The 72,089-nt window shown below is 44.9% G+C and overlaps 1 protein-coding gene and 1 pseudogene across 1 annotated transcript; both read left to right on the forward strand.

Annotated features, from left to right (window-relative positions):
* Positions 1-21,384: 21,384 nt before the first annotated feature.
* LOC128930747 (RNA-binding motif protein, Y chromosome, family 1 member B-like) lies at positions 21,385-35,466 on the forward strand. The gene is made up of 12 exons (XM_078364499.1): positions 21,385-21,522; positions 23,662-23,774; positions 24,944-25,047; positions 27,394-27,571; positions 29,177-29,329; positions 31,264-31,378; positions 32,244-32,354; positions 32,452-32,540; positions 33,221-33,338; positions 34,198-34,308; positions 34,394-34,482; positions 34,873-35,466. Exons 2-12 carry the CDS (start codon positions 23,669-23,671, stop codon positions 35,160-35,162), a joined length of 1,464 nt encoding a protein of 487 aa, XP_078220625.1. The 5' UTR covers positions 21,385-21,522; positions 23,662-23,668; the 3' UTR covers positions 35,163-35,466.
* A 17,983-nt stretch (positions 35,467-53,449) lies between these two features.
* Positions 53,450-63,748, forward strand: LOC128930750 (short stature homeobox protein-like; annotated as a pseudogene).
* Positions 63,749-72,089: the final 8,341 nt, after the last annotated feature.

Raw genomic sequence — 72,089 nt, forward strand, 5'->3', positions numbered from 1 at the left:
TTCTTTCTCTTTTATGACGAAAATCTTCTGTGCATACTGCAAAGTCTAATATAGCGAAAAAGACAACAAACTTCAAAGCAAAGAGCCAGGAAGTAGGATTTAAAAATCACAGTTAGGATGGTCACAGACAGCCTTCGCTTACCACAGTAAGATAAATATACAAAGCAAACAGGGCTACTTGGAGGAGGCTGAACTGTGACCTTAAACTACTCAGAGTCAGATCAAATAAAACACCCACAAAGAGAAAACAAAAATAAACTAAATATGAGAGCAAGAGAAATACTATACGAAGTACTATTTTTTTATTTCACGAAAAACACTATTCACATGGCAAAAGGATAGGAGCAGGCAACAGAGGACTCCCCCTCCCCCCACCCGTTTTTTAACCACACCTGTAATCCCAGCACTTTGGGAGGACGTTTTCCTATTTATGACACTAATAAGTATGCCAGGATATGTTCATTCACACATCATAAGCAACAACTTCTCTTTAGTTAAGATTAACACTGAAATGAAGAACAAGTCCACAGATAGAGTCTGATGTAATTGGAGAATATATGCAAATTAAAGTAATCAAAAATTTCACTAAGTTCACCAATATCTGATTTGTTAGGAATCATCCTGATTAGAATATCAGAAGTTACGTCCTTTTTGTTTTTTGCAATTGCAGTGTGATTTTCTTTTTTTTTTTTTTCTTAAGTATGCTTTAAGTTCTGAGGTACATGTGCGGATTGTGCAGGTTTGTTACTTAGGTATACACATGCCACGATGGCCTGCTTCATCCATCCCCTAGTCATCTACACTAGGTATTTCTCCTAATGTTATTCCTCCCCAATCCCCCTACCCCCTGTTATCCCTCCCCTAGCCCTCCCCTCAACAGACCCTGGTGTGTGATGTTCCTTTCCCTGTGTCCTTGTGTTCTCATTGTTCAACCCTCACTGATGAGTGAGAACATGCAGTGTTTGGTTTTCTGTTCGTGTGTCAGGCTGCTGAGAATGATGGTTTCCAGCTTCATCCATGTCCCTGCAAATGACATGAACTCACCCAGTCTTTCATGGTGTATATGTGCCACATTTTCATTATCCAGTCTATCACTAATTCACTGATAGACATTTGGGTTGGTACCAAGTCTTTGCTATTGTAAACAGTGCTGCATAAACATATCTGTGCATGTGTCTTTATAATTGAATGATTTATAATCCTTTGAGTATATACCCAGTAATGGGATTGCTGGGTCAAATAGCATTTCTAGTTCTAGATCCTTGAGGAATCGTCACACTGTCTTCCACAATGTTTGAACTAATTTACACTCCCACCAACAATTTAAAAGCGTTCCTCTTTCTCCACATCCTCTCCAGCATCTGTTGTCTCCTGATTTTTTAATGCTAACCAATCTAACTGGCATGAGATGGTATCTCAGTGTGCTTTGATTTCCATTTCTCTAATGACCAGTGATGGTGAGCTTTCTTTAATACGTTTGCTGGGTCAATACATGTCTTTTATTGAAAAGTGTCTGTCATATCCATCACCCACTTTTTAATGTGTTTTTTTTGTTCTTGTAAATTTGTTTAAGTTCTTTGTAGATTCAGATGAGTAGACTGCAAAATATTTTCCTGGTTGGTTGGTTGCTGGTTCACTTTAATGACAGTTTCTTTTACTGTGCAGAGGCTCTTAAGTGTAATTAGATCTCATTTGTGTATTTTGGATTTGTGTATTTTGGTTTTGGTGTTTTTGTCATGAATTCCTTACCTACGCCAATGTCCTGAATGGTAACGCCTAGGTTTTCTTCCAGGATTTTTTGGTGTTAGGTCTTATGTTTAAATCTTTAAGCCATCTGCAGTTAATTTTTCTAGAGGATCAAGGAAGGGATCTGGTTTAAGCTTTCTGCATATGCCTAGCCAGTGTTCCCAACACCATTTATTAAATAGGAAATCCTTTTCCCATTCTTTGTTTTTGTCGTGTTTCTGAAAGACCACATGGTTGTAGAGGTGTGGCATTACTTCTGAGGCCTCTGTTCAGTTCCATTGGTCTATATCTCTGTTTTGTTACCAGTACCATGCTGTTTTGATTACTGTAGACTTGTAGTATGGTTTGAAGTCAGGTAGCATGATGCCTCCTGCTTTGTCTTTCTTTTGGTTAAGATCGTCTTGGCTTTGTGGAGTGTTTTTTCTTTTTTTTTTCTTTTCTTGCTGTTGTTGTTGTTCCATATGAAGTTTAAGATTTTTTTTTTTTTTCCAATTCTGTGAAGAAAGTCAATGGTAGCTTAATCGGGGTGGGGGTGAGTGGGTGGATAGCACTGAATCTATAAATTACTTTGGGAAGTATAGCTATTTTCATGAGATTTATTCTTCCTAACCATGAGCATGGAAGGTTTTTCCACCTGTTTGTGTCCTCTCTTATTTCCTTGGGCAGTGGTTTGTAGTTTTCTTTGAAGAGGTCCTTCACATCCTTTGTCAGTTTGATTCCTTGGCATTTTATTTTCTTTGTGGCAATTGAGAATGGGAGTTCCCTCATGATTTGGCTCTCTGATTTCTGTTATTGGTGTGTAGGAATGCTTGTGATTTTTTTGCATGTTGATTTTGTATCCTGAGACTTTGCTGAAATTGCTTATTAGCTTAAGCAGATTTTGGCCTGAGGCAATGGAATCATTTAAATATACAATCATAGTGCAAGACAGAAAATTAATAAGGAAACCCTGAACTTGGACTCAGATCTCAACCAAGTGGATCTAATTGACATCTTCAGGACTCTCCACCCCAAATCTACAGAATACACGTTTCTCTCAGCAAAAGTATGCAAGGAAATCCTTTTCTCTGCATCCTCAGCAGATAGGGGTTCCTTTTGTCTTTTGGGTAATGTCCATTCTGACTCAAGTGAGATGAAATATCATCGTGGTTTTGATTTGCATGAGGACTTTTTAGTGTGCCGGCTGGGCAACCGTATGTCTCTGTTTCACACTTGACAATGCATATCATTAGCCCATTTGTTTTCATGCTATTGAGTTCTTTGAGTTCCTTATGTATAATAATATTTACTTGTTATCAGATGTATGGTGATCCAATAATTTCTCCCATACTGGAGGGTGTCTCCTCTGTCTGCTTAGTCTCCTGTGGTGTGCCGAAGCACCTTACTTGGATACAGCTCCACTCTCTATTTTTGAAGTTCTTAACTGTGCTTTTGCAGTCTCTTTGAGACCATGATTGCCTCCACTGATGTCATGGAGCTTCTTGAATTACTTGAGCTTTTAATTACAGATAAACGAAGTGATTATAGTGAGGCAAACATTCCTTGTAATGCGGTGTTTTCTAGAGAATAACTTAATTTTTCTTCAGGTTCCTGGCAGAATTGTTTGACATTTGGATTATTAATGTAATGAATTCCTTCATTTCCTAGGCCCCTTTGTATTGGACCCCTGGTGTCCCAATATAAAAATGGTGTGTTCATTTTCTTTTTTGGGTTGCACTCTTGCTCTCACCAGGCCAGAGGGCGCTGGTGAGATGATGGCTCACTACAGCGTAAAATTGCTGGGCTCAAGCAATTATCCTGTTTCAGCTGCCTGTGGTAGTGCATGTAAATTCGCTTTTGTTTTTGTTTTTTTCTATATTTTTTAGAGAGAGGATCTCACCACATTGCCATAGCTGATATTAATGCCTTGAGCTCAAGCAGTCCATCTGCCTCAGCCTTCCACACTGGATCACAGTTTGAGCCATTGTTCCTGGCCATCCAAATTCTGAGACCTCGGCAATGCCTATATGTGAGGCATTCTGACAGGTTATGGGAGGACATTAAGAACTACAGGAGTATGTCCAATTGATCAAAGGTTGCAGTATTGGTATGTGTGAGATGGATTGAATATGATGAGTAAATTTATTTTCTTTAGCTGAGAAAGAGAAAACACAAGTAAACTTTACAATCAGTGAAGAGTTTGATGATTTTACATATTTTCCCTGTGTCATTAATAGTCATTGGTAATTCATGTGAAAAGGAACATAATAACTAAGGAGTCATTACCCATTAAAAATGAACTTTTACCTAAGTATTAGTGTATGCTTAAGCTTTGTAAGAAGAACTGTCCTTGCGGGATCCAAGAGACTAATCTTATTTCTTTGAATAGGCCATATGAGTATTCAAGGTGTAATGAATTTCTAGTGAGTTAAGAAAGAAGAATGGAGTCATCAAAGAAATATCTTCTAACAATTATTTTAGAGAACAAATAATAGTGTTTCGGGTTCTCTGTTCTTTATATAGTGTTTAATCATGTTAAAGTTAAAGGTCCCATATCACATGAGAGAGAGAATTATGGAGGTCCTTCACATCGAGAGACAATCGCTTTTCAAAGAAATAACCCTATATCATGAAGAAATGATGGTTATACATCTAAGAGTAGGTAAATGAAAAATAAAATAGTAGTTGATTTTTGTTTTGGTGATGAAATTCAAGTAAGAAAATAAATAATTTAAGGTAAACAATTAATTGGTGTTTAATACATTCTGTGTTATGCAACAATCACTTCCGTCTAGTTCCGAAACCTTTGCATCACTCGAAACTACAATTTCCCTACCAGTTAAGCTGTCTTTTTCATTTTTTTTCTTTTCTCTCAGTCACTAGCAAACACCAGTCTGTGTTCTGTTTATGAACTTACCTGTTCTAGGCATTTGATATTAATGGGCTCAAACACTACTTGACTTTTATATCTGTTTCCTTTCCTTCTGCCTGATGTCCTAAAGGTTCATTTACATCATAGTGCTTCACTCCTTACACAAGCGGTTAAGTCATTATTTTCTTGGGGTTTTTCCCCCCCACACTATATGTACCCATATTTGTTTGAGTACACTTACTCAAATCGAGGTATATATGAGTGGAATTTCTCGGTCATATGAAAATTAAGCTTATTTTCTTGAGGCCTCACCACGTTTCTTAATAGTAACTGCATTATTTTCCATTCCAACCAGCATTATATCAGCGTTCAAATTTATCTGCATGCTCTCAAAGACTTTATATTTTTGGTATTTAAAAATATATAGCCATTTGAGTATACTTGAAGTACGGTATCGCATTTTGGTTTTGAAATGCATTTTCTGAATAACTAATTATGAGTATTAGTTCCATGTGTCTTTGGGGCATTTGCATACTGTGTTTGAAGAAGTATCTATCTATTTAGCTATCTGGCCATTTATCTTCCTTAAGCTGTAAATAATTTGTTTTTGATACTAGAAGTTGAGAATTTAAAATTTGTTGCTTTACCTTATGCAAAGAGAACTCACACAAGTTCCTGAGACAACAGGGATTAAACTCCACCACCTAAAGATTATGCGTACCATATGCATGTTCCTTCTAATCGGGATGAGCATTTCCTTAGAGGTTATAGGTATTATAGTGTTTTCCATTTTTGTCCAATAGATTTCTTAAATTGTTCATTCTGACACTAAGAAAACTTTCTTTTTTTGTTTTTAATTTCGCGATCGTGATGGCTATGGAGGGTGCCATGGTAGAGATAATTCTGAAATTCCTAGTGGAAGTTCTTAGAGATGCATATCAGCATTCTGGTAAGAGTCCAAGTTTGATTTGTAAATCACACAATTATATTTAATGGACCAGATTGTTGTTTTAATTGAATTTTAAGAAAAATTAGAAAAGAAATGTATAACATGTTTAAATGCTGAGAGTTGTTAGGAGTATAAAGCCTAGGGAATGATATGAAGTTGAGAATCTCAGTTCATTTTCAAACGTGATTAATTTATAAGAAAATTTCTTAAGCTTCAAAATGCTACTCTTACACTTCTTTTAAATAAAGCCTTTTGAGCAATGCAGAAGTGAGTAATAGTCTGTCGATAAAGGCAGAGGAATGCAAATATTTCCAAATAGCACTTTACCTGATTAATGCTTTAATGACACCAGTAAAAATTTTTTAATGTGTTTCAACATAAGTTTTATCATTTTATCATCCCTACAGGGACCTCTCACAGTGCAACACCTGCACGAGGGCCTTGGAACAATTATGGTGTAAGCAGTCACCATGATTATAATAATACATGAGATAGATATGGCAGAAGTTAGGAGAGTTACCCAAGGAGTTGTGGTGATTTCCATTTCAGTGGACGTGAGCCTAATGACAGAAAAAAAAAATGTGTCCACCTTCTGTGGATAGGGAGCATCATGCTACTCCTGAAGCATATCATAGCTCATGTTACTGGGCATCTACACGAGATGTTGGGGGAAGCCAATCTGAAAAAGGGAGACTGAAGCAGATACTTAAAATAGTTTTTGTTGCATACCAAATCTTGCTTTTGAATTGAAAATCAATGTGTTATTTCCGCATTACTACATGAGTACCAGTATAAGAAGAGGGTTAGTTTTGAGGGGAGAGAGAGAGATACTCACTTCCTCCATAAATTTTTTGAAGTACTAAGATGAAAGGGAAGTTTTCGAAAGTAATCTCACAATTGTTAATGAATGCTATTTGAAAACTACCTCTTTAGATGTAATGTTGTTTAAAAATTTTCAGAATAAAATTTTACATGTAATGCAAATGCCTGATTTTATTGCTATGCATGCTTAAACGCAAATTAAATAGAAGACTAAATTGTATTGTTTGTTTGCATGGTAAGTTGATATAAAAATAGGAGTATGCTGCATCTCTGTTGGAAGCTGCACACTTTTCTTACCCTGGCTGTGTTTCTTTGGGTCATGCCTATATTTCCAGCACTGTGGGATGGTAAAGTATGTGGATTACAGGATCAAGATATGGAGAACATCCTCGCTAACACAGTAAAACCCCATCTCTACTAAAAATACAGAAAATTAGCCTGGCACGGTGACATGCGTCTGTAGTCTCAGCTACTCTGGAGGCTGAGGCAGCAGAATTGCTTGAACCAAGGAGACAGGGGCAGCAGTGAGCCAGTATCGTGCTACTGTACTCCAGCCTGGGTGACAGAGTGAAACTCTGTCTCAAAAAAAAAAAAAAAAAAAAAAAAGGAAGCAGATTTAGCTGGGTGAGGTCTGTCACGATTGTAATCCCAGGACTTTGGACAGATTAAAAGTTTAATTTTCAGAAGTCTTCAGAAAGATTACAAAAGTAACTCTCGGTCTCAAACAAAAATGAAAAGGTTTATTGTGAAGAGAAATAGTAAAGGACAAAGGAAATAAGTACATGTATTTGATACTCAAGTTTAAGACATCGAGAACATTCCTCTGGAAGCATTCTGTGACTGAAGGAAGACAATGGTCATGAAAAAAGATTTTCCACCTTAATCAAAATTGAACCAGCTAAGTTTTCTGAGTACATAGCTTAATGAAATTAATTGTTCCTAAATAGTGGGTAAAAGTGTTTCTTCTCAGAACTTACATTAGTTATTTCTTGAAATATGGGACAATGGTTGTTGTAAGTGGGGGTTTAGTAATACATTCTTACAAATCGGTATGATCTGAAAGGTTGATTTTATCAGGTTGTTATTATTATATTTATTTATTTATTTATATTTATTTATTTGAGATGGTGTCTATCTTTGTCATCTAAGCAAGAGTGGAGTGACTCAATCTGAATTCATTCCAACCTCCACCTTCTGGGTTCAAGCTATTTTTGTTCCACAGCATCCTTCAGTAACTGGGATTACAGGTGTCTGCCAGAACAACTGGCTAAGTGTTTTGTCGTTTTTTATTTTTATGTTTTTTGAGACAGCGTTTCGCTTTTGTTACCCAGGCTGGACTGCTATGGTGTGATCTCGGCTCACTGCAACCTCCGCCTACTGGGTTCAGGCAATTCTCCTGCCTCAGCCTCCTCAGTAGCTGGGATTACAGGCACATGCCACCGTGCCCAGCTAATTTTTTGTATTTTTGGTAGAGACGGGGTTTCACCATGTTGACCAGGATGGTCTCGATCTCTCGCCCTCGTGACCCACCCGCCTCGGCCTCCCAAAGTGCTGGGATTACAGGCGTGAGCCACCGTGCCCGGCCCAGTTTTGTAGTTTTTTTTTTAATAAAACTGGCATTTCACCCTTTGTTCAGGCTGGTCTTAAAATCTGAAGGCACCCTCTTCTGCCTCCCAAAGTGCTAGGATTAAAGACATGATCCACCATGCTCAGCGTATCAGATTTAATTTAATATGAATAGGAATGCTTTAAAATGCTCATCCCTTTTAGATAGTTAAGTGTGATAAAGCATCAACTAATGTTTCAGATTGCAGACTGCTTAGAGGTATAAGGTATCATCTAATAGCAAAAATAAGAACGGTTGGACCCAAATAAGGAAACAAATTAATTTTCCTGATCATACAGTGTAAAAAATGTAATGCATAAAGATCCAGAAGATTTATATTCCATAATTCTTAGAATTAACAAACTAATCTGCAAAAGGAAGCATTTTAATGAGAAAGTTCTGACAAGATTTTTTTAGGGTAAAGGTAGAAATAATGTGAAAAAAGAGAAGTTACCCACTTTGATTTTCAAGTGAGTTGTTCATGTTACACAGTTATGTTTTCATTCACTTATAATGTTGGATTCTGAGATGAAAAGATACATCTCCCTAGTCTTGTCTGTCTTCACAGTTATAATTCAAAAAATAGTGTCTGTCCAGGTATAATAACTCAGGTGTTTAATGCCAGCACTTTCGGAGGCTGAGGGGGATATTGTGCTTCACCTGAGGATTTCACACAAGTCTAGGCAACATGGAAAAAATAGAGTCTCTAAAAAATGTGCCAAAAATGGCTGGATGCAATAGCGTATACATGTAGTCCCTGCTCCTTGAAAGGCTAAAGCAGGAGAATAGCTTAAGGATATCTGGAGCAGGCTGCAGTGAGCTTGCTTGATCTAGTGCACGTTAGCCTTAGCAACAAAGTGAGAAAGAGATAAAAAAAAAATTGTCTATGATACTCTGACCATGAAAATATTTACCTAAAATATCATCTCCTTGAGGAATTCTGTCATAATAATTTAATGGCATTGGGGAAAACAAAACCTGTGAGGTACAATTTATTAACCTTGGAATAGGGATTCTGTTTCAGCAAATTAGAGGAAATGCTGAAAAGCCTTTATATAACCAGGGCAAAGGCCTTTACATAACAAGAGCTATAGTTTATTGCTTTAGTTTCCTAAAAACATAATGTGTTTTAATGCATAATAGAATACTTTTTATCTTCTTAGGCCACTGGTGTTGCTATGAGAAAGTACATGGACTTGGTGATTTATAACAAACATTTGTTGTAATGCTAGAGACCAAGAAGTGCAACATCAAGGCATCAGCAAATACAGTATTCTGCTGAGGGCCAACTTGCTGGATTTTAAACAGCTCTCTTCCTGAGGCTACACATGGCAGAAGGTTACACATTTCTTTCTTTTAGGGGATTGCTAACAATTTTTATGAGGCTAATATCTTCCTCACCCAATCACACTTCCAGTCAAAGGGCTGTTCACCTTTCAGAGTGCATCCAGTGACATTTCTGCATGTTGAGCTTAAAGTATTTTTTAGATGGTAGAGTGAGGATGACAGGGATCATTTAATGAATAACTTGGCATGCAGTTGTTAATGTATCCGGTGTTGCTATCAGGTATTACGGGCATGAAGATTATTTTTTAAATATTCATATCTAGTCATCCTGCTTCAGCTTACAATGTTTAGGGATAATTTGGCAGTTTTAGTTTTCAGCGATGCTAAATCATTAAAGGCGGACACAATGCTGAAATTTAAGTCTAGAGAGTTGTAACTGCATATTGGAGAAAAGAAGAATTGAAGACGTAGACTACTAAAATATGTAATAGTGCTCTCATGGATGTTTTTTTTTTTTTTTTTCCATTGAAACGAAATTATCTGTGGATCTACTACTCTTGACTCCCGTTCACCAAATCAGTCTGGTATTAGCAGGTTGTCCTCATTGTTTACATATGTGTAGTAAGAATAATCAATGAGCAAAAAGGCATATATTCATTCATTTGTTCATTCTATACTTTGAAAGTTAGAGATGGTGTCTAGCTCACTGCAGCCTCAGTCTCCTGGGGTCCGGTGATCCTGCCACCTCAGCATCATGAGTAATCGGGACCATTCCTGCAAGCCACCATTATCTATTTTGATTATCTAATTAGCCAAGCCTGGCTAATTATCTATTTTGTTTGCTCATTTTGTTTGGTGTTTGGTTTTGTATATTGGGTTTCACCATATTGTGCAGGCTAAATGTGAACTCCTGGGCTCAAGTGCTCTTCCCACATCATGTGAGTCACCATGTTTGGCCATACAGGCTTTTCACTTTCCTTTGTGAGAGCTCTGGATAATTAGTCTCAGACAATAATTCTCAAACCCCTGAGGCCAGAAGCCAAGCCAGGAACTTGCCAGCAGGCTTCCCTTTCAGAACCTGTAGACTTGGTTGAGTTCCATCCAGTCCTCTCAAAGTCCCCAGATATTATGAGATTCCAGAGCTTGCACAGATGCGACCTATCTTTCACATCTCTTAGGTTAGGAAGTCTGCAGCAATTATCAGGCTGGTTTTTCCAAGAGGGTTTCGTAAGTATTGTCTCCATGGCCAACTTTAGTTCTTAAAGCAGACTTGTTATATCTGATTCTATGAAAATTATTCTTAAATGTACTTGATGTTTCAGACAAGGCTTGGTAATAAAGCCAGTCTCCAGTTAGGTTCTGCTGAAAGGAGAACACATTCTTACCGAGCTTCAGAAATGACTATATCACCATGAAAATTTTTATATAATCTTAAATGTCCCATAAGTACAACACAGCTTAATTACAAAATTAAGTACAACACAGCTTAATTAGCAAATTTTAAAAGCATACAAATGTATTCTCCATTTTCTTTTTTGTTGTTTCTTTTTCCACTATAGTCATGCACTAACACCAAGGCTGGAGTGTAGTGGGTGATCTCAGTTCGCTCGCTGCAACCTGTGCATCCTGGGATCAAGCAATTCTTCTGCTTCAGCCTCTCAAGCAGCTAAGATGACAGGTTTGCACTACAATTTCTGCCAGATATTGTATTTCTAGTAGAGATGGGGCTTTGTCATCTTGGCCAGACTGGTCTCAAAGTCAGATGATCCAGCTTACTCTGCGTTTCAAAGTGCTTGTGTTACTGGTGTAGGCCACCATGCCTGGCCCATGCATGTATTTGTTACAGTTAAAAACAATATGAACAACTCCTAAGATGTGGGTGTTTATATTCAATAATTTTAATCTCATCTTATTTGGTAGATATTCTCATAAGTGATGTAAGCTTAAATGTATATTTCTAGTTTTGCGACTATGAAATTCACAATAGTGTTCAATTATCACTAAGCCAATTTGAATAGCACCCTTTTATGTGATGTTAAAAATTAACTTGGTAATAGCATCCAGAGGCTGAAAAATATCACAAACACATAACATATATGCACAGAATTACAGAAAGAGGCATACAGATTTTACTGCTTCCTTAAAATTTAGTAATAAATAATGCAGTGAAGTAATATTAAACTCACTGTTTTACATCCATTTTATATTGTATCTAAATTGTGGTTCTGGCAAACCAGAAAAGGTTCTCTATTTAACAGGAGGTCAAATGCTTTTGTCTACATTGGCCAGACAAAGGAGAATTTTATGTTATTATTTAGCCCTAATATTTAATCTGTGGAGTCAGAGACTATGTTTCAGGCACAGGATAAATCTAGTGGGAGTCTGCACGTCTCCAAAAGCTGAGTAGTCAAAATGCTCAACCTCTTGTAATTAACCATTTTCCTTTTTAACTTCAGGCAGATACACTTTAGAGGATGGGAAAGATCCTTGAGTCCCACAACAGCCTCTGCTTTAGTGGGCCTAAATTTCTAGATACCATAGAGTTTTGAGACCTTGAAATAGAAAGCAATAGGCCTGTTTAGGGTATATGGAAGAATGGACAATGAGAAGTTTCAGGGGAGACATGCCAAAGGATTTGACGTAGCTAAAGAAAATATTGCATGTGGTTAGAGGAGAAACAAGGAACATGAGTAATAGGAAGGAAGATGTTAAAGAGGCACCAAGGAAGGGAGAGTTTAAGTTTCTCAAAGATCACTGAAGTTCCAAATTATCCCTAAAAAGGCATTCCACAACAAGAATGTATATGTAGCAAAGCCTAAAATCCACCAGGGTCCAAGAAGATGGGTCTTACTTGACTAACACACTCCCATGAGACAAGCAAGAATACGAATAATGAGCAAAAATGTGTCAAAGAGCTTCAGTAGAGATAAAGATAGAGATAGAGACAGAAATAGAGACAGAGACAGAGATACAGGTAGAGATAGACATAAAGATAACAAATTGACATGAAGATAGAGATAGAAATAGAGATAGAGAGAAACTTCCAGACAAACCAAGGAGATGAGCACAATTCCGTTAAGGAAAAATGATCACTAACATAGGGCATTGGGAAATAATATGCACGCGGGAAGAAGGCTAGAAAGAAGGAAACCCAGTATATGGTGTTACTCCAGTAATCTGATTGCTGAATCACACGGTAGGGAGTTCTGCTTGTAGATTGCTGAGGAGTCTCCGTACTTAAATCACAAAGCTTTGTGTAAGGCCTGCACTAATTTACATACTCACCAACAGTGTGCAAGGATATCCTCTTCTCTGCATCCTTACCAGAGACAGGATTCTTTTCTCTTTCAGATAATAGCCATTCCGTTTTTGGGTTTTTTTTTTTTTTTCTTTTAATTGCATTTTAGGTTTTGGGGTACATGTGCAGAACATGCAAGATCGTTGCATAGGTACACACGTGGCAGTGTGTTTTGCTGCCTTCCTCCCCTTCACCCACATTTGGCATTTCTCCCCATGCTATCCCTCCCCGGCTCCCCCCGCCCCCACTGTCCCTCCCCTATTCTCTGCAATAGATCCCAGTGTGAAGTGCTCCCTTGACTGAAGTCAGAGGGAATCTGATTGTGGTTTTGATTTGAATTTGCCAATGGATAAGGGAGGATGAACAAGTTTTAGTATGCCTGCTGGACAACTGCATATCTTACTTTCAAAAAGGAGTATGTACCTTATTGGCCCATTTATTTTCATTCTATTGAGTTGTTTGAATTCCTTTTATGCTGTAAATCTATACTTGTTACCTGAAGTGTGGTGATCCAATAATTTCTCCAGTACTGTAGGATATCCCTTCGCTCTGTGTTGTTTCCTGTGATGTGCTGGTGGAGCACCTTACTTTGATATAACCTCACTTTCTTTTTTTTTTTTAATTTTTTTATTGGATTATAGGTTTTGGGGTACATGAGCAGAGCATGCAAGACAGATGCGTAGGTACACACATGGCAGTGTGCTTTGCTTTTCTTCTCCCCTTCACCCACGTTTGGCATTTCTCCCCAGGATATCCCTCCCCACCTCCCCCTCCCACTGGCCCTCCCCTTTTCCCCCCAATAGACCCCACTGTTTAGTACTCCCCTTTCTGTGTCCATGTGTTCTCATTTCTCATCACCCGCCTATGAGTGAGAATATGCGGTGTTTCATTTTCTGTTCTTGTGTCAGTTTGCTGAGGATGATGTTTTCCAGATTCATCCATGTCCCTACAAACGACACAGACTCATCATTTCTGATTGCTGCATAATATTCCATGGTGTATATGTGCCACATTTTTCCAATCCAGTCTATTATCAATGGGCATTTGGGTTGATTCCAGGTCTTTGCTATTGTAAACAGTGTTGCAATGAACATTCGTGTACATGTGTCCTTATAGTAGAACGATTTATAGTCTTTTGGATATGTGACCAGTAATGGGATTGCTGGGTCAAATGGAATTTCTATTTCTAAGGCCTTGAGGAATCGCCACACTGTCTTCCACAATGGTTGAACTAATTTACACTCCCATATGAAAAAATGCTCATCGTCACTGGTCATCAGAGAGATGCAAATCAAAACCACATTGAGATACCATCTCACGCCAGTTAGAATGGCGATCATTAAAAAATCTGGAGACAACAGATGCTGGAGAGGATGTGGAGGAAAAGGATCACTTTCTATTTTTGAAATTATTTGCTATGCTTCTGCAGTCTCTTCTGGATCAGTGCTGCCCACACCAATGCCATGGTGTTGTACTTCTGATTTCTTCTGGTATGTTTGTGGTTATGTGTCTGACATTAGAGTCTGGTCAGAAATAATCAAACCATTTTTTTTTTTTTTGAGATGGAGTTTTGCTCTTGTAACCCAGGCTGGAGTACCGTGGTGCAATTTCAGCTCACTGCAAACTTGACCTTTTGGGTTCGAGATAGTTTTCTTCCATGGGATCCTGAATCACAGGGATTACAGGTGAGTGCTCCCACAGCTGGCTAATTTTTGCATTTTTATTATAGACAGGATTTCATCATGTTAACCAGGCTGGTCTTAAAATCCTTATCCATACCCTTCTGCCTCCCAATGTGCTAGAACTACAGGCATGAGCCACCATGAAGAGCCTATCAAATGTAATTGAAGATGTGAATAGAAATGCCCCAAACCTCATGTATTTTGGAAAGTTGGGTGTATAAAACAACGGCATAAAGTTGCAGGTAGGGAACTGCTTAAATGTTTAAGAAAATATCTAATCATAAAAATAAAATGATTTAGACCCAAATAAGTATGTCAATTTGTTTTTAATCTTAAAACCTGAATAAATTGAATATATAAATTTCTAGAAGAATTATAGTCCATATTTCTTCCAATTAACAGACGAATCTGCAAGGAGGAAGTATTTTCATGAGATAACTTTTGACAAGCTCATCATTTTTATAGGGTAAGTGTACAAACAATTTTAAAGGAAGAAGTTACCAATTTTGATTTTCAAGTGAGTTTTTCCTGTTATGATGTTGTGTTTTTGTTCACCTGGTAGTATTGTGAGAATTAAATTAAAATATAACTCCCTAGTCTTGTCTGTCTTCACAGATTCAACACAAGAAATACTGTCTGTCCAGTTGTGCTGGCCCAAATCTTTAATCCCCACATTTTGGGAGGCTGAGGTAGGCATATCACTTCAGCTGAGGAGATTGAGACAAGCCTGGGCAACATGAAGAAATCTTGTCTCTAAAACTAGACAGAAAAAACTGCCGAATGTGGTAGTGCCTCAACACATTCCTTACACTTGGGCTGAGGTGGGAGGATCACTTGAGCTCATGAGGACCATGCTGCATTGGGCCTGTTAGCATCTCTGCGTTTTAGCCTGGGTGCCTAAGTGAGACCCTGTGAAAAAACAAACAAACAGAAAAGGACACAGTGACTAAGTGTATATGATACTCTAACCCTGGGAGTTTTTAATCCAAATTATCTCCATGAGGCATTATGTCATAATTTTTTAAAGGAATGGAAACGAAAGAATAACTGTAAGATACATTTTATCAGCCTTGGAGTAGGGATTCTCTTTTAGCACGTTAGAGGAAATGCTGAAAACCTAAAGCTTATTGATTCAGTTTTCATATGGATGTAGTGGTTTTTAACGAATAAATAGAATACTTTTAAACATCTTTGGCTACTGGGCTTGCTATCAGGAAATACCTGGGCTTGGTGCTTTGTAGGAAACATTTCCTGCCAAATGTGGGTGAAGGGGAGAAGGAAAGAAAAGCACACTGCCATGTGTGTTCCTATGCAACTGTCTTACATGCTCTGCTCATGTACCCCAAAACCTAAAATCCAATAAAAAATTAAGAAAGAAAAAGAAACATTTCCTCCAATCCTAGAGGTCAGGTACCCCAAGATCAAGGCACCAAGAAATACAGTGTTTGGTTGAGTGCCCACTTCATGCATTTTAAACAGCCCTCTTGGTGAGCCTACACCCAGTAGAAGGGGCTTGGGAATTCATTGGTTTCTTTTAACACCCGGTAGAAGGGGCTTGGAAATTCATTGGTTTCGTTTAGGAGGGAGCTATTAACAGCCATAAGGGCGCTGTCTTCCTGATATGATCATTTCCCATTAAAGGTCCTTTGAGGAGATGTTCCCCTTCCATAGAACATCCAGTTGACATTTGTAAATGTTGAGCTCTAAGTATTTGTTAAGTCGTAGAGTGAAGATGGCAGTGATGGTTTAATGAATTCCTTGGTTTGCAGACTTAAGATTTTTGGTGTTGTCATTATGTATTACAGGCCTGCAGATGATTTTTTAAAAATGTTCCTATGTAGTGATTCAGCCTCAGCTTACATAGTTTCAGGGCTACTGGGCAGTGTCAGTTTTCAGTGATGCCAACTCACGAAAAAAGAACGCAATGTTGCAACTTTAAAGAGTTGCAGCTATAGACTGTATAAAACAAGCCTATGAAAATATATACTATCAAAAGATGTAAGACAATTCACCTGGACAGTATTTAGTTTTCCATAATACAAAATTCTCTCTGAAGTTACTAATCCTGTTCACAAAGTAAGTCAGGTGTTACTAGATTTGTCCTCATTATTTACCTAAGTGAAGTACAAATGGTCATTGTCCAAAAAAGCCTTTATTTATTTATTTATTCAATATATCCTTTTGAAATTAAACTGCAGCCTCAAGCACCTGGGCCCCAGTGATCCTCCCATCTCAGGTTCCTGAGTACTGGAGATTATAGGTGGTTATTATCACGCCTGGCTAATTTTAAATTTTATTTGTTTGCTTTTAAATAGGGGGTTTGGGAGCCTTTCAGAGATTTAGTTGAATACCTCTCCTCTCTGAAGAGCTTGGAAAGAAGTGATCATCTTTCTGATTTCTTAGGCAGTGAAATGTGCAAGCAATTACCAGGCTGGTTTTTGTTTGAGGGCTTTATAATACTGACTCCGTGATCAACTTTAGTATTTAAAGCTACCTGGTTCTGCTTCTGTGCAAATTATTCTTAAATGTGTTTGATATTTCAGACAAGGTTTCGTAATAAAACCAGATTCCAATTAGGCTCTGCTCAAAGGAGAGCACATTCTCAGTGAACATCAGCAATGACTGTATTGCCATAAAAATGTTTGTAAAATCTTAAATGTCTACTCATATAACATAGTACAATTACTATATTAGTAAATCCAAAATAAACAAAAATGTTATGCCTTACTTTCTATTTTTTTCCGACAATGTGGCAAGTGTCTGTCACCCAGGATAAAGTGCAGTGGTTTGACCGTGGCTCACTGCAAAATTTGCCCCCTGGGATCAAGTAATTCTCTGTCTCACTCTCCCTATACTAAATTCCATTCTCACCAAATGTGTGCAAGGATATCCTTTCGTCTTCATCCTCAACAGAAATGGTGTTCATTTGTCTTTTGGATAATGGCCATTCTGATGGAAGTGAGATGAAATTTCATTGTGGTTATGATTTGCATTTGCCCAGTGGATTAAGGATGACAAGCACTTTGTAATATTCGGGCTGGGCAGTCATATGTTTTAGTTTAACAGATGAATATTCACGGCATTAGCCCGTTTGTTTTCGGGCTAGTTAGTTGAGTTCCTCACAGTGTGTAAATATTCACTCATTATCAGATGTATGGTGATCCAATGATTTCTCCCACCTTGTGCAAAGTCTCTTCCCTCTGTTAAGTTTTCTGCGGTGAGCTGAGGCATCTTAGTTTGATATGACTCCATTCTCTATTTTTTCATATTTTGTACTGTGCTTTTGCTGTCATTCTGAGCCCTTCTTTGTGTACTTCAATGTCACGGAGCTTCTTCTTTGTGATTTCTTCTGGTATTGTTCCCATTACAGCTCTGATATTTCAGTCCAATGAGAAACAATCTATTATCTGTTGTATGAAGAATGGGCCATTGATATTTCTACAGGTGTGGCATAGAGTCTGTAGATCACTTAGGCAGTATTGATGCCAATGTGATTTAAACCATCTGTGTGTGCACCCATGCTCAGGGACAAGTGACACTGACTTTTCACAGCAATACTTAGGCTAACTTTTCCTTATGCCCAGCCAGATTCCCTCTCTGGACACGCACAGAAGGCCCCTGCCATTTTGCCACCTCTTCACATTTCCTCTCCTGTGAGCCCAATGTGGTCCTCCAGATCCCCTGTGCAGTGGTCTATTGTGTCTGGGGTGCCTAGGCAGTGTGAGTGAGGATGGCAGAGGAATGCGAGCATGTCAGGAAAGCTTGGGGTCATGTCACAGCATATGACTGGTCCAGAAGAACCGTTCTGGGAGGACATAGACCTAGTTGGACCTCAGGTAGACATCCGCATTGAGGGTGAGAGGGCCCTAGTTAGGCTCAAACCGAACCCCAGGTAACAACAGGACTCAGGGTGGGGAAAGGGCCAGGCTAGATATGATGAGGCAGCTATCCCTTGATACTTGCTTCTCAGCAACATGTCTTAGCCACTTATGCCTCCTAGGCAGCATTAACGTCTCCCATCCTGAACTGTGGGTGTTACAGTTCCTTAATGGACCTTTCTTCAGTCCGTGGATGGCCTGCATTTGCCCACTGCAGTAACTTCCCTCAGCTTTGGTTTCTCCACATGCATCACAGCTCCAGAACATACAGGCATCTTAGCCCTGAGCCCTGAGCTGCTCACCTGACCTAGTCTCTGTTTCTTCTCTGAGTGCCTAACTCCCTTGAGGCGGCACTGCAGGGGATTAAGGCCCAGGTCCTCGCTCATGATCTGGGGTCCTAGGGAAATGATTTGGGACAGGTCAGGCCCTCGTTCAAAGTGAATTCTCCAGAGGCCAAGAAATAACCAACAATGTCCTCTCCTACCATCCCCACAGTGGCCCCAGCACAGCAATCCTGCCAGAATCTGGGCAGTCACGGTGAGCCAAACAGCTGAAGATGCTCAGGGAGGTGGTGTACTGCCTGCAGCTTGGGACTTCACCTTTGTGATCCCAGAACTACCAACTGCTGTGGAATGAGAAACCCTGTATCCTGGAAGAAAAGAACTCAGGGAGGCTCATGCCAGGCTTGCCCTTCCGCATACCGTCTCCCATACCGTGCCAGGAGGGACTCCTTACAAGGATACTCCTTAATGATCACTTCACTGCAGGAGTAAAGGCTGAAATGAGGGGAAAAAAAATTACCCTGGATGGATTTGTTCGTCTACCTGCCTGTCTTCTTAGAAAGAAACAGGATAAACCCAAAGGGACCATTTCATCTAGATGGACTAAAGTAGCCTGCTAGCTGGAGTGAAGCATACCTTTTCCATTCCTAGCTCTCCCACTGAGACATCTTGCAGTCCCCCCTGACCTGGACACCCAATCCCTCCCAAGACTGACCTGCAAATCCATCACATAGTTACGCGGGACTTCATCATGCTTTCTGATCCAGGCCAATATCTTGGTATGACTGCGCTATCTGCCTGTGGTAAGGAGCTTCCATTAGATTGGCTGGGCATGACATAAAACACCGTGCAACTTTGCAACAGCACTAGAATTATGGGACAGGGCTATCCACAGACATCTGATGTGGCACCCCCCCATTCCTTGATGGTCCTCTCTCACTCTGCTGTGGGGCCACCGTCCTGGCTGTGATGGTCTTGGAGCCAGGTAGAGCATGATGGAGAAAGCCTGTGCTCATCAGAGGTCAGGTACAGAAAAGTGGGCAGTGGGTTTGGGAGGCAGGGTGTTGTGGTGTGAAGTGGCTGCTTCCCTAGGGTTCCAGAGTTCACGTGGCCCTTGTGTGATGGGTGCTGGGCAGGCTGTGCTGTTGTCCTGACATGTGGTGTCCTATTCTCCTGGTTTCTCTGATGGGTACAATGGAGGTTACACATGTTCAGTGCTTACACCCCTTTAGGTGCTGTGCCAGCAGAGAATAAAAGCATGTCTGAGGTGCTGGTGCCTGTCTTGAAGAAGACAGAATCCCCGTGCACTGTGAACCACTGTTGAGCACCTTGTGTTTCTGGAGAGAGCTCCCGGGAACAGGCTTTGGGAGCGGTGGTAGTTCAATAGTTGCCATGGACATGGAGACTCCCCTTTCTCCATTGACATTCCCGGAGAAACATGCCCTTCAACTTTCTGCTGTGTGCTAAGGGCTCCTGGCACTGCTACTCTCCCTTGTTAGCAATGAGCTTGGGTCCCAGTCCCTAACACATGTTCTTATAGCACCTGCAAGCAAGCTTTCCTCCTGTCTACAGGCGTCTGGCCTCGGTTTCCCTCCTGTCACCCACCGCCGCCTTCTGGCTGACCCCCTGCACCTCAGGCCTTGCTTCACCAAACTCCACCTCTGGAAGCCTGAGGCTCACCCGCTTCTGTCAGCTATTCTGAAGGGGCAGTTGCAAGGATACAGCTCTGGTCCTTAAGCCCCAAAGCTGCAAGTCAGAGACCTTCAGTGAGTCCAGCCAGGTATGCAGGGGCCAGGGCCAGGGCGACACCATGCCCACTGGTCCTTGTCTTGTGGCTCAACATCAGCCTCCTCCTCGGCCGACACCTCCACAACCATGATTATGTAGTCCACCACCAGCATCACCTCCAACCACAAGTCCACTTCCTAGCTCTGTACAGTAGTCCCCCTCTTCTGCCTCCAGGCTCAACATGGTGCCCTGCTTGGGGCTCCCACAGATACCGGCCTGCATCGCCCAGCCCACACCTCCACACCCCTACACTGTGGGGAACAACGTTCCTTCAGGTGGCGCTCTGCTGAGAAGAACCACATCTCACACCTATGTGGATCCAGGGTTCCAGGGGAGTTTTGCTGGGCCGCCGTCCAATTCACATGCCTTGGGGTCATAGGCCACAGCGTGGGTAGCTATGCTCAGGAGCCCAGGAGCCATAGGCCAGGCCTTGGTCCTCTAGACGATCGTCGCCGGCAGGCAGCCCACTGGCTGCTGCACTCTTGCAGGAGCCTCGGAGTCTGCAAGGCAGTACACAACGGCATGCACTCAGGCCATCTATGGGCAACCCTGCTGACTTGTCTCTCGGGTGCCCAGGACACATGACGGAAGACATGCTCCTGGGAGACCTGCATTCTCAGGGAGAGAGCATGACACTCGGAGCCTGTATTCACGTAGACCTGCGAGAGTTCATGTGGAATTTGGCCACTGGTGTTTTCCGAGGAGATAATCTCCAACAGGGCAAGGTACTAGGACACTCCTCTGACGTGCCTGCCCCGCCCCACTTCCGGCAAGCCACCCGGGCCGCCCTTGCCCCGGCAGCCCGCGCTGGTCCCTCCCCCTCTCCTCTGGAATTGCAACATTCAGTACCATCTGCCTGGCCTGCCTAATGAAGTGAGATGTTTCATGTGTTGGCTGTGGGTCAGTGGCCTGCCACACTCATGATGGCAGTTAGGCCGTGGGACTTCCATGCCCGCAATTCCAAAGGGCTCCCTGCCCGCCAGGCCTGCGCGTGAACCCAGCGCCACTGGGCGGAAACTCTGACAGCTCGTCACACGTGGCTTGCCCGAGGAGGGTGGAGCTGCAGGACACCCGGATGCGGCCCCGCCCCGCCCCACCGCGCCCCACCGCGTCCCACCCACCGTCGCACTGATTGGCTGCTGCGGAGAGGCGCAGTTTCCGCTTCTTCCGCTGGGCTGCCGGGGGCTCTTTCCCGCGCAGTCCGGTTCCAGGCGTCTCACACGGCAGCGGGGCTAGAGGCGTTCCAGAGCCAGGTGCCAGCACCCTGAGGGCCCGGTGACCCAGAGGCTGTTTGTCCTACTGAGAAGCACCTGTGGTTTTGTTTCTCCGCTCAGGTTGGTCTCTCGGCAAGAATACAAACGCAGCGAGGTGTTCGGACGTCTTCAGTGAAAGGGGCTGCTGTGGTTTTCAGTGTGTGGGTGTTGAAATATGGGAGGAGACGGTAGAGAGGGGGTCGTCCTTAGTGCTCGTGAGAAACTCATGTTGGTTAAACTCATTGATGTTTCTTGAGGATTCTTCCCTTTACGGTTGGACAAGTCCGATGTGGGGGCAAGGTGTGGGAGACGGACCTCGGGCGCCATTGTTGTCCCGTGCACTTTTTATGGAAACGGTTATTCTCTGTGAATGCGGTCATAAGTCAAATGCACAGGCAGTGTACTTAAGCACTGTGATCAGAAAAACAAACAAACAAACAACCTGTACTTTTACCTAGCACATTGCAAATTTCTGATTTTCTTCACAGGACTTAGCAAATTTTCACATAAATTGCATTACTCTCGGGTATGTACAAGTCTGGAACCATGAATAATCAGTTTAAATTTGCCTCTTTTAAACGTGTAATCGATGACAGTATTTGAAAGGCTTTTCATGTATCTCTGCTACCGTAAGTAATTTAAATGGAAGACGTGTTTGTAAGGGAGATAAATGGCGGTAGATAGCCGAAAACGGAAACAAAGAGATGTGCTTAAGGTTTTGTATTAACCTGGCAAACTGACCTACTCCTGTAATCCCAACATTTTCGGAAGTGAAGATGTAAGAATGACGAGGTCACGAGTTGGAGAGTAGCCTGAGTAACATAACGGGGGTCCTATAACCTGTTGCCATTCAGGCACCAGGGACCGGTTTGGAGGAAGGCAGCTTTTTCACAGACGAGGGGTTGGTAGGGGGAAGAAGGCGGCGAGTGGACATGCTGCCGAGCGGAGAGTCGGCCGCTTGCCAAGGGGCACGGGGTGCGGCGGGGCTTCTGCTCAGAACGGCGTGATGGGGCAGTTTTGGCGGCAGCGGGGTGGAATGGAGTGCAGTGTGTGACAGCATGGTGATAGGGTGGATGGTGTCATGCAGCTGTGGCACCTCACGTCATTCTCAGATGCTACCTTCTCATAAGGAGATGGCCACTGAGATTTCTCGCGTGCCTTTTTACAAACTATTTAAATTGGGGAATCCTGTGTATTTCCACTTTGTAAAAGTGGAGCAGTACTCCCGGCCAGAGTACTGCTCCTAGCCTCTGCCGACCTCACGGAGGCGGGGCTCAGAGACTTAGAGTGCTTCACCCCTTAATTTGCAGCCCGGTCCCTGAAAGGCCAAAGATATTTATGGCAGAAAGCCAGAGTTTGTAGATACCCGATCTCGTGTATATTTCCAATCACCAAAAGATTGTACAATATTTAAAATGTTCTCCCCGAAGAAAGCATGTAGGTTAAGCGTGTCATTAAATCATTTATCAAGATATCAGGTGGTTTCCTGTGGCAGTTCCCCCTTAAAGAAACCATCACCTTGGTAGCTTCTTGCTGGCATATCACTTGAGCCCAGAAGATTCAAAGGTTGTCAGCATGGGACAACCTGGGTCTATTTAAAGACACACACGCGCGCGCGTGCACACACACACACACACACACACATCCCTGCACGCACCCCTGCACACATACACACACAAACACACCTACACAGCTCTGTTAGCTACATGGGGCCACCTGGATCTATGTTGAAAACACACACGCACACACGCACACCCCACCTCTGGTAGCAGGCCACTGTAGTCCCAGCTACTTGGGAAGCTGACATGTGACAGGATCACTTGAGGCTGGCCGGAGGAGGCTGCAGGGAGCAGTGCACATTGGCATCAGGAATCTTACCTCTTTACAACAATTGTACTTCATAAAAGCTACAATTTTCAACGAAAACTATTTAAATTGGGGAATCCTGTGTATTTCCACTTTGTAAAATTAGAATAGCTTCCCTTTTCTGGTTTTACTAAAGAGATTTTCTCAGGTATGCAGTGAAATGTACCATTAAGCCATGAAGCCATTCCCCCTTGTGCTCTTTATGTTACCGGTATAGGAAGTAAGATACATTAAAATAGGACAGCCCCGTTAAGGGAATTTCACATCAGTTTTCAACACAGGATGTAAAAAAATTTAATATTTTCACCTTGTTATTGTTATCTAAATATAGATTTATTTTTTTACCATTTACAGCAAAATTATGGAAGCAGGTTGCCTTGGCCAGCTGTTCGTTGGTGGGCTCACTAGAGAAGCCACGGAAGAGACGCTAAAAGCAGTATTTGAGAGACATGGTCCCGTTTCTGAAGGTAACCCTTAAAGCCAACATACAGGTTTTGTCCCCAAAGTAAACATATACTTAATATCTGTAATAGTTTACTTAATTTTCTGTTTGTTTTTAAGCTCTTGTTTTGAAGTTTCTATTCGGTATTCAGGATATTCTCATGGCAGCAGGTGAAGGGTCTGTGGTAAAGTTCACCTGCATAGTACGGCCAGTGGGGCGCGGTGGCTCACGCCTGTAATCCCAGCACTTTGGGAGGCCGAGGCGGGTGGATCACGAGGTCAAGAGATCGAGACCATCCTAGTCAACACGGTGAAACCCCGTCTCTACTAAAAATACAAAAATTAGCTGGGCACGGTGGCACATGTCTGTAATCCCAGCTACTCAGGAGGCTGAGGCAGTGGAATTGCCTGAACCCAGGAGGCGGAGGTTGCGGTGAGCCCAGATGGGGCCATTGCACTTCGGCCTGGGTAAGGAGAGACATTCAGTCTCAAAAAGAAGAAGAAGAAGAAGAAGAAGGAGGAGGCGGAGGGGGAGGGGGAGGGGGAGGATGAGGAGGGAGAAGGAGAAGGAGACTCTGAGTTCCAAATTAAGAGCCCATTATTTGTCTGTGAGACAGCTCACCCTGATAATCTCTCAGGCCAGACGAAGGGGCTTGATTTCCCTTTATGCCTTGCGTTAGGTAGGGGAGGTGGAGCCTAGCTGAAGCAGAATTTTACAGATGCAGAACAAGCAAGTTAGATAAGGAACCTGGTACCCAGGGGGCAGGAGGTTCCCAGGATGGTTGGTTGCTAAGGGTATTTGCATCCAAGCATGGAGGAGGTAGCAGGGGGAACTTTTCATAGGCTCAAACCCCGAGGAGGGTATTGAGAGTAGCAGGTAGACTTGCCAAACAGGATGTGGTTACAGTGGTTACAGGTACTGGGAGTAGCTTTGAATGCAGTGTGACCTAGGAATGCACCTCTAGGGGGCCGAGGCAGGGAGGGAGAAGCTAAATGGAGCATGTCAGGCTCACAGCTAAGATGGAGTCAGTTAGGAAAATGGAAGAAAATAGGCTGTTGATAGGGGTGACTCAGTGTGAAGAATCACAGGAAGGATGTGAATTGGAATTTTCTTGTTTCTTGATGTAACATTCAGATAGTTAGTACTATCGTAGTAGGTCCATTCTATAAATGAAAAGGTTTTCATATATTTTAGTTCTCTTGAAGAAAGATGGAAGCATGAAGTGCAGAGGCTTCGGGTTCATTACTTTTGAGAACCCTGCAGATGCTGAACTTGCTGCCAGCGAGTTGAATGGAAAGGTAAGTTTCCCTTATTAGTGCTATTCTAAGCCTGTTCTTCAATTAACAGCATATCTAGGTCTTTTCAGTACCAGTACACTTTGAAAATAATATAATGACGTATGAATGGAAATGGATTAGCTATCCTCTTTCTTGGACATATCAATGCAAGTGTAGTTGGAAGGATATTGGAAGGAACATTATATAAATTGCGTTATGGTAATCCAGTTTCTATGTTTTTATTTCAGTCTGAGTGTAAATAGGGTTTGAAAGCTTTTGAACAGCTTTAAAACTTAGAAGGAACTCTGACGAAAATAAGAAACATCAGTCAAGTTTATTAAATGGCTGCTAAAGAAATCACACGTCCAACTCGTAGGGAAACGTCTATAGCACAGAGAAACGGTGGATCGACATCTAGACAGACGTAGAAAATATAAGTCTTTTGTAGATCGACGTCTAGACAGACTCTCACAAGAAGTAACGATTCTCTGCCATTCTCTGAAAATACATTCTTGAGAAAGTTCATTTAAACAAGACCGTTACATTTAAGGAAGTGTTAGGTACTTGAAAATAGAAAATAATGCGAGAACATTGAAGCCGGATAACACAACAAGCAACTGACATGTTTGCCCATCCTTGCGCCCTTCTCCTGAGAACTTTTTTTTTTTCCTTCTGTAACCGGGGTGACATGCATACCTCGTCACTAGGTAACATGCATACCTTCTTGCTAACTCTTCCAGTGTGTTCCAGCACTTGCTTCGGTCCGAACAGTGCATCACGTCCTGTGGAGTCTTAAATTCTAGGGACTCTGTATTTGTTACAGCTTTAAACTTTTATGCAAGTCTCTTACCTACTGAATTCCTTTACGTTGCATTCAGGATCATTCCCTTGGAGATGCCCTGGAGCTTTTTTATTTTACAACGTTATCCCAATCGGTTTTTAGTTCCTGCTATATGGATGCCATTCCCAGTATGTTTTCCTGGACCTCTTGAGTATTACTCTTCCACGTAAATGTTGCGCAAATGGCAGTTTATCCTTTAAGAACAAGTTAGGTTTCCTGTGTTCTCCCTCAGTGTCTGTTACAGAAATTTTGTGCTCACTGTATTAGGTATTAATCACTTGATCACTAACTTATCTTTATTCACCCATATCCTCTCATATTTTAAGGTGTAGTACAACCTGATAGTTGCTTCGGTTCGTGGTTTCATGCTTGGTATGGGGACAGTTTTGACCTAGGTATCGTAATATTTTGGTATTTCCCCCCAGGTTTCGTGCTCAAGCAGAGTTCATCTGTGTAGATATCTTTTCCAAATTACCTGTCTCACATATTTTATAATGGAAAAGTTAATATAAATGTCATATGCAGACAAACGTTGAGAAGGGAAATAAAGAAGATCCTATAGAGTTTTCACAGGGAGCTTGCAGTTTAAGAAATTGTGTCTGACTTGGAACACTGGGAAGGAAGCGACCATGCGCAAAACTGGGGAAATTATTCTGGGCCGAGAAATAACACAAGATGTCTCAAGATAGGAAGAACTGCTGATTTGGATGCAGCAAGTCTTGGACGGAGTTTAAGATCTTTTCCCAAATAACAAAAGCCATGTAACGTTCAAATAGAGTTATTAGCAGAACTCGGTCAAACATTACTTGGGCCTACAGAAAAGATGGAACTGAAGAAAGTTTTTGTGAATTTAATTAGGACAGTAAACCATTTCTCAGAAATAACATGAAGTACTACATTAAGGGTCTTGTTTTAAGGACACCTCTAGGCAAAGTAAGAAATGAGTAAGGCAGAAAATATGAATGAGACTAAACAGGGATCACGCTTATTGAGAAAGAACTAGAGTAGATACAGAACTGTAAATCATATTGGGACATTTTGTGTGATTGACAGCAGCAGGATCAAGAAAGTATTCATAATGTATAATGTGACTGATCACTTTGAATAAATAACCTTATGTTTTCAAATGACACATCCTTTCGTATGGGCTCCAGACACCGAGGCTTTTAAATATGTGATGTGAGTGCAAAGGTGAAAGAGATTCTGTATTGTGAAGAAGAGATGGGCGACATTGTCCCGTACAATTTGTCATGGTTTAACTTTTCTAGGTGCAGTTTTTAGTAGCGGAGGCCTTTTCGAGGGAATCGAATAATGGAATTGGTGTTCATTTCTTAACAGAATGCATGGTCCCAGTGATTGTTGCAGGTTTTGCAGTGTTCGCAATGTGGGCATTTCAGGAAAAAGAAAGTTTGTGTTTGTTTAGGAGACGACATCTAGAATGTTAATACAGTTGATGTAAAAACGTCTGTAAAATATGATTAGTTCAAATGTGGCACTGTTGCTGATGGTATACTTAATCCTTTCAGTTTGTGGATGGAAAAACAATGAAAGTAGAACAAGCCAAGGAACCGTTTTTTCAAAGTGGTGGCAGGCAGGGAACACTGCGTTTTTCAAGAAAGAGGAGACCCACAGGAGAGCAGAGATCTGCAAGTGGAAGTAGAGGACAGACGAGACGTCGGCATCCCTCACGTGGAGAACGCTTGGGTAACGTTATAAAATATAAAGTCGGAAGCACAGGACTGAAAGACAAAAAGCTTGAAAACGTGGAAATTTCTGAAATTTATTTATATCCTTTATGAACAGAAAACTAACTGTTAATGAGCAACATTATTGATGAATACTAAAAGTGGAATGATTAAACTAATATCTGAAACTGGTTCTAAACTCCGAATTACTTTGCATCGAAGTAAGACACGTTTCAAATTGAATGGAGTTTATGAATCTTGATTACATGTTCTCCACAGATTTTCCACTCAACACGTTTCCATTAGTTGTACTTTAGAGTTTCTTATTTTGGGTCTCAGAATTTCATGTGGGTTGTGTTATCCAAATACCATGAAACCTAGAAGCCCTTCCAATGGGACATTAGTAACTGCGCAGTAGAGGACTTACTTAACAATATTTGTTTGTGTGTGTGAGTGTGCGTGCGCGCGCGCGCGTGTGTGTGTGTAAACATGTACACAATACAGAACCGTTTCGGTTTTGATACGGAGAATGTGTAAATAGGCCTGCCATAAAGCATTTTCCATTCATGGAGTATAGAACTGCAACGTCTCAAATGATTCTGTGACTCAGAAATGCCAGAAACCGTGGCTTCACAGATACGTATGTGTCTTTCTTTGCTGGAGGAAGAGCTTCTGAAAATGGTATTTAAGATTGGTTTACTCAGTAGGACAGAGGGCTTAATTTTTACTTAGAAAAAGAAACCATGTATTGAGAAAATACCTGTTGGTTAACTTGTTTTATCAATTAACCAACCATCAAAGATCTAATATTTAGTTTGGAATTTTAATTGCTAGCCATGTAATATATGGGAGAGATATTTTCTAAATTTGAAACTGCGGTGTTCACTTCATTTTAAGAGGCAGGTCTTTTTGTCATTTTTGATTGCAATTAATCTCGAGGGTGAAGATTATTAATACTGTGCATGCATGAGAACGTGTATATTTTTACATGTGACACCACCAAGGAATTGGAATATGCCTCACACTTGTTTGTAGATACGTAAAAGAATATTATTATTTAATACGTGATTCTTAAAGATTATTAAAACTGATCATGGGCTAAGAGTAAAAGTGGTATGTTATAAAGAACTATAAGAATTCTGTGTTACGTTCATAAATTTGCAGATGACATATCTTTCTGAGGTGTCACTGTATCGTTGTATATATAACTGAGATTCCTTGAGTGTAGTTAGGTTTATGTTTATTATATGATTTGAAAATGGTTTCATAATATCAGAAGGATATGAACAGTAATTTATCGTTGATCTCCTAACTTTTTTTTTGTTTGATTATATTTTTGTATTTAGGCAATAGGCTTCTGCTGTGAGCTCCCTCTCCACTTATCCCACTTGTCTTTCTCACACCAATATACAGTGTTCCTTGAGTGTTTATTTTATAGATGTTTAAATGGATTTTGATATTTTGAAACTGCACTGATTTGGTATACCAATTCTACATTCCTTAGCATAGACCAACGTGAATGTTTAAGATTACAATACGTAGGGAAGATTTAGAAGTATCTCCTGCTCAGCCATTTAAGAAATGTTGGTGTTACTGAACTGACAAGATTTTCTTTGAAATACAGATGGTGGTGAATCCACTCGTGATCTCAACGTGAGTTCTTTCAGGGGAACTTTTCCAGTCGAGAGCCGTCCATCTTCAGCGAGCGGAGGTCCTCATCCTAAAAGATCTGCTCCTTTTACTGTGGCTAGAAGCAATAGTGGGATGGGAGGTCGAGGTAAATGCCACCTGATGGAATTCCGTCATTTTTGTATGACTGAAAATGAGCCCTTTGAACTGAAGGCTTAACTTAAAGTTCGAGAAACAAAACAGATGTGACACATACATTGGCATATTTACTGTTTGAACACTTTGATATAACACTTTCCATCTCACTGCCAAAGTTACAGCTTTATGGTGAAGAAACACTTGAGCTTCAAATGTCACATAAAAAAGGGATTACAGTGAGGGCAACACTCCTTTTAACGCTGTATTCGCTAGAGAATGCCTTTTAATTTTTCTTGAAGTTCCTGGTAGTATACTTTGAGGTCATCTTCTTAACTCTATCAATTCTTCCATTTCCTAGGTTCCTTTGCATTGGACCACTGGTGTTCCGATGTACAAATTGTATGTTCAGTTTCTTTGTTGGGTTGAAGTACTGCCTTCACCAGGCCAGAGTGCACTGGCCAGATGATGGCTCATTGATGCCTCACATTCTGGGTCTCAAGCGGTTACTCTCCATAAGCTGCCTGCTGTTGCTGCAGCTAGTGGCATGCACCAGCACACCTATGAAATTGTTTTTTAAATACATATTTTGGTAGAGACAGGATCTCACTACCTTGTCCTAGTTGACATTAAATCCCTGAGCTCAAGCAGTCGACTTGCCTCAGTCTCCCACACTGGCCCACGCTGTGAGCCATTGTGCCTGGCCATCCAGATTCTGAGACCCCAGCAATGCTTATGTGAGAGGCATTCTGACCGGTTTTTAGGATGCTAAGAGCATCCTCAGACATGCATGTTGGACAAGAGCGTGTCCGACATTTTGAGCTATGTGCATGTCACAGAAGTGCAGAGTTGTGAAATATAGGAAGGGCTGTCAATTAAGACGGTACAGGGATGTTTAAACATTAACACAAGATACTTAGTGTAGGACTTGAAGTTGTTTGAGGGGAGATTTCCGAACTAAGCAACGTGAGGCAAGCAGTAGGGTTGAATAGAAGTAATAGTTGTGCGAAGGAGAAGTGTAAGTTTTCAGAGCGAACAGAAGAAAACCAGACAATAAAGTAACAGCTCTCAGCAGAGAATTTTAGGCAGAACACATTAAAATTCTTACTCTTAGCCCTCCATGATAATATGGAGAAAATGAAAACATTGCATTTTCAACTTTATATTTTGTAGTGGAGGATCAGTGAAGTTAGGTATCTGCCGACCTCAACATGCACAAGTCAGCACATTTTCTTTAAAACTTTAGCCACCGGACACATCATAGGTAGAAGGCTGACCTCTAAGAATCTGCACATGAAGAGTATATTAAAGAGGCTTTTTCTATTTTGAGAGCAGCATAATGATGTAATTAGCACTGTAATAGTACTGCTTATTGCCAGGAGAAGAATTCTTGGCCATCATTAGAAAACCTGCACTAGTACATTTTAATTTTTCAACCTCTATGATGGGGACAGTCACTTAGACAGCAAGGAGAACACTTAGGTGGAATCATACCATGCAGCCATTCGAGGGTTGCAGTGTTTGTGCGAGTGAGATACACTGACCAACATGGGTAAGTTTCCTTTCTTGAGCCGAGAAAGCACAAACGTGGAAACTTTACAATCAGCGAAGACTTTGATGGTTTTACAGGTTTTGCCTGTGTCATTACTAGATGTAGGCGATTCGTGTGAGAAGGAAAATAATAACTAAGGGTTATAAGCCATTGAAAGTGAATCTTTACCTCAGTATTAGTGTAGGGCTTAAGTGTGTAAGAACTGGCCTTGCAGGAATGAAGAGATAATTCACAGCCGTAAGAAGGTATTCATGGTGTCATGAATTTCTGGCGACCTAGAGAAAGAAGAACTGAGTCATTGGAGAAATATCTTGTAACAGTTGTCATAGAAACCAAGTAACAGTGTTTCAGGTTTTGTGCTGGTTACATGACATTTAATCATGTTAAATTTGCAGGTTCCCCATCACGTGGAAGAGGGAATTACCGAGGTCCTTCACACGGAATGTCAGTCTCTTCCTGGAGACGTGACCGTATGTCACCAAAACATGGTGGTTATGCAACTAAGAATAGGTAAAGGAAAAATGAAAAACTAGTCTGTTGCGGTTTTAGTGATGAAATTCACGTAAGGAAATTGAACATTTTAAGGTAAACCGTCGAGTGGTTTACATGCTGTGTTGTGCAACAACCACCTCCGTCTAGTTCCAAAACCTCTTCATCGCTCCGCACTGCAACTCCCTTGCCAGTTAAGCAGTCCCTTTCATCTTCTGTTTTCCCTCAGCTGCTAATAAACTCCAGTCTGTTTTGTTTGTGAACTGACGTGTTCTGCCTGCTTCGTGGTCATGGGCTGAAACACGACTCGACTTTTGTATCTGTTTTCTTTCTGCCTCATGTCCTGAAGTTTCATTCACATCATACATAGCACTTCACTTGTTTCACAAGCTGTTAACCCATTCTTTTGTTTGCGTGTTTCCGCCACACTATTCTTATGCAAACGTTTGTTTGAGTACACTTACTCAGTGCCGGGTATGTACCAGTGATAATTCTTGGTCTACTGTTAATCTTTTCTGTTTTGAGGCCCCACCACTGATGCACTCCGTAGTAGCTGCATCATTTTCCGTTCCGGCAAGCATTGTATCAGGATTCCAGTTTATCCGCATTCGCTCACAGTCTTGGTGTTCCGAGCATTTTGAAATGTATAGCCATTTTAGTATGGCTGAAATATGATCTCATACTTGGAATTTCAAGTGAATTTTCTCAATAACTCTTGATGAGTGTCAGTTCCACCTGTCTTTTGGGTATTTCCATGTTGCATTTAGAGAAGTGCCCAGGCCTTTGTATATGTCTGGCCTTTATTTCATTTAAGCTGCAAATAAGTTATGTTTTTGATACTAGAAGCTGACAACTTAAAATTTGTTTCTTCAACTTATGCAATCAGAAGTAATCCAAGTTTCCGAGACACCAAGGAATATGCTTCGATTCGCAGACACCGTGCATACCGTGATCACGCTCGTTCTAGACAGGATAAAGGTCCCACCAGAGGATATAGGTATTATAACATTTTTCGCTTTTGTCCAACAGATTTCTTAAATTTTTCATTCTGACAGTGTCAATCTTTTTTTTTTTTTTTTTTTTTTTTAATTTAGTGGTCATGATGGCTACGGAAGGCATGGTGGTAGAGATCATTTTGAACGTCCTGGTAGCAGTCCTAACGGAGCGTCATATCAGACATATAGTAAGTCTCCACGTTTGATTTTTCAATTACAGAATCATATTGAATAGACCTGAGTCTGTAAAAGGGAAAGGATAAAGGAAAAATATAACATGTTTAAACACCGAGAGTTTTGAACAGTAGAAGGCTTAGAGAGTTTTACGAAACTGCAGTAGTACATTTTAGTTTTTCCACCTTTAAGATAGGGGCAACCACGTAGAGACCAAGGAGAGCATTCAGTTGGAATCATAGCATGCAGCCATTCGAGGGTTGCAGTATGTGTGTGAGTGAGATGCACTGAACAACATGGGTAAATTTCCTTTCTTGAGCCGAGAAAGCACGAACGTGGAATGTTTACAATCAGCGAAGACGTTGATGGTTTTACGTGTTTTGCCTGTGTCATTAATAGACGTGGGCGATTCATATGAGAAGGAAAATGATAACTAATAGTTATAAGCCATAGAAAGTGAACCTCTACCCAAGTATTAGCGTGTGGCTTAAGTTTGTAAGAACTGGCCTTGTAGGAATCAAGGGATAATTCAGAGCCGTAAAAAGTATTCATGATGTCATGCATTTCTGGCGACTTAGGGAAAGAAGAATTGATTCCTTGAAGAAATATCTTATAACAGTTGTCTCAGTGAACAGGTAATAGTGTTTCAGGTTCTCTGCTGTTTCCGTAACGTTTAATCATGTTAAATTTGCAGGTCCCCCATCACGTGGAAGAGAGTTTTACGGAGGAGGCCCTTCACGCGGAATGTCAGTCTCTTCCTGGAGACGTGACCGTGTGTCAGGAAAAGATGATGGTTATGCAACTAAGACTAGGTAACAGAAAAATGAAAAACTAGTGTGTTGTGGTTTTAGTGATGAAATTCACGTAAGGAAATTGAACACTTTTAGGTAAACCATTAAGTGGCATTTATTACATGCTGTGTTGTGCGACAGCCACCTCCCTCTAGGTCCAGAACCTCTTCATCACTCCGCACTGCAACTCCCTTGCCAGTTAAGCAGTCCCTTTCATCTTCTGTTTTCCCTCAGCTGCTAAAAAACTCCAGTCTGTTTTGTTCGTGAACTGACCTGTTCTGCCTGCTTCATGGTATTGGGCTCAAACACGACTCGACTTTGGTATCTCTTTTCTTTCTGCCTCATGTCCTGAACTTTCATTCACATCATAGCACTTCCCTTGTTTCACAGGCTGTTAAGCCATTCTTTTGTTTGTGTGTTTCCTCCACACTACTTTTATACACACGTTTGTCTTAGTACACTTACTCAGTGCTGGGTATGTACGAGGGATAATTCTTGGTCTGATGTTAATTTTTTTGTTTTGAGGCCCCACCACATTTCTCCGTAGTAGCAGCATCATTTTCCGTTCCGGCAAGCATTGTATCAGGATTCCAGTTTATCTGCATTCTCTGACAGTCTTGGTGTTCCTAGCATTTTAAAATGTATAGCCATTTTAGTATGGCTGAAATACGATATCTCTTGGGTTTTGAAATGCATTTTGAGAATAACCAATTATGGGTATCAGTTCCACCTGTCTTTTGGGTATTCGCATGTTGTACTTGGAGAAGTGACTAGGCCTTTATATATGTCTGGCCTTTATTGTATTTAACCTGTAGATAAGTTGTGTTTTTGATACTAGAAGTTGACAACTTAAAATTTGTTCTTCAACTTTTGCAATCAGAAATAATCCAAGTTTCCGAGACACCATGGAATATGCTTCGATGAGTAGACACAATGCATACCGTGATCACGCTCCTTCTAGACAGGATAAAGGTTCCACTAGAGGATACAGGTATTATAACATTTTTCGGTTTTGTCCAATAGATGTCTTAAATTGTTCATTCTGACAGTGTCAAACTTTTTTTTGTTTAATCTAGTGATCATGATGGCCACGGAAGGCATGGTGGTAGAGATCATTTTGAACGTCGTAGTAGCAGTTCTAACAGAGCGTCATATCAGATACATAGTAAGACTCCACGTTTGATTTTCCAGTTACAGAATTATATTGAATAGACCAGAGTTTTTAAACGAGAAAGTATAAAGGAAACGTACAACATGTTTAAATATTGAGCGTTCTGAACAGTAGAAAGCTTAGAGAACGGTACGAAGCTTAAAACCTCAGTTTTAATTGAGGGCCGGTTCAGAATGAAATTCCTTGAACTTGGAAATACTGCTCTTACGGCTCTTTTCAGTAGAGCCTTGTGAACAATGCAGAAATAAAGAGTCTCCTGTCAATAAAGACAGATGAATGCTAATGTTTCCAAATAGTACTTTATCTGATTCATGCTTTAGTGATGCCAGTAAAAATGTTTACATGTATTTTAACATAAGTTCCGTAATTTTATTAACCCCACAGGGACGTCTCGTGGTGCAGCACCTGCACAGGGGCCTCGGAAGACTTATGGTGGAAGCAGTTTCCCTGATGATAACAATGCGCGAGATAGGTATGGCAGAAGTCGGGAGAAGTACTCAAGGAGCCATGGTGATTTCTCTTCCACTGATGCTGAGCATTGTGGCAGAAAAGAACCAACGTGTCCACCGTCTGTGGAGAGAATGAACCGTGCTTCTCCTGAAGCACATGGGAGCTCAAGAGATGGGACACCTAAGGGAGAGGATGGGGGAAGGCGATCTGAAAAAGGAGACTGAAGGTGCTGCTAAAAATCATGATTATTGCATACCAGACCTTGCTGTTGAATGGCAAATCAATATGTGGTTTCTGCATTATTACCTGAGTATCACTATAAGAAATAGGTTGTTTTGGGGAGGAAGGGGAGATACTTCCTTCATGAATGTTTTTGAGGTATTAAGCTAAAAGCTTATTTTTTGCAAGTAATTTTACAACTGTTAGTGCCAACTGAATTGAAAACTATTCTGCTTTGATGTAATGTCCGTTTTAACATTTCCGGAATAAAATTTTCCATGTAATATAAAATGCCTGATTTTATTGCTACACATGCTTAAACGCAAATGACGGAGGAGAGTAAACTGCGGTGTTGAGAGATTTCTTCATTTGTTTGCACCTAAGCTGAAACAAGACTAGGCATCTCTGTCCAGATTCCGTTGGAATGTGTACAGGTTTCCTACCTGGGCTGTGTTTCTTTAGTTTATCCCTGTATTCCCAGCACTTTGGGAGGCCTAAGCAAGTGGACCACAAGGTCAGGAGATTGAAACCATCCTCGCTTACAGGGTGAAAGCCAGTCTCTAATAAAAATACAGAAAACTAGGCAGGCATGGTGGCACACGGCTGTAGTCGCAGCTACTCTGGAGGCTGAGTCAGGAGAACTGCTTGAACTCAGCAGGCGGCCCACCTCTTTGGGAGGCCTAAGCAAGTGGACCACAAGATCAGGGGATTGAAACCATCCTCGCTTACAGAGTGAAAGCCAGTCTCTAATAAAAATACAGAAAATTAGGCAGGCATGGTGGCACATGGCTGTAGTCGCAGCTACTCTGGAGGCCGAGTCAGGAGAACTGCTTGAACTCAGGAGGCGGACGTTGCAGTGAGCTAGGATTACACTGCTGCACTTCCACCTGGGGGACAGGGTGAGAATGTGTCTCAAAGAAAAATGTAGCGGTTTTGGCCAGGCCAGGTGGCTCACTCCTGTAACCCCAACACATTGGACACATCAAAAGGTTAATTTTCAGAAGGCTTCAGAAAGACTACTGAACTAATCTCAAACTAAACGATTTGCCCTTTAAGGGATACTAAAGGATAAAGGAAAGCATTAGGTGGGTTTTGTTGCTGAAGTTGAAGGTACCCAGAACATTCTTCTTGTAGCATTCTGTGACTAGAGGGCACAATGGTTATGAAAAACTATTTCCACCTTACTCAAAAGTGAGCCAGCTAAATTTCCTAAATACATAGCTTAAAGATATTAATCGTTCCGAAAAATTGGAAAATCAATGTCTTTCATGAACTAACATTAATTATTTCTTGAAATACTTGCAATGGTTATAAATAAGTGTGTAGCAATAAATTCTCACAAATACGTATGATCCAGAAGGGCTGGTGTTTTGTGAAGTTATTTTTAGTTTATTGACTTGTTCATATATTTCTTTTGTGACGCAGACTAGCATTGTCATTGAAGCTAGGGTGCAGTGGCTTGAACTTAGCTCATTGCCATCTCCACCTATTGTTTTCAAGCTATTTTTCTCCCTCTGCAACTTTAGTAAGTGGGATTTCAGGTGTCTGTCAGCTGGCTAGTATTTTGTAATTTGTACAGAGACCATTTCACCCTGTTGGGAATGGTCTTCCCTTCAATCAGGATCCACCCTCTTCTGTCTCCCAAAGTGCTTTAATACAGGCATAAGCCAGCATGCAAAGCCTGTCAGCTTTCCCCTATGCTCAGCCTATCGGATTTAATTTACTATGGACAGGAGTGCTTTAAAAGTCGTCACTTTGGGACAGTTAAGTGTACAATACATCGGCATAAAGTTTCAGAGTCCAGATTGCTTAAAGGTTCAATAAATTATCTGGTAATCAAAATAAAAATGGGTGGTGGAGAAACCCAATGATGCTATCAGATAAAAAGATTTGTACCCCAGTAGGTAAACCAATTAATTTACTGGATCACACCGCCTAACGAAATGGAATATATAATGAATAAAAATCTAATTAATGGATGAATATGCTATTCAAAGATACAAATAACTACTAAACATGTAAGAATGCTTACGTGAGTGCTCTTTAGTTTTCCATTGAAACAGAACTCTTATAATCCGTAGTGTTTAGAGGTAACAAACTAATCTGTGGAAGGAAGTATTTTCATGAGAAAATTGGACCAGATTTGTTTTTTAGGGTAAAAATGTGCAAATAATTTCAGAAAAGAGAAGTTTGCAACTTTGACCTTCGGGTGGGTTATTCATGTTATGATGTTGCATTTTCGTTCACATACAGCGTAGAAATCTGAAGATTAAATAAAATGATAAAACTCCCTAGTCTTGTGTGTCTTCACAGTGGCAAATCAAGATATAGTGTCTGTCCAGGTGTGGTAACTCGGGTCCTTAATGGCAGCACTTTGCAAGGCTGAGGCAGGCATTGCGCTTCACCTGAGGCATTTGAGACAAAGGCTGGGCGACATGGAGAAATAGAGTCTCTAGGAAATAGGCAGAAATGGCTGCATTTAATTGTGCATCAGTGTACCTCCTCTTTTTTGGATGCTAAGGCAGGAGGATATCTTAAAGAGATGAGGACCAGTCTGCAGTGAGCTTACTAGCCCGCTCCACTGCAGGTTATTTTCAGAGGCCAGGGAGACACGTTTTAAACAAAAAGTGTCTATGATACTCTGACCATAGGAGTATTTTTCCTAAACCATCTTCATGTGAAATTCGTTCATATGAATTTAATAGAATGGGAAACAGGAAATAACCTGTGAGATACAATCTCGGCTCACTGCAACATCTTCTTCCCTGCTTCAAGCGTTCTCCTGCCTCAGCGTGTGAAGTAGCCGGAATTACAGGGACTCACCACTACGGCCGGCTAATTTTTGTATTTTTAGTAGAGACAGGCTTTCACCATGTTGGTCACCCTGGTCTCAAACTCCTGACCTCAGGCGATCCATCCACCTAAGCCTCCCAAAGTGCCGGGGTTACAAGAGTGATCCAACGCACCCGGCCTCTAATGTTTGTATTTTTAGAGGAGACAGGGTTTCTTCTCGGGGTCCTGGCTGGCCTCGAACGCCTGACCTCAATAATCCACCTGCCTCTGCCTCCCAACCTCCTGGGACTACAGTCGTCAGCTAACTCACCCAACCACATTTTTGAGTTTTCTTTCAGATGCACTGTACAAGGAACTCATCATGTGCTCTGATACCTTCACTTGGAAGTCATCAGTAAGTGTAAATTATACGGACAGGATTTGCTGCATTTCCGCATATCTGTAAGTTGAAGGAAGAGATAAATGGACCTTTCAAAGCTGACTCTCCAACAATGTGTAACACCTCTCCAGTGGGGTTTCCTTCTGAAAGTGGGGTTTGCTTTGAGAAGCAAACCACGCTGATATTACCAAAAAATAGGAAGTTCTAGCCAGATGCACTGGCTCTCGCCTGATTCCGGCACTCTGGGGGGCCGAGACCGAAAGATCTCAAAGCCAAAAGTTCAAAAGAAGCCTAAGCAATATAGCAACAACCACCTTTCTTTAAAAAATAAAACCAATAACAATCAAAGAAAATTAGACATAGCGTCTAGTCCTAGTACCCGTGAGACTACACACCTGTACTCCCAGGTACTCAGGAGGCTGTGGCAAGAGAATTGTTTCGGTCCAGGAGTCTGAGGCTGCAATGAGGCTTCAGTTCACACCAATGCACTTCTGCCTGGGTGAGAGTGAGAACCTTCTGTCTCCAAAAATAAATAAATAAATACAATTACCTGAAAAAGTAAAACCCGCTGAACAGCTGTTACACATTCTTAGAGACTGAACTTGAATCAACGTCAATTACCTCATGACTGGACAGCAATGGCCATGTATGCTAACTATAATATGCATTTGAGATTTTACAAAGGTTTGATTTTCTGGTACATGATACTTCTACCACAAAAATGTCATAATTTGTTGGAAAATATTAAACATGCATTTTCTTTGGCACTCGTGAGATGTGCAATTGCGATTTTATCTAAAAAACAAAAAGATTAGTCAAACCTACCAGATTAGTCAAAATTGAAAACCAGAATACATTCGACTGCCTAGAATACTGAAGATCAATTTCAATTCATTTGTGACACTCTCTGCATCTGGAAAGAGATACTGCCATCCTTTATTGTCAAATTGGGCTCATTCAGGCTCAAACCTAACAGCAAGATATGCCAACTGGAGGCCGGGCGCAGTGGCTCACACCTATAATCCCAGCACTTTGGGAGGCCAAGGCAGCCAGATTACTTGAGGTCAGGAGTTCGAGGCCAACCTGCTCAACGTGGCGAAACCGCATTTCTCCTAAAAGACTACAGAAATTAACCGTGTGTGTTGCCAGGAACGAATAATGACAGCTACTCTACAGGCAGAAGCAAGAGAATCTTCTTTAGGAGGCAGTGGATTTGCAGAGAGCCTAGATAAAGGCACTGCACACCAGCTTGGGTGACAGAGCCAGACACTGTCCCAAATCATAAAATAAAAAGGATTTTGAAGTAATTTCAAAGCTGAAGTGTGGACTTTAATTAACTTCTCCCTCAAATGAAATTTTTATTTATTTATTTATTTTTTGAGGCGGGGTCTCATTCTGTCATGCAGGCTGGAGTGCAGTAGTGCAATCTCGGCTCACTGCAGCCTGAATCTCCTGGGCTCAAGGGATTCTCTCACCTCAGCCTTCAGAGTATCTGGGATTACAGGCACCTTCCACTATGGTATTTCCATCTGCTCAGCGTTCAGAGGGGCATATGATCAGGTACCATGACTCTGAGAATAAATTCTAGCCACTCACGTTTTTCGTTTGTTAGTTTGGGACAGTGTCTGGCTGTGTCATCCAGGCAGGAGTGCAGTGGCCAAATCTCGGCTCACTGCAGTCTCTGCCTTTCAAGTTCAGGTGATTCTGATGCCTCAGTCTCCTGGGCACCTGAGATGACAGGTGCCCACAACCACACCCAGGTAATTTTTTTTTTTCTTAGTACAGATGAGGTTTCACCATGGTGTCCATGCTGGTCGTGAAATCCTCACCTCAGGTGATCCACCTGCGACGGCCTCTCCATTTGATGAGTCTACAAGAGTGAACCCCCAGGACCAATTCAAGGACAGGTTTAGATAATGGTCACCTTGCTTGGCTCCAATTCTTTGTGACCCAGTTTCTTTCTTTCTTTCTTTCTTTCTTTCTTTCTTTCTTTCTTTCTTTCTTTCTTTCTTTCTTTCTCTTTCTTCCATCCTTTCTTTCTCTTTCTTTCTTTCTTCTCACGTCTTTATTTATTTTGGGATGTAGTCTCACTCCAGGTTGGAGTGCAGTGTCAGGATATTGGCTCTCTGCTTTCTCGGTCCTTTGGGTTCTAGAGATTCTCCTGCCTCAGCCTCCTGAGGAGCCAGGATGATGAAGGTGCACCACCATGCCCCAAAGATTTTTGTATTATTAGTGTTTAGCTGATTGACATAAAGGTCACCTTAGCCATAGTTCTCTTTGACCCATTTTTTGGCCTCTCAGAGCAGAGCCCTGGGGAGCTCACCTGGCCTCCTCCCTGTTGCCTCTCTCTGAGGGTCTAAATGCCTCAGGTAGTGCAGTAGGGGATTGAGCCCCAGGCCCTGACTGATGATTTGGGGGACTGCAGAAATGGGTCCAGGACAGGTGGGGTCATGGTGGAAAGCCAATTCCCCAGGGGCCAAAGAGTGACCAACCAGCAAGGTGCTTTCCCATGATGCCTCACGGTGGCCCCACCTGAGAAATCCCTCCAGACCCTGGGCAGTCACAGTCAGCCAAACAGCTGAAGAAGCTCACACAGGCGATGTCCTGCCTGCAGGTGGGGGCTTGAGCTTCATGACCCAAGAAGCACTGGACTGAAGTGGAACCAGATACCTTGTATCCAGGAGGGAGAGGAGTCGGCAAGGCTCATGGGAGGCCTGACCTCCCTCACACCACCTCCCCTACCAGGCCGGAGGCACGCATTACCATGGTTGCCAATGCCATACTCCTTAATGATTACTTCCCTGTGGAAGGAAAGGTTGTGACAAATGGAAAACTTTGTTCTGGCGCCGGCACCTGCGGTGGTTGAGTTTCTCCACCTACCTGCCAAGGAAGAGAAAGAGGTGGGACTCAAAGGGCCCATTTCGCCCACCAAGCTGGGCTGAGGTGGCCCACTAGCCAGAGCGAAGCATGTGTTCCCCCATTCCCAGCTCTCCCGCTGAACCCGCCCGCCATCCAACCAGGGGAACCTCAATGGGACCCAGAGCTCGGACCCCTCCCCCAGAAACAGGCTCCCCCTACTGGACCTGCAAACCCAGCATGCAGCTGTGCAGGAATTCATCATGGTTTCTGATGCAGGTTGACATCTGGGTGTGCTGCACAGTCTGCCTCTGGCCAAGGAGCCTCCAGATGATTGGGTGGTGGGCGTGCCAGCAAACACCCTGGAGCTTTGCAAGAGCTGGAGAGTGTGGGGCAGGGCTATCCTCCAGCCCTTTGGCCTGGCACCTTCCCATGCTGGTCCTCTGCCTCTGCCCTGTGTTGGGGGCACACCGTCATGGCTGTGGTGGTTTTGGGGGCTGATGGAGCCAGGCTGAGAGAGCCTGCACTGACCAGGGGCAGGGCGCAGAAGAAGGGGACAGCAGGTAGCAGGGGTGGTGTTGTCTGTTGTAAGGCTGCTGCTTCCTCAGCATTCCTGACCTGCAGGTGGCCCCTGCATTGCTGTGTGCCAGACAGGCTCTGCTGCCGTCTGGGTGTGCCGTGTCCTCTTCTCCTGGTCTCCCTGAGGGGTAGGCATTTCCCCAGGAGGGAACCGCTGTGGGTCGCAGGGACTGCAGGGCTGTGTCCGGTGCTCCCCACTGTGCTCACATGGGTGCAACAGAGGGAGCTGATACTGTTCTGGGCCTACACCGCTTTGTGTGCAGCACCGAAAGAGGACAGCAGCCTTGTGCACGGTAAACCTGTGTCCTGAGTCACTTGCGTTTTTGTGGTGAGTTTGCTGGAAACAGGCACAGGGAACAGGGGTGCTTCAGGGGCTGCATTGGCATGTGGACTCCCATTACTCCTTTCTCAGCGAAATGTGCCCTTGGACTCTCTGCTGGGCATGAAGCATCCTTGGCACTGCTGTTCTCCCTTGCGAGTGCTGTCCTTGTCTCCTGGCCTGGACCATCTGCTCTCACGGCACTGGCAAGCCAGCTGCCCTCCTCTCTAGAGGATCCTGGCCTCAGTTCCCCTCCGTATCCCGCACCCATTACCCCCTCACCGTCCTGACACTCTGGGCCTGCCTCTGGGCTCTCCTTCCCCACCTGCCCTGTTCCAGGAGGCTGGAAGCCCACCCGGTGCTGCCTGACATTGTGCGTCAGTGTACCTCCTACTTTTTGGGATGTAGCTTAAGGAGATGAGGACCAGTCTGCAGTGAGTTTGCTAGCTCGCTCCACTGCATGTTATTTTCAGAGACAAGTGAGACGCGGTTTATAAAAAAAGTGTCTATGATACCCTGACCATAGGAGTATTTTTCCTAAATCATCTCCATGTGAAATTCGTTCATAAGAATTTAATAGAATGGAAACAGAAAATAACCTGTGAGATACAATCTCGGCTCACTGCAACATCTTCTTCCCTGCTTCAAGCGTTCTCCTGCCTCAGCGTGTGAAGGAGCCGCAATTACAGGGACTCACCACTACGGCCGGCTAATTTTTGTGTTTTTAGTAGAGACAGGGTTTCACCTTGTTGGTCAGCCTTGTCTCAAACTCCTGACCTCCGGTGATCCACCCACCTCAGCCTCCCAAAGTGCTGGGGTTACAAGAGGGATCCAACACACCGGCCTCTAATGTTTGTATTTTTATTGGACACAGGATTTGTCCAGGGGTGCTGGCTGGCCTCGAACACCTGACCTCAATAATCCACCTGCCCCGTCCTCTCAACCTGCTGGGACTACAGGTGTCAGCCACCACACCCAGACACATTTTTGAGTTTTCTTTCAGATGCACCGTACAAAGAGGTCATCATGTGCTCTGTTACCTTCATGTGGCAGGCTTCAGTAAGTGTAAATTTTACGGACAGGATTTGCTGCCCTTCCACATATCAGGAAGCGAAGGAAGAGACAAATGGACCTTTCAAAGCTGACTCTATCAGAATGTGTAACACCTCTCCAGTGGGGTTTTCTTCTGAAAGTGGGGTTTGCTTTGAGAAGCAAACCATGCTGATACTACCAAAAAATATGAGGCTCTAGCCGGATGCACTGGCTCTCGCCTAATTCCAGCGCTTTGCAGGGCCATGACAGAAAGATCTTAAAGCCTGGAGTCCAAAAGAAGCTTAAGGAATATAGCAACAACCACATTTCTTAAAAAAGAAAAAAACAAAAAGATAGTAGAAAGAGCCTCTAGTCCTAGTACCTGTGGGACTACACACCTGTACTCCCAGCTAGTCAGAAGGCTTGTGGCCCCATCACTTCATTCTCTGCCTCCATCTCCACAGGACCCTCTCCTCTGTGTCTGCGTGTCCTCTTCTGCCTCCTGTGAGGTCAGGGTACCAAAATGAAGCAGGAGTGATGAGGAAGAAGCCTCTTGAACATTGAACTGAAAAATGAAGTGGCTTTTTATTTGGCTGGGAGCTGTGGGGCGCTACAGCCTCATTCACTAAACTCCTCGAGAAGTAGCTTGTCTCCTCCTTTACAGGCTTACAACGCTAAAGGGGAAACTATGTCACGGGGTATTTACTGAATATCCAACCGTACAAACTTTTGACTTCACTGATTTCCTAATTCATATGCAGCTTGAGCATGAACACGCAGGGGAGGGGGCTTAGAGAGAAAAGACCAGCAAATTATTAGTTGGCAGGGGTGTTTCCAGGATGGAGACTGGACCGTGCAGATGTGGTGGTGGTGGTGACCCAGTGCTGGGCTTCAGCCATGACAGATAACATTCATTTGCAAATCTTTCAATGCTTACGGATATCAGAGACTCTGTGAACTATAAAGGGAGTCATTTTACCAACTCTTTGGAATTTTATTTATTTTCTCACCCTCCATTCCATCCAGAGGGCAGAAGGAGGAGGTTGAGGCCAGGAAGCTGGAGGAGTGGAGAGGGTCTCCTCTCTGAGTACCATGTAAGTTTTTGTATTGAACAATTTTAAACTACTTTTATCTATTAAATATTTGTATGAGTCACGTAAACTTAAATGTATATTTCTGGATGTTTAAAAATGTCTAATTCACAAGTGTCAAGGACCTTTAATAGAAATAATAATATAGATAGAGATAGATACAGAGACAGAGATAGAGAAGGTCAACTTAGAGACAGAAATAATAATAGAAATGGAGATACAGGTAGAGATACAGATAAAAACAGAAATGGAGATAGAGAAAGGAGAAGACAGAAAGAGGTAAGGAGAAAGAGAGAAAGAGAGAGAAAGAGAGCGAGACAGAAAGAGAGCGAGACAGAAAGAGAGAAAGAGAGGAAGAGGGAGAAAGAGAGAGAGACAGAGAGAGAGATAAAGAGAGAAAGAGAGAGAGAGACAGAGACAGAGACAGACAGACAGAGAAACAGAAATAGAAAGAGACAGGAGAGAAGAGAGAGAGACACACAGAGAGAGAAAGAGACAGAGAGAGACAAAGACAGACAGAGAGAGAGACAGAGAGAAGTCAGAGAGAGAGAAAGAAAGAAAAAAGAAAAAGAAAAAAGAACAAAGACAGAGAAGGAAGGAGAAGGGAACACAGACAGAGTCAGAGGGAGAAAAGAGAAAGAGGGAGAGAGAAAGAAGAACAGAAGGAGAACAGGAGAGAGTCAGAGACACAAAGAGGAAAACGCAGCAGACGGCGAGGGGAGGAGAAAAGCCGGAGACAGGGCAGGACCCGCCGTCCCAGCGTAGACGCCGCAGTGGAGAGGAAATTGCTTCTTTCTGACAAGCTCCGGGGTAATGGAAACCAGGTGTGCTGACCCAGGGCAGAAGGAGCCCTGGGCCGTTACACTCCGTTCCCCCCCCCCCCGCAAACCAGCAAACCATGCCTCGGGGTCCCGGAGGGGTCTGGACCCCCGGACCGCCCTGTCCCTGCACTCTCCGTGGCCCCCACCTCCGGCCAACTAATGGCACCCCCATGGCACCCCCATCCTTCCCCACATGTTCTCACTGGGGCCAACTTCTCATGGGAGGCAGAACATCCCCAAAAGCAGAAGTCAGGGTCAGAGCCAGGCAGACACCCCTAAGAACCATGCCTTGTATGCCACGCGCCCATGGACACCTGCTGTGTGGACAGGAAATGCCTTTGACCACCCCCCACCATACCACCCGCCTCTGGAATCCAAGAGAAATGTGCCCTGATTCCTCACTGCACTTTCGGGCCAAGATGTCACCAGGATGGAGACCTGCGTGTCCTAGGTCTCGCCCTGGCGGCCTGCGCCCCAAAACAGTGAGCACAGATGGTTCCCAGCGTGCCTCTGGAAAAATCATCATCCTGGCAGGACCGTGGTGGTGAAGGGTGGGTCGAGTTGCCAGCAGTGAGTCTGTTATTTCATGGTGTTGAAATCGGGTAGGACCATCCAGGGGTGTTTTTGCGGGGGAGGACACTTGGGACCATTCACGCCGGTGGCCCCGGAAAACACAAATCCCACTGAGCACCTGTGAATCGGACGTTACATGGAAATAGAGTCATCCCAGCACTTTGGGAGGCCGAGGCCGGAGGATCCCCTGAGGTCGGGAGTTCGAGACCAGCCTGGCCAACATGGTGAAACCCGGTCTCTACTAAAAATACAAAAATTAGCCGGTCACGGTGTACGGTCGAACTCTATAGCTGGGATTTATGATCATACAGGTTTTTCTTTTTTGAGACGGAGTTTCGCTCTTGTCACCCACTCTGGAGTGCAATGGCGTGATCTCAACTCACCGCACCCTCCGCCTCCTGGGTTCAGGCAATTCTCCTGCCTCAGTCTCCCCAGTAGCTGGGATTACAGGCATGCGCCACCATGCCCAGCTAATATTTTGTATTTTTAGTAGAGATTGGGTTTCACCGTGTTGACCGGGATGGTCTCGATCTCTTGACCTGGTGATCCACCCGCTTCAGCCTCCCAAAGTACTGGGATGCCAGCCGTGAGCCACCGCGCCTGGCCCTAGAGACATGCTTTTTGGGGTGTGACGGTGATGACAGAGGAGTGTTCGTTCAATTCGTTTATTTATTTCTGGCCGGGCGAGATGACTGCAGCCTGTGATCCCAGCACTTTGGGAGGCTGAGGCGGTCGGATCACAATTTCAGGAGTTTGAGACCAGCCTGGCCAACACAGTGAAACCCCATCTCTTCTAAAAATACAAAAATTACCTGGGTGAGGTGGTGCGTGCCTGTGGTCTTAGGTATTCAGGAGGGTGAGGTGGGAGAATTGCTTGAACCCGGGAGGTGGAGGCTGCAGTGAGCCGAGATCACACCAGTGTGCTCCAGCCTGGGTGACAGCGTGAGACTCCGTCTCAAGAAGAAACAAAAAAATGTTTATTTCAACAAGGTCTTGCTCTGTCGCCCAGGCTGGAGTTCAGTGGTACAATCTGAGCTCACCGCAGCCTCCACCTCCCAGGCTCCAGCGATCCTCCTACCTCAGCCTCCCAAGTGCGTCGGACCAATCAGTTTTGTATTTTTCTTCTTTTATAGAGATGGGGGTTTTCTGCTGTTGGTGAGGCTGGTCTTCAACTCCAAGCCTCAAGCGTTCCTCCTGACTCGGCCTCCGAAAGGACTGGGATTACGGAGCCACCAGGCCCAGTAGACGTGTATTTGTTATAAAGGTTCCTATGTAACTCTCGTCCTCCTGAGCCAGTATTTGAAATTCGACACTTTTTCACCTCCAGCATGGTTTACAGGTCAGCAGAAAGTGAAGGTTACAAAACGTGCACACACATGTTCATTGCAGCGCTGTTTACAATAGCAAAGACCTGGAACCAACCCAAATGCCCATCGATGATAGACTGGACTGGGAAAATGTGGCACCTACACAGCATGGAATACTATGCAGCCATGAAAAAGGATGAGTTCCTGTCCTTTGCAGGGACATGGATGCAGCTGGAAACCATCATTCTCAACAAATGGACACAAGAACAGAAAACCAAACACCACATGTTCTCACTCATAAGTAGGCGTTGGACAATTAGAACACATGGATACAGGGAGGGGAACATCACAAACTCAGGCCTCTGTGGGGTTGGGGTTAGGGGAGGAATAGCAGGGGTGGGGAGATTGGGGAAGGACAGCAGGGGTGGGGAGATTGGGGAAGGAGAGCAGGGGGTGGGGAGCTATGGGAGGGATAGCAGGGTGTGGGGAGCTAGGGGAGGTACAGCAGGGGGTGGGGGGATTGTGGAGGGGCAGCATTAGGAGACCTATCTAATGTAGATGACGCGTTGATGGGTGCAGCAAACCACCCTGGCATGTGTCTACCTGTGTAACAATTCTGCATGCTCTGCACATGTGCCCCAGAACTCGAAGAATAATAAATAAATTTAAAAAGAAATTAGAGTACCTCAATTCATAGACATTCCACCTGAAATAAAAATCAACTAAAAGGAATCCATCCATCTATCTATGTATCTATCTATGTATCTATTTATGTATCTATCTATCTATCTATCTATCTATCTATCTATCTATCATCTATCTATCTATCTATGTGTCTATCTATATACATATGTGTATATATACATACGTGTCTATATATGTATGTATGTATCTATCTATCCATCTATCTATGTATCTATCCACGTGTCTATTTATCTATCTATGTATCTATCTGTCCATCTACGTGTCTATCTATCTATCCATCTGTGTGTCTATCTATGTATCGATCATCTATCTACACGTCTATGTATGTACATATGTATCTGTCTATGTATCTATCTATATGTTTGTCTATGTATTTATCTATGTATCTATCTGTTCATCTATATGTCTATCATCTATCTACATGTCTATATATGTATATATGTATCTATCTATGTGTCTGTCTATTTATCTATCTATCATCTATCTATGTGTCTTTCTATGTATCTATCTATCTATCTTCATGTCTATGTATGTATGTATGTATCCATGTAAAAATCTACCTACCTATTTCTCTATGTGTCTATCTACCTCTTTATTTATGTATTTACCTATGTATTTTGAGACGTCACCTCACTGTGTTGTCCAGGCTGGAGGGCAGTGCCATGATCGTGGCTCACTGCGACCTCTGCCTCCCGGGTTCAAGCGATTCTCCGGCCTCAGCCTCCCGAGAAGCTGGCATTACAGGCGCCCATCCGCACACTCGGCTAATTTTGCATATATTTTAGCCCAATAAACCTTCCACGTGTGTGTGGGAATCTCAGCCTCCTCCTCTCCCCACCAAGCCCAGGTCACTGACCCCCACACCCCCCACCCCCCAACAATCACACCTCTTCCACCCGTCTCTGCCATCAGGCTGCCACTGAGGACCTGATTATCTAGAAATCTGTGGGAATCCACAAACACCGGCCTTTCCCTCCTGATGTAATGTTTTCTGACACATTTCAGGAGGCGCAGCTGACGTGGGAGGGTATCCTGGGCATGGGGTGTTCAGCCTCAGCACCAGCTGGTCCAGCCCAGACCCCCCCCCCGGGCTTCAGCAACATGTCAGGTAAGGAAAACAGTTACCCTGGAAACCTGTCCCTGGGATGCAGCCGACATCCTTGTAGGAGGGCGGTCTCCACCAAGCGTTATTTTTTATTTATTTACTGTGGGGCCCTTTGTCTTGCAGCTTTTTCTGGATGCAGCCGGAATCTGGGCAGGTGGGCAGGGAAGGTGGCTCCCATCTGCCATCCCAGCGCTTTGGGAGGTTGAGGCAGGGGGATCTGCTGAGGTCGGGAGTTTGAGACCAGCCTGGATGACGTGGTGAAACCCCGTCTCTACTAAAAAGAAAAGAAAAGAAAATTAGCCAGGTGCGGTGGGAGGTACCTCTAACTCCAGCTACTTGGAAGGCTGAGGGAAGTTGATCGCCTGAGGTCGGGAGTTCGAGACCAGCCTGGATGACATGGTGAAACCCCGTCTGAATTCCCTGGTGAACTTAGGGAGTCCACAGGTGCTTGGAGATAAGGGGTTGAAGCCTCCCGCTTCTGGAATTTTCCAGGACGTCCTAGAAACAGGATGAAGAGACACCCGGGTCTTTGCTGTCAAGAGAGAGAGACAGAGGAAAAAAAAATCCGTGTCTGGCCCGAGTGTGGAATTAATTAGCAGATGCAGGTCACCTGTCACAAGCCAGCAGTGATAGGTAATTTTGAGTCTTGATTCTCTCTCTCTCTTTCTCTCTCTCTCTTTCTCTCTCTGTCTCTCTCTCTCTCTCTCTGTCTCATTCTCTCTCCCCCGTCCTCCCCCAGCCCTCTGACTCTGCTCTTGGCGATTATCTCTGCAGTTCATCCACACTGGGAAGATGTTGAAAAGGGGGCCGTGGGGGAGGGCTGGGTCATGTGCTGCGGGGAGGTAGGTCTACAGAGAGGTGGGTCCCAGTCCCCAAGGGTCAGGCAGAGCCCTCAGACAGTGACTCAGATGTTTCTGTGGCTAACACTTGTCATCCCAGCACTTTGAGAGGCCGAGGCGGGAGGATCACCTGAGGTTGGGAGTTCGAGACCAGCCTGGCCAACATGGAGAAACCCTAGTCTCTACTAAAAATACAAGAAATTAACTGGGGATAATGGAAGGTCCCTGTAATCTCAGCTACTCAGGAGGCTGAGGCAGGAGAATTGCCTGAACCCAGGAGGCGGAGGTTGTGGTGAGCCGAGATCATGCCATTGCACTCTAGCCTGGGTAACAAGAGCAAAACTGTGTCTCAAATAAATAGAATAGAATAGAATAGAATAGAATAGAATAGAATAGAATAGAATAGAATAGAATAGAAATAGAAATAGAATTTAAGAAGTAATGGGGATGGGACGGGTGCGGCGGCTCAGGCCTGTAATCCCAGCACTTTCGGAGGCTGAGGAGGGTGGATCACAGGGTCAGGAGTTCGAGACCAGTCTGCCCAACAAGGTGAAACCTCATCTCTACTAAAAATACAAAAAAATCAGCTGGGCATGATGGTACGTGCCTGTAATTCCAGCTACTCGGGAGGCTGAGTCAGGAGAATTGCCTAATCCTGAGAGGTGGAGGTTGCGGTGAACCAAGATCACGCCATTGCACTCCAGCCTGGGTAACAAGAACAAAACTTCGTCTCAAAAAAAAAAAAAAGAATAAGGAAAAGAAAGAAATGTCCTCCCCTATCCCCCTGGTCACCCAACCTCTTGTGTGTTTAGACATTGGCTGCTGCACATTTGCTGGTTATTTAAACTATTGTACTTGTTAAAATTCTGAGGAAGCTGACTCTGATGCTCCTGATGAGAAAGTGACTTTGCACCAATTTGGGGAAAATAGTTTAGCCATGTCCGTAGGCGCTAGGCTAGATAGAAGCATTTCCTATGTATGCCTTTGCTTTTATTTATTTTTTTTTTAATTTTTGAGAAGGGGTCTTGCTGTGCTGCCCAGGCTGGAGTACAGTGGCTCAATCTCAGCTCAAATATACATGCCTCAAAAATACGTATATGTGTGTGTTCATAGTAGGCCCCATGGCCGCCAGGATCCACCCCAGCCCCGTGTCTGCGCCCAGGATGCGAGGCGGTTCGAGTCTGCGGCGGGCAGCGCGCGGCCCCAGCTCCCATCCTCCTTGCACCCGGGCCTCCCACCGTGGAGACCTCCCAGCTTTTCCAACGGGCTCCAGTCCTGCCTTCGTTTCTTTCTTAGGAAAATCCTGGCCTCGGGGCCTTCTCCTCCGACCCGGGGAGCTGTAAACGTGCGTAGCGCCGCGCCCGCCAGCCGATTCCGTGGGGCGAGGCGGCTCCGAACCCCGGGAAGGGGATCTGGGGGAAGCCGCGGGGCGCGCGGAGGAGCTTAACGAACGGCTTTGAAATAAATCGTGTCCAACGCGGGAGCCGTTTTCTTCTATGCCAAAGACATTGTGTTTGCTGAGAGTTTCTGGGTGGGAAGCGGAGGTGGTTCTTCTGTAAAAACCGGACTCTGTCTCGGGGACAGGCTAAGTGGGGGGCCCCACTCACCCCTGCCCCCCAAAAGCGCTCTCCCGTCTCTTACCAGAAGCTTAAACTAAATTATAACTGTGACTTTAAATTCAACTACAGGGAAACAGAGACCGAGAGACAGACGTAGAGAAAGAGAGACAGGGACAGAGATACAGAGACACAGGAAAAGAGAGAGAGACAGAGATACAGAGGAGGAGGAGAGTGAGAGGGACAGAAGGAAGCAGGGAAAGATGGACACACAGGGACAGACAGAGACACACAGAGACACAGAGAAAAAAGACAGCAGAGACAGACATGCAGAGACACACAGAGACACAGGAAATAGAGACATTGGAGACAGACATGCAGATATACAGAGACAAAGGGAGACAGGGGAGACACATATAGAGAGAAAGAGAGAGACAGCAGAGACAGAGATGCAGAGACACACAGAGACAGAGAAAAAGAGAGACAGTGAAGACAGACACACAGAGACACAGAGAAAAAGAGACAGACAGACAGTGGAGACAGACGCAGAGACACACAGAGACAGAAAAAGACAGTGGAGACAGACATGCAGAGACACACAGAGACACAGTGCACACAGAGACACAGAGACACAAAGAAAAAGAGAGAGTGGAGACAGACACTCAGAGACACAGAGAAAAAGAGAGACAACAGAGACAGACACACAGAGACAGAGAAAACGAGAGAGATATTGGAGACAGACACACAGCGACACGTATAGAGAGAAGAAGACAGAGAGAGCAGAGACAGAGCTGGGATGACGGGCGTGAGCCAATTTCCTCCTCTGGCCTCTGTCTTCTTCCCCACATGGCACCACAGCGAAGTGTACTCCAGGTCTTTTGAAAGCGGAAAATAAGGATTCAGGGACCCAGGAGAAGACAGGCAGTGAGTGCCCCCCTCCCCTTTCTCCTTGACTGGGCAGGAACAAGACCCCACCAGCTCTGTGTCCCGTGCTGGAGGTAAATGGAGGTTGGAGAGTCGGGGGAGCAGTCACGGGCACCCACCCGTGGAATCCCCTGGCTTTTGCAAAGCCCGCAGGAGGGTGCTTGGAGCCTCCGAAGCCCAGTTTCCCAGCTGGCCTCCATCACTGGGGTTCATAAGAGAAATGAAGGAGGAAGCTCCAGGGCCAGCTCCAGAGAAAAGGACTCCGGGTGGGAAAGGAACGCCGTGTTCTTGGAAGCACGTGCGTTTTAGGGGGCCAAAGGGAATTTGAAGTCCACGCTGGAAAGAGGGGCCGGCGCTGAATTCCAGCTCGCGGGAGGCCCTGGGGTGGGTGATGGAAGGAAGACACAGAACGCGGCGCCGGCCTCTACCAGGTTCCCCTTGACGCAGGTGGGATTTGTGAGGTTTGCAAGTTTGTGGGTGACCGGGGGCCTCTGAGACTGTTTCAAGGCTCAACTTGCAAATGGCAACGTCTTACCCTTGACACCAGCCTGGGCCACGCGGGGCTCTTCCTCTGCGCCCAGCAGGCCCGGAGATGGGAACAGACGGGCGCCAGAGGAGCCGCTTTCACCAGCGCTGGGTCGATGAAGGGCATGGCAAGGCTCTGGATGTGTAACCTTAGGAAGAAAACGCTTTCTAGCTGGAAACACCCGACAGCGGACTTTTCATGCCCTTCCCTGTCCCGCAGCAAATAAAAGCAGATCACCTTTTTTTTTTGTTTTGGCGGGGACGCAGGGCCATTTCTGGCACCCTGGTGGGGTGGGTGCGCGACCGACAGCACGTACCTGGGAAAGAGGGATTTCTTCGAACGGGGTTCGAGTCCCAGGTTGCGGCGGTGCGTTCCCCATGGGCGGTGGTGTTCAGCTGTTCTGGTGACAGTTTCCGTGAGGAGGGGGCTTTTCTAGCTCGGCCAGACCCCGGAGGGTCCCCGAACCCCGAAGCCCAGCTGCGCTGCAAAGGGGGATACCGTCTCTCCGCGGACCTAGAATCCGCAACCTGCCTGTCCAGTTCCCGGGCGCCCCGCCGGGGACCCCACAGTCGTCAACTGTTCCAAAATAATAATAATAATAATTATAGTAATAATAATTTTCTTTAAAATAGGATTTGACACCCCAGTCTCCTTTAAAATAATAATAATTTAAAAAAGGTTAGGTTATGTCAACACACTAGAAGTGGATAATTGAGGAAACTATTTGGAGGAGAGGAGGTCAAGGAAACAAGGTTCTTATCCTAAAAAGCGGCTTTTGCCGCGTGGCGGGTACGCGGGCCCTGCGTAAAGGCGCATCGGGTTTTCGGGGTACCCCGTGTCCACCGCGGGACACTCCTGGCGCGGAAATACCCCCCCGCCACCCCGCGATGCGCGTCCGGTGCCAGGTCGTCTGCTCGCTGGAGCTTGGGGGGGGGGGGGTGGGCGCGCACGCGCTCGCGCTGGCGGAGGGGACCCCCGGGAGGGTTTGGAGAGGCGCCCCCCCGCCTCAGTGCCGCGCCCCCCGCCGCCACGCAGGGATTTACGAATGCAAAGACAAACGCGACGACGTGAAGTTGGAGGACGAGGACCCGCAGGCCAAGCTGAAGCAGAGGCGCAGCCGCACCAACTTCACGCTGGAGCAGCAGCTCAATGAGCTGGAGCGGCTGTTCGAGGAGACGAACTATCTCGACGCCTTCATGAGCTAGGAGCTCAGCCAGCGCCTGGGGCTCTGGGAGGCGCGCGTGCAGGCAGGAACCCCAGGGTTGGGGGGGACCCGCGGGGCGCACCAGCTGCGCCAACTGCGCCCTGGTCACCACCAGGGGCCCTGCCCGGAGCGCGCGGAGCTGGGGCACGCGGGGCGCGTGGGGTGCGCGGCCTTGGGGAGACGCCTGCGGCCTGTGGGGTGGATCCCGGGGTTTGTCTGCGCGAAGATCCAACAAATACACGCAGACGCACATATATGTATGTTGTGTTTCTGTATGCCTACGCATGTTTGCCTTGAGATTTGGGTATGTGTCTCTTGTATGTTTGTATATGTGTATATACATATATTTGTTTGCTTTTACATGTATGTTTATATATGTAAACGCATACACCGTAGTGATATATATATAAAGGCGTGTAAAATATCTATTTATATATATGAAGTCATACCACAGTTATATGTATATATATATATATATAAAGGCATTTAAAAATATCTGTGTGTATATATAAAGGCATACAACATAGTTATATATACATAAAGGCAAATAAAATATATATTTATATATATAAAGGCATACAAAATAGTTATATATATATATAAAGGCATACAATGTGTATATTTATATATATAAAGGCATATGACATACGTATAAATAAACACGTATAAAATATATATATATATTGATATATAAAGGTATATGAGATAGTTTTATATATATATAAAGGCATATAAAATATACATATATTAATATATATAAAGGCACACATTTGTTTATATTTATTTGTAGATATATTTTTTATATATACATAAACACATATTATGTCTATTCATTTGTAGATATATTTATATATAAAGGAAAACGCATTCGTGTAGAGACATATATATATATAAAGGCCTATAAAATATTTATATTTATATATATAAAGGCAAACATATACATATACACATATATGTAAGGGCAAACAATGATATATATATTTGTTTATATATATTTGTATATATTTTTTATACAAACATGCATATTTGTATATACATTTCTTTGTGCAAATATGCATATTTGTACATGTATTTATTTGTATATATATCATATATATTTATTTAGAAAATATATATTTATATGTTTGCTTAGAAAATATATATTTATATATTTGTTTTGGAAAAATATATTTACATATTTGTTTTTGTAAATATATATTTGTTTCTATAAATGTTTATATATTTTGACCCGTGATTACTTTCGGTTTCCGTGGGGTCAGTCCATTCAAACACCGTTTTCCCTTGATTTTGCTTAGGACGTGAAGATAGATACAGTTAGGTTTTGAAGCAGAGTGTTTTACAAGCTCTTTCATTTAAAAACATGTATCTTGGCCCCTGATTCCGTTCTGTCTTCCCTTCCGACTGCATTTAGGGTCCTCAGGAATCCTACCAGGCTCCTCAGCGTGCTTAGGATCCAAATAAGAGGGGTGCAGTGTGACCCTAGGTGGTCAGAAATAGGGTCCTGTCTTTCCTCCATCTCCCTCCTCCCTTCCCCAGGACCCCTCCTCCCTCCTGCTCCCGGGAGCTGTGGGGAGAATGAAGGACACTTTTGGCATCTGGATGAGAGGAGACCATTAGGCCAGGCCTGGGGGTCTCCCAGAGGCACGTGCCAATCCACAGTGCCCATCTGAGCAGGCACGGGGTACCAGGAGCGTGGCATTCACTTAAATGTATAAATTTATTTCCTGGGGACCAGGAGCATGGGCATGTGGGGGAGGGGGAAGAGGCTTCCTCGGTTTTGCACACATTGAGTTAAATGTATGAGTTTATTTCCTGGGTGCTGGTGGGAGAGCAGGTTCCAAGCTCATCCCCCTGGCAGCTGAACTCCTCCTGGTTCTGCACAGGACAGAAGGGAGCCAGAGAGAGGGAGAGAGCGGGAGAGTGACAGGGTTGGGATCCCCGGGCCCGGGGGAACCCCTTGGAAAATAAATGAAATTAAGATTGCCCACTGGGGATGCATCCATTCAAAGCAAAGTGCTTAGCCAGAGATAGGGGGAGCGTTTTACAAGATCTTTCATTAAAATGCATATATATATAAAATGTATATGTATATACATGAAATTAAATACATATGTTTATACATATGTGTGTTACATGCAGGTGTTCCCAGAAGTTTCATTAAAATATATATATAAATTAAATTAAATATATATTGTTAATAAAAGATCTTGTAAAACAGTATATATATGTGTGTGTGTGTATGTATGTCTGTGTGTGTATATGTGTGTGTGTATATGTCTGTGTGTATATATGTGTATGTATATATATGGCTGTGGGTGTGTATATATTTGTCTCTGTGTGTGTATGTCTGTGTGTGTGTATATATGTCTGTGGGTATATGTATGTCTGTGTGTGTTTATATATGTCTGTGGGTATATATATGTCTGTGTGTCTGTATATGTGTGTCTGTGTGTGTGTATGTCTGTATGTGTGTGTATGTATGTCTGTGTGTGTGTCTATATGTGTCTATGTCTGTGTGTGTCTGTCTCTGTGTGTGTGTCTATATGTCTGGGTGCGTGTGTCTGTATGTATCTGTGTGTATATATATATGTCTGTGTGTGTCTGTGTTTCTGTGTGTCTATATGTCTGTCTGTGTGTATATATATGTCTGTATATATATATGTCTGTGTGTATATATATATGTCTGTATATATATATGTCTGTGTGTGTATATATCTGTGTGTGTGTATATATATGTTCGTGTGTGCATGTATATATATTTCTCTGTGTGTATATATGTCTGTGTGTGTTTATATGTCTGTGTGTGTCAGTGTGTATATATATGTCTCTGTTTGTATATATATGTGTGTCTGTGTGTGTATGTACATGTGTGTCTATATTTCCGTGTGTGTGTGTGTGTGTGTTTGTAACTCCTCATTCCTTTGCGTTTCTCTGGGGTACATTATTGTCAAGCACAAGTTTCCCTCCATGTTGCTTAGGGGATTAGGACACAGATGAGTTAGCTGCAGAGTCTCTTTTGAGATGTTTCATTTAAAAAATATGTTTTGGCCCCCGATTCCCTGGGTCCCTTGTGTCTTCCCCTGTGGCTGCCTTGAAAAGCCTTTCTCAGAATCCTGAGCGTGAAATAAAGACTTCCAGGTGCTGTCGTGTAGGTGACAGCTGTAGTCCCCCCACAAAAAACGCATCTGTCCAGGTCCGGGAGATCCTGGTCAGAATCTCTGTGGCCTCCAGGAGGGAAGGAAGCTTTCGTTACCTCCAGCCCTCTCCCAGAAGATGGATTGGACGGCCCCAGATAAGTTAATGAAAATATTAAAGTTTGGGTGATGGGGTGGGGGTTTGGGGGGGTGTCCCATGTATGTCACGTCCCGGTGTGTCTGTCTGCCTGGGACCTCTCGTACGTCCCCGGCTGTTGATGGACGGTTTCTATAAAAATAAATTACTCGTAATTTAATTCCACACTATTTCTTTCCGTAGTCTATTACCTTACAACTGTGGCACAAAATTGGTGACAGTGGGGTGTGTCTGCACCCCCCTTCCACCCCGTAAAATAAACACACTTCGGGGGGAGACAGCCCAGGGCTATCGATCCTGGAGGTCCAGGGAAATTTAACCCTGGTAAATAATCATAATAATAATAGTAACAGATATGGGAACGGAATGAAAGGCATCATTCTCCGTGGCCCGCAGGGAGAACTGTCCAGTCGTAAACGTTGGCCAGCAGGGTTCAGGTCCTCCTGGAAAAAATCAATTGGTTCAAACAGGGATATCACTCCCCCCCCAACCCACACAGTGGAAGGTGTCAAGGGTGGAAGGGACCGGGTCCAGGAGGGATATTTTATTTTATTTTTATTTATTTATGTTTTGGAGACGGAGTTTCGGTCTTGGCACGCTGGCTGGAATGCAATGGCGTGATCTCGGCTCACCACAACCTCCGCCTCCTGGGTCCAGGGAATTTTCCTGCCTCGGTCTCCCCAGTAGCTGGGATTACGGGCACGCGCCACTGTTCCCAGCTAATTTTGTGTATTTTTAGTAGAGACGGGTTTTCACCATGTTGGTTGAGCTGGTCTCGAACTCCTGACCTTGTGATCCACCCACCTCGGCCTCCGAAAGTGCTGGGATAACACACGTGAGCCATGGCACCTGCCCAGCACCTTTTTCATTTGCCTGCTTGCAATTTTTAAAAAGCGACAATAAGTAGTTACTTTACACAGGTGAAAACTACTTTTTTTTGTTTGTTTTTGAGACGGAGTTTTGCTCTTGTTACCCAGGCTGGAGTGCAATGGCGCGATGTCGGCTCACTGCAACCTCTGCCTCCTGAGTTCAGGCAATTCTCCTGCCTCAGTTCCCCCAGTAGCTGGGATCACAGCCACCGCCACCATGCCCGGCTAATTTTTTTTGTATTTTTAGTAGAGACGGGGTTTCACCAAGTTGGCCTGGATGGTCTCGATCTCTTGACCTCGTGATCCACCCGCCTCGGGCCTCCCAAAGCGCTGGGACGAGGAGGGATATTTTAGTCCCAGGGATCTCAGAGTACTTGGGTCCCCTCTCTGGGTACAGCGTGTCCCCCGCTCTCAGCCGATAGAGTTTCAATGGAGTGTGGGACTTCGCGGGTCGTCATTAACCTTTTATTTTTAGTGGTGGGTGTTGGTGGGCGGGGGGGTCTTTGGAAACTCATATCGCCCAGCTGTCAGCGTTGTAATGGAAAGTTATGAGAGCGCGGTGAGTGGCCAGCCCGTGATTTCATTACAAACAGCCACCTCCGGGTTTATGGCGCATGGCTAAATTAAATGTCATTATTTACTGTCTCTAATGGAAATCAAAAGGAAATCGCTTTACTGGTGTTTGTGGAAGGAATCCGTGACTGCCTCTTAATGAAGAAATAAGTCTCTAAAACAGTGTAACACACTTCGCTTTACCATATTCGGGCCTAATTGGACTTGATCCCGAATCACTCACTCCAGCCTTGATTTATGAGCATCTCGCCAAGCACCTAATTCATCACGTTTATTTTTCAGAATCATTATTTCCGCCCCCACACCCCGCCTCGCTTTTGGAAAGGGAGACGCAACCAGGATTTCCAGATTTCAGGAGGATTTTTTTTTAATGGCCTTCCTGGGGCTTCCTTGCCAAGCAGTGCAGGGGCAGTGTGCTTTGGGGTGTCAAGGCGGGCTTTGGAAACAGGGCAATGGTGGGTGAATTTCAATGTTATAGCCCAGGCTGGGGATTTTTTTTTTTTTTTGATGGGGGTGTCAGGAGGATTTGCTGGGCAAAAGGATAACGTTTTCATCCCGGCGGGAGTCACTTACGGACTGAAAATGTTATTCCGAAACCGCTGAGGGATGCTCCGTCCTGGGTTCGAGACCACGTTGTTTCGCCTCCAAACTCCCAGGGATTTCTGAGGTTCGATTTACAGGGGCGCCGGCCCTGGGCTCTGCACGGCCGGGGGCGATGGCTGCCGGTTTTTGCCCAGAACAGCTGGAACTGCTGGGACGCTCACCCGCCTTGGCTAAGGGTCCCCGTCTCTGCACAAACAATTTTTCTTGTGCACTGGAGTGTGGGTCTGCTTGCAGGTCGGGCTGCCACAGAAAACCTGTGAAACGGAATCCAGGGACTGACACTGCCAAGGGGGTGCTGTGGGGGGCGCCGGAGGGAGCCTAAGTTCCCCGCCTTTCCCAGCTGGTCAGCTTGGGGCAGAGGGGACTCTGAATTCCAAGCCTGTGGGAGGCCAGGGGGTGGAATCTGCACCCAAGTCTTGACATGAGGCCTGTGATTTTCCCCAGGCTCCTCGGGTGGGGCGGGGAATCCCCTGTTCTGCTGCACCCCACTTTGTCGAGGCTTCCCCCGAGACTCAGAAGGCGTAACAGGAGCACAACGCCCCTATTGCCACAGCCTGCTATTCCTGGGTGGGAACCTCTCCAGGATGTTCACGACTCCCATAATATGAATGGAGTCCCTTCAGCTCCCCAAGGCTTCCTAGGAGGCCATGGGGAAGGGAAACACGTTTTCTGGGCTCCAGGGACTCTTAAGCCATCGGCTCGCCCACTGCCTTGCTGGGTAAAGTGTGAAGGTCGAAAGCCGGGGTTTTTCTCAGGGTCTCCAGGCATCGGGAGTCCGGGTGCCCACCCAGAACGCTGCGAAGTTGCAGAGTGCATGTTTCATGTCTCAGAATACAACTTTCATTTTAAATTAATCGGTATTGACTCACACGTGTCAGTTACTTGGGGCAGAGAGTGTTTGAGGCCAGCCTCAGTGGCCCACGCCTGTCATCCCAGCACTTGGGAGGCTGAGGCCGGCAGATCAGTTGAGGTCCGGAGTTCGAGACCAGCCTGGCTAACATGGAGAAATCCCGACTACTCTAAAAATAGAAAAAAATAAAAATAAATCAATTAGCCGAGTGTGGTGTGGGGGGAGCGTCTGTGATCCCAGCTACTCGGTAGGCTGATGCAGGAGAATCGCTTGAACCCGGGAGGGAGAGTTTGCAGTGAGCGGAGATCGGCCATTGCACTCCAGCCTGGGCGACAGAGCGAGACTCTGTGTCAAAATAAAATAAACCATGAAAACAAAATTAAAACAAACAAACGTTAAAAAGAAAATCCCCATAAATTCCAGTTCTAGGTAGGCAGTTATGCATGGGTGGATACAGAGGGTCCATAAGGGGCTGACACCCCCATCCCCCGTCGGTTACCTCCAGGCTCCCAGAGGTGCAAAAGTGCTCCGTGCAGCCTGGCAGGGAGGGTGCTCCCTGTCCAGGCCCCGGGCTGAATCCTGACACCCTTGTGCAAACTCTGTCTGCCTTCCCACCGAGGTGTGGTTCCAGAATAGAAGAGCCAAGTGCAGGAAACAGGAGAATCAGATGCATAAAGGTGGGTGTCGGGGATTGGGGGTGGGACCCCGAAGCTGGTGGGGGGGTGGTGGTGGTGGTGGGGCCTTCCTGGGGGGACCCCCCCACACACTCACGCCTCTTCCTTTTCACCACAGGAGTCATCCTGGGCACCACCAACCACCTAGACGGCTGCCGAGTGGCACCCTACGTGAATATGGGAGCTTTGCGGATGCCTTTCCAACAGGTAGCTGGTTTTTCTTCCTCTGAAAAACCCCGGGGACCCGTTGCCTCCTCCTCTGCTGCCCGGCCCCCGCCCCCCACTGACTCCCAAATTCTAACACTCCCGGCTCCTCGGCTAGCCCTGCGGAGCGGGAGGCAGTGGCTTTTCCAAGGGAGCATTTAGAGGCGTCTTGGCACGTATTAAATCAGGCTAGACTGGGCGCGGTGGCTCCTGTCTGTCATCCCAGCACTTTGGGAGGCCGAGGCGGGTGGATCACCTGAGGTCGGGAGTTCGAGAGCAGCCTGACCCACACGGTGAATCCCCGTCTCTACTAAAAACACAGAAATTAGCCGGGCGTGGTGGTGTCACGCGCCTGTCATCGCACCTACTTGGGAGACTGAGGCAGGAGAATCGCTTGAACCTGCGGGGGGACGGAGGTTGCGGTGAGCTGATATGACACCAATTTACTCCAGCCTGGGGACACAGCAACACTCTGAGAAAAGAAAAAAAAAATAGATATATCACGCTGTAAACTCCAAGGGCCTCCTTTGGAAAGGTGAACATACACAAGCTTCAGCAGAAATCTTACAAAAATCAGAGTGGTGAGAAATCCCACCCCGCCAGGCATCGCCCCCCGCAACCCCACCTGGCTGTCTGCCTGGTTAAGAAATGTGGGATGCCTGGGCCTGAGGATCAGAGATGGGATAGAGCCTTGGGGACCTGGTGTTCTGGGGAGAGAGGATTGGGTAGCTGGCATCCCAGAAAGAGGCTTGGGGAGCTGGTGTTCCCGGGAGACAGGATTGGGGAGCTGGCATCCCAGAAAGAGGCTTGGGGAGCTGGTGTTCCCGGGAGACAGGATTGAGGAGCTGGTGTCCCAGAAAGAGGCTTGGTGACCTGGTGTTCCCGGGAGACAGGACTGGGGAGCTGGTGTCCCAGAAAGAGGATGGGGGAACTGGTGTTCCCGGGAGACAGGATTGGGGAGCTGGCTTTCCAGAAAGAGGCTTGGGGAGCTGGTGTTCCCGGGAGACAGGATTGGGGATCTGGTGTCCCAGAAAGAGGCTTGGGGAGCTGGTGTTCCCGGGGGACAGGATTGTGGAGCTGGTGTCCCAGAAAGAGTCCTGGGGAGCTGGTGTTCCTGGGATACAGGATTGGGGAGCTGGCATCCCCTCGTGAAACTCATGTCCCTTTCACTAATCCCTCAAGTGCCCGAAGGCCTGGGGCGTCTACCCGGCTCCTGCTGCCCCCCCACTTCCGTCCTGGGCTGTGCACCTCTGAGCTGGTAACACCCTGCTCAGCTCCCAGCCGACTTGGGATTGGGTGTGTGTGGCGGGGATTTGGGAACTGCGTGGAAGGGGGTGCAGGGTTTTGGGACAGTGCCCACTTGCGCCCTGGCTGGACGCAGCACGGCTGCCTTGGTTTCCAATTTGGGGGTCGAGACTGCAAGCCTGGGTGAAACGGGGCTGGGGGCACACAGCGGGGACGCGTGGTCTCCGTTCTTGACCGTTTTATTCCAAGGGGACAAGTCGGCGTTTTTTATTCGCGCGCTCGTTTGCCGAAGGGCGTCAGGTCCCAGACGTCTGGCCTCTGCCTCTGCTGGCTGAGGGTGGAGGGCCATGGGGTTGGCGCTGGGAGCTGCAGGTATAAAGCTGTAAATCGTAAATGAAAAATTCAGAAATGGAGCCCGAGCGGGAGCTCTCCAAGTCTCCACGGCTCAGGCCCGAAGAAGTGGGGTCCGCGTCCCTCCTGTTCTCCCCTCCTGGGCATGTGGCCTCCAGGCTGGGGACAGAGCCCACCTCTTGCACAGTCTCTGGGATGCAGGACCGGGTGAAATGAGGCCGCTGGAGCCTGCAGGCCTGCCTGGCTTTGCGCAATGGAGCCTTGGGGAGCTGGTGTCCCTGGGGGAGAGGCTTGGGGACCTGGTTTCCCTGGACCAGGCTTGGGGAGCGGGTGTTTCCGGGAGAGGCTTGGGGCAGCTGATGTCCCCGAGGAGACGCTTGGGGACCTGCTGTCCCTCGGGGAAAGGCTTGGGGACCTGGTTTCCCTGGAAGAGTCTTGGGGAGCTGGTGTCCATAGGGAGAGGCTTGGGGACCTGCTGTCTCTGGGGAGAGGGTTGGGGAGCTGGTGTCCCCCCACATCCCAGGCTTGGGGACCGGCTGTCTACAGGAAGAGGCTTGGGCACCTGATGTCTCTAGGAACAGGCTTGGGAAGCTGTTGTCCTTAGGAGAGGCTTGGGGACCTGATGTTCCCAGGAGAAGCTTGGGAAGCTGGTGTCTCCGGGGAGAGGGTTGGGGAGCTGGTGTCCACGGGAGAGGCTTGGGGACCTGATGTTGCCAGGAGAGGTGTGGGGAGCTGGTGTTCCCTACTTGGGGGCGGTGGGATGAGCCGCTGTCCAGACCCTGAATCCCGGGAAACAGAAGGCATCTTGAACTCCCGGGTGGGTGCCCCGATGTGAACCCTACTCCGATGCGCTTTTCGGGGAGCTGTTTGGATTCCCCTGGCCCAAGCTAGTCTGGAAGTCAGCACCAGCTCTGGGCCGGGGGAAAGAGGACAGTCAGATGGGGGTGTGGCTTGCAGAGTTGGAGAAGGGATGACGCTCTGCGGGGGAGAGGAGACGCGTTGGGGGGCTTGCAGGGGGGGAAGGGTTCCCCAATCCCCAATCCTGCGCCCTCACCCCGCCCGGGTCCGCTTCGCAGGTCCAGGCTCAGCTGCAGCTGGAAGGCGTGGCCCACGCGCACCAGCACCTGCACCCGCACCTGGCGGCGCACCCGCCCTACCTGATCTTCCCCCCGCCGCTGTTCGGGCTGCCCATCGCGTCGCTGGCCGAGTCCGCCTCGGCCGCCGCCGTGGTCGCCGCGGCCGCGAAGAGCAACAGCAAAAACTCCAGCATCGCCAACCTCCGGCTCGAGGCGTGCAAGGCCGCGGAGGCCCTGGGGCTCTGACCCCAGCGCGCCGTCCTCCCCGCCTTTCGCGCCTGCGGACTCTGGGGCCCCGCGCACCCAGCCTGCACAGCGACCTGCACTCCAACTCCCCTTCGAGCTCCTCCCGCGGCCCGCAGTCCTTCTGAACCCCAGGGTCTCTTCAGTGGTTCTGCACCCCGGGGGCTCCTCAGTGCACTGGCACCCGCGTGCTCTTGCACCCCGGGGGATCCTCTGTGCTTCTGAAACCTGGAGTGTCCTCAGTGCTCGTGCACGCCAGGGGCTCCTCCGTGCTCCTATAACCTGGGTGCTCCTGCACCCTGGAAGCTCCTCATTGCACCGACACCCTCGTGCTCCTGCACCCTGGGGGCTCCTCTGTGCTTCTGAAACCTGGGGGGTCCTCAGTGCTCGTGCACCCCGGGGGCTCCTCCATGCTCCTATAACCTGGGTGCTCCTGCACCCTGGAAGCTCCTCATTGCACCAGCACCCTCGTGCTCCTGCACCCCGGGGGCTCCTCTGTGCTTCTGAAACCTGGGGCGCTCCTCAGTGCTCCTGCACCCCAGGGGCTCCTCACTGCTTCTGCACCCCCGGGGCTCCTCATTGATTCTGCACCCCAGGGGCTCCTCTGTGCTTCTGAAACCTGGGGTGTCCTCAGTGCTCGTGCACCCCGGGGGCTCCTTCATGCTCCTATAACCTGGGTGCTCCTGCACCTTGGAAGCTCCTCGTTGCACCGGCACCCTCGTGCTCCTGCACCCCGGGGGCTCCTCTGTGCTTCTGAAACCTGAAGGGTCCTCAGTGCTCGTGCACCCCGGAGGCTCCTCCATGCTCCTATTACCTGGGTGCTCCTGCACCCTGGAAGCTCCTCATTGCACCGGCACCCTCGTGCTCCTGCACCCCGGGGGCTCCACTGTGCTTCTGAAACCTGGGGTTCTCCTCAGTGCTCCTGCACCCCAGGGGCTCCTCACTGCTTCTGCACCCCGGGGGCTCCTCAGGGCTCCTGCACCCTGGGGGCGCCTCAGTACACTGGCACCCTCGTGCTCCTGCAACCAGGGGGGCTCTTCTGTGCTCCTGAAACCTAGGGGAGGGCTCCTCAGTGCTCCTGCACCCCAGGGAGTCCTCCGTGCTTCTGCAACCCTGGGGCTCCTGCACCCCAGGGGCTCCTCAGTGCACTGGCACCCACCTGCTCCTCCAAGCTGGGAGTTCCCGCAAGAGACCTGGGGAGGGAGCTCCTGGGACGGTCCATGAACGGAGATGGTGCAGGAGGTGGAGGGGGTGAGCCGCCGTGTGCCCTGCCCGGCCCCTCTCCAAGGCCCCTCATGCGTCCTGGGACCCTGGAGAAGGGGAACCCCGCACCCACCTGGCTGCGTCCTCCTGCGCTAAACACCCTCTATGCATGCGGATAAGTACACACCTTTGGAAGATCTTACCGTCGAAGAAACTGCAAAGGTCCCAGGGCTGGTCTCCTATGGAAACGCCATTTCTTCGTTGCCAAGGATTTCCTACACCCTCCCTCATCCAAGGAACTGCAGAACCGGTGTGGATCTGAATGTGGACTTTGGAACCCCAGGAGGCAGGCGCTGGGTTCCCCTCCACTACCCCCCATCCGCCCAGACAGCAATAAGGAAACAGTTCTCAGGCTAAGGCTGAGGACGTGAACTTGGCTTGGAAGGGGAGGGGAGGGAGACTCGAGCCTCCCACGTTGCGAGTCTTCCACCTTCTGGGGACCTGAATGAGGAGGGTGAACTCTCAGCCAACATAGCGGGCCCCACAGCGTGGGATCGGGTCGGGGTCTCTTGTGGCACAGAAGAGGCGACTTGACAAGTTTTTCCAGTACTTGAATCCCACGTCGAGTGGGATTTTCGGTTTCGGTTTGGTTTGTTTGTTTGTTTGTTTGTTTTTTTGCTGATGTACAGAATTCAGAATTTTATGCAAATGACTTGCCCGAGACACAGATAGACACAGCGTGGTTTTAAGTTTTAATAGTGATGCAGCATTGACTTGAATGGAATGGAATGACTTGCAATATTATAAATATTATAGATTTAAAAGAAAAAAAATTAATCATACAAGGCTGGGTGCAGTGGCTCATGCCTGTCATCCCAGCACTTTGGGAGGCCGAGGCGCGTGGATGTGAAACCCTGTCTCTAGTAAAAATACAAAAAATTAGCCGGGCATGGTGGCGCGTGCCTGTAATCCCACCTACTGGGGAGGCTGAGGCAGGAGAATTGCCTGAACCCAGGAGGCGGAGGCTGCGGTGAGCCAGGATCGCGCCATTGCACTCCAGCCTGAGTAACAAGAGCGAAATTCCGTCTCAAAAGAAATAGGCATTGCCTCTTCTCAAAGTGCTGGTGGCCCGGCCACTCCGGGCCCGTTGCAGAAATCACGGTGTGGACATGGCCCTGGGCGCAGTGGAAGCGTGGCCGACTCTCCGAAGGCGATAAAACAGAGCAGGGGGTGCCGGGCTGTGAGTTTGGCACAGGACATGTTTCTTCTGCTTGGGAAGGGTAAAAGCTAGAGACAGATCCACAGGGTTTGAAGGTTTTTGGAGATGTGTGTGTTTCCAACTTTGACGTTCAGCTTTTCTTCCTTCCTAACTTTTCTTTCTGTTTTTTTTCTTTTTGTTTTTTTTTAAATTTTTTTTATTTTGACACAGAGACTTGCTACGTAGGCCAGGCTGGAGTGCAGTGGTGAGATCTGAGAGAACACTCTCCACCTTCTCATTGGGCTGAAACGCGGCTACATTTGGACCTGGGTAATTTGTATCTTCTGATAACTCTTTTTTTTTTTTTTGGTGATATTTCATCTCAATAGAAAACAAAACAAAAAAGAGTAACTTTGCTGATTATTTAAGACCTTAGTTCTGAGCTACTTATGTTTTCTTTTCTTTTTTATTTTAATCGCATTTTAGGTTTTGCTGATAACTCTTTATACACACCAAAAACCCCCTTCATTATTTTTTTAATTAAAAAAATATTAGGACAGCTGTAAAATGACAGAGAGACAGAGAAAGACAACGCACAGTCAGTGTTTTTAAATCGCCTGCCGCTTCTCTTAATCCGGGGGTTGGAGAGTTTGCCTCATTCAAACAGTTTTCTTTTTAAAAACCTAGGAATTAAAAAAAAAAAAAGACAGGGAAAGAGAGGGTTTTATCGTGAAGCTGAGATTTTTATTTAAAAGAAGAATTGCATTTTGGATCTTTGAGATATAGCTTCATTCATCAGAGTCTGAAACACTTGGGAAAAACGCTTATATAGCGTCGTGTTCATCTATCTATCTATCTATATTTTTATATATATATATATATATATATATATTTATATATCTGTTTATATATATTTAAATGTATATATAATATGTATATATATATATTTTTTTTCTCCCCATAACGGCTTAGTTTTGAAAAATGGAAACATAACCGTCTGTCATAATTTCCCCTCAACTAGAATCTCACTCCACGTGAGTAGAAATGGTGTCTGTAGAATCGGATCTTTGTTTTTTAAGCTTTTTTTCTTTTTGAGACGGAGTTTCGCTGTTGTCCTCCAGGGCTGGACTCAGCTCACCGCATCCTCCACCTCCCAGGTTCTCATCCTGCCTCAACCTCCCAAGTAGGTGGGATCACAGACACCCACCACCGTGCCCGGTTTTTTTTTTTTTTTTGTATTTTTACAGAGATAGTATTTTGCCTTGTTGACCGGGCTGGTCTCAAACTCCTCACCTCCGGATCTGCCCGCCTCGGCCTCCCAAAATGCTGGGATGACAGGTGTGAGCTGCTGCGTATGTCCTGAATCTGAACTTCTAAAATAGACTTAACTGGGCCGGGTACTGTGACTTATGCCTGTAATTCCACCGTTTTGGGAGGCCCAGGCGGGTGGATCATGAGGTCACGAGTTCAAGACCAGCCTGGCCAAGATGGTGAAACCCTGTCTCTACTATAAAAATACAAAAATTGGCCAGGTATGGTTGTGAGTGCCTGTAATCCCAGCTGTTCGGGAGGCTGAGGCAGGAGAATCACTTGAACCGCGGCGGGCAGATCACCTGAGGTCGGGAGTTCAAGACCAGCCTGACCAACATGGTGAAACCCTGTCTTTTTTTTTTTTTTTTAAAGAGTTGTTTCCTGTCACCTCGGCTGGAACGGTTGAGTCCCCAGACATGCCAGGAGGATATTCTTGCTTAGGTTTGATTTCATATGGGAGACAGAGGCAGGCTTCCCCCTCAAAAAGGGCTCCCCCATGAGACAGATGCAGCCCAGAGAACTGTGTGCGTGGGGTGCTGGTTTCTGTGGAGACCGGAAGGTCTTTTGCTTTTCTGCCGGGAGAGAAGTGGGGTGACTCTCTGTAGTGTGGATGGGCGGTCCCCGAATGAGTGTGGGGTATGTGTGTGTGCCACCTGCTGCTTTCTCCCTGACGCTCCGGGACAGAGGGAAATGAGGATTTTCAGCTTGGGATGTGAGCAGCTCTTGCCACCAACGGCCTCTTTCTTTCTTTCTTTCTTTCTTTCTTTCTTTCTTTCTTTCTTTCTTTCTTTCTTTCTTTTTCTTTCTTTCTTTCTCGCTCTCTCTTTCTTTCTCTCTCTCTCTGCTTCTCTTTCTTTCCTTCCTTCCTTCTCTCTTTCTCTTTTTCTTTCTGCTTTTCTTCTTTCTCTTTCTTTATTCTGTTTTTCTTTTTCTCTTTCCTTTTTCTTTCCTTCTTTCTCTTTGTTTTCCTCTCTTTCTATCTCCTTTCTTTCTTTCTCTCTGGCCTTTCACTCTTTCTTTCTTTTCTTCCTTCCATCTTTCTATTTCTTTCTTTTCTCTTCTTGTCTTCTTTTTTCCCTCTGTTTCTCTTATTCCTTCCTTTCTTCTTTCCTTCCTTCCTTTCTACCTCTTTCTCTTTCCTTCCTTCCTCTTTCTGTTTCTTTCATTCTTTCTCTCTCTCTTTCTCTCTTTTCTTTCTCTTCCTTTCTGTTTCTTTTCCTTCTTTCTTTTTTTCTCTATTTCTTTCTGTCTCTCACCTTTCATTCTTTCTCTCTTTTCATTTACTTGTCTCTTTCTCTTTTCTTCTTTCTTTCTCTTCTGTCTCTTTCGTTCTTTCTCTTCTTTCTCTTTCTTCCTCTTCTTTGTCTCTGTATCTCTCTCTGCATCTCTCTCTGTCTCTGTCTCTCTCTCTCTCTCTTTCCTTCTTTGGTCTCCATCTGTCTTGCTGTGTCACCCAGGCTGGAGAACCGTGGTACAATGCTGGCTGTGCCCTGTAACCTCCGCCTCCCCGGTCGAACCAACTCTTCGTGCCTCACCCTCCTGAGTAGATGGGACTACAGGCACCCGCCACCAAACCTGGCTAATTTCTTTATTTTTCAGTAGAGGCGGGGTTTTCCCACGTTGGCCAGGCTGGTCTCGAATGCCTGATGTGAGATGATCTGCCCACCTCGGCCTCCCAAAGTGCTGGGATGACAGACGTGAGCCACTGTGCCCAGACTCCTTTTCCTTTTCTTTTCTTTTCTTTCTTTCTTTTCCTTCTTTCTTTCTTTCTTTCTTTCTTTCTTTCTTTCTTTCTTTCTTTCTTCTTTCTATTAATGGGATCTTTAGGATGGAATGGGGAGACGAGGATGTCTGAATGTGATGTGTGTGGGTTTGGTTTCTGGAAAGTCCCTGCAGAGACACAGTGGCATGCACGTTTTATGTAGAAATGGCAGCTTTCCTCCCCACAGGATATGAGAAATTCTCCTTCCTCAGCCTCCTGAGTAGCTGGGATTACAGGCACAACACCACTGTGTCCAGCTAATTTTTCGTATTTTTAATAGAGACGGGGTTTCACCATGTTGACGAGGATGGTCTTGATCTCTTGACCTCGTGATCCACCCGCCTCGGCCCCCCAAAGTGCTGGGCTTACAGTTAATAATTCCTAACTGAAATTTCAATTATATTGTTTAGAGAGTGAAATGGACATTACTGTAATAAAGGAGTGTGAATCAATACTATCCAAAATAATAATTTAATATTTCCACAGAAGTGTTGCAAGATCTATCTGTGTACATTCATTTACTGTAGGTAGAGTGATTTCTAACACCTCATAGTGGATATCAGAGGTATGGGGTATTAGATATCTACGTATTTTATATTCTGTATTTCACGTACATCTACAGTTCTTAATGCCTGTCATAGACTATGTGGACTAGACATCTGTATATTCTTATTAACAGAGTATTTAAAATAATTGTAGTCAATATCATTTAACTCCAGACAAGATAGAGTTCTATAAGTTGCTTGAACCTACTTTGCCAAAAGGAAGGATATGCCACTACTATATATTGCTACAAAAAAGTTTATAGTTTTAATATTGATACCACTGATATTTTATTCTCAAGTCCTTAATCAGGAATTTGACAATAATTTGTAACTAATTTGTACCAACTTCATATAAAATTGTGTTTGTCTTATTTGGAACAATGTAAAGGAAGTGTCTGCCTCTTCTTTATTGATCTGAATGAAGGCTGTTGGCCAAATTCTAAATATGGGATTGCATTTTTTGAGTGATGTACAGTAGTCATGCCAAACCATGATCTAAATCATATTTGACAAATTAACATTTTAAAATATTCTATATGGAAATATATGAAATACATATTTTTACTTTTTAATAACATCATAACTCTTAAAAGGCAAACCTTGGGCTGGACACTGTGACTCACACCTGTAATCCCAGCACTTTGTGAACCCAATGTAGGTTGATCGCCTGAGTTCAGGAGTTCTAGATAAGCCAGAACAACATGGTGAAACCCCACTTCGACTGAAAATACAAAAATTAGCCAGGTGTGGTGGTGGGCATCTGTAATCCTAGCTATTCAGGAGGCCGAGGTGGAAAACAACTTAAACCTGGGACGCAGAGGTTGCAGTGAGCACAGATCACGCCACTGCATTCAGCTTGGTGACAGAGCGAGACTCCATCTCAAAATAAATAAAGAGTAGGCTCGTCTTTTTCATTATGTGTTGTGTTCACTTCAGTTTAGTAAGTAATAAAGGATTCAAAATGTAGAACAAAATATAAAATGTCACTGCTAATTTAAGATACTCTTTTGTTAGGTATATAAAAAGATAAAGAGTATTAGTGGATATTTTATTTCAGAAGTTCACTGCCTACTCGTATAATTTGTTTTTGAAGGGATATGTTAATTTCACATACTCTTATTAGGTTTTTTAATAATTCATATCTCAAATGCATCTTTAATTTTTATGAATATTGGGTCTTGTTTAAAAAAGTTACTAGTAATCTGCATAAGTTACCTCATTAAAATGCTTCTACAGATCTTAAGGAACAAAACCTACCAACTTTAGAAATTTCAGTAGGACTAAAAACAAAGTTCTAGTTGCCATTGTAAGTAAAAAGGAAACCTTTCTTTAATTTGCCTTTTTCTGATTCTACAAGGTACTGCCTCAGCCAGCTAAGGGATAGTGCAGCAACCCTTTTTTGCCATGTGACTTCAAATCCAACTAACCTTTTTTACTATTTTTCAATTTCCCCACCCCTCGCCTATCACACTCAACCACATTTGCCATGGTCACTTATACACCCCTTTAGGTCTTGGATACAGCCATTACAAGCAAAAGTGACATCATACCTTGAACTCCCATAATGTGGAAGTTTGTGTAATTTAAGAGTCCCTTCTTGTCAGCTGCCTTCATACGTTTTCATTCTTATTTTTCACTTTCTGATTGAGTAATTTTATGCAGCCTGTCTTCAGAGTCTTCCTTTTGCTTGTTCCAGTCTGCAGTTAAAAGTATTGTTATTTGTAAAAATTAATTTATTTAATTCAGAGTCAAATGTCATTTTTTAAATGATGCCTATCTCTGTTAACTTTCTGATTAAGAAGAATTAATTTTTCTGATTGTGTTAAATGTCTCTATCTTTTAGGTCTCATTTCCTTTATTTTGGATTATTTTTTCAGTAATTTCTGTATTTTGTTTTTCCTGAGATATTTTACAGGGGAGAGTTACTGTGTTTTTTTCCTTTCAGGATGTCTGTTTTATTCTCCCCTTTAATGTAATTTGTATCCCTGCATCCATTTCTTTTCTTTTCTATTATATTTTATCATTTAAATGAGGCTGAGGTGGGCAGGTCGCTTAAAGTCAGGAGTTTGAGACCAGCCTGGCCAACATGATGAAACCCTGTCTCTACTACAAATATAAAAATTAGCCAGTCATGGTGGCAGGTGCCTGTATTTCCAGCTACTGGGGTGTCTGAGGCAGGAGTAGTAGGAGATGCTGCTGAAACCCGGGTGGTGGAGGTTTCAGTGAGCTGAGATCATGCCATTGCATTTCAGCCTGGGAGACAAGAGAAAAACTCCATCTTTAAAAAAAAAAAAAAGAAAAGGAAAACGAAAAGGAATTGCTGCT

This window comes from Callithrix jacchus, chromosome Y, assembly GCF_049354715.1.
Source record: "Callithrix jacchus isolate 240 chromosome Y, calJac240_pri, whole genome shotgun sequence".
Taxonomy (NCBI): Eukaryota; Metazoa; Chordata; class Mammalia; order Primates; family Cebidae; genus Callithrix; species Callithrix jacchus.

What these genes read in the sequence shown, in the direction of transcription:
- LOC128930747 (XM_078364499.1), top strand. Translation starts at nt 23,669, where the DNA reads ATGGAAGCAGGTTGCCTTGGCCAGCTGTTCGTTGGTGGGCTCACTAGA. An exon ending in TAGTGGGATGGGAGGTCGAG is followed by an intron (nt 29,330 to 31,263) that starts GTAAATGCCACC and finishes TTAAATTTGCAG; the next exon opens with GTTCCCCATCACGTGGAAGA. An exon ending in AGCGTCATATCAGACATATA is followed by an intron (nt 32,541 to 33,220) that starts GTAAGTCTCCAC and finishes TTAAATTTGCAG; the next exon opens with GTCCCCCATCACGTGGAAGA.